At 30.5% G+C, this 72,089-nt stretch overlaps 1 protein-coding gene and 3 pseudogenes across 1 annotated transcript; 3 read left to right on the plus strand and 1 right to left on the minus strand.

The window, feature by feature from the left end:
* Positions 1-1,303: 1,303 nt before the first annotated feature.
* On the minus strand, positions 1,304-3,960 carry LOC149494950 (casbene synthase, chloroplastic-like; annotated as a pseudogene).
* Positions 3,961-12,543: 8,583 nt separating this feature from the next.
* On the plus strand, positions 12,544-13,461 carry LOC105641025 (cytochrome P450 726A27 pseudogene; annotated as a pseudogene).
* A 23,891-nt stretch (positions 13,462-37,352) lies between these two features.
* On the plus strand, positions 37,353-39,277 carry LOC149494951 (cytochrome P450 726A27-like). The gene is made up of 2 exons (XM_089723680.1): positions 37,353-38,296; positions 38,384-39,277. Exons 1-2 carry the CDS (start codon positions 37,397-37,399, stop codon positions 38,990-38,992), a joined length of 1,509 nt encoding a protein of 502 aa, XP_089579806.1. The 5' UTR covers positions 37,353-37,396; the 3' UTR covers positions 38,993-39,277.
* A 15,897-nt stretch (positions 39,278-55,174) lies between these two features.
* Positions 55,175-57,098, plus strand: LOC149494952 (cytochrome P450 726A27-like; annotated as a pseudogene).
* Positions 57,099-72,089: the final 14,991 nt, after the last annotated feature.

Here is a 72,089-nt window from a genome sequence, read left to right on the forward strand (position 1 = left end):
GTTATATACAAAAAATTGAGTAACATAAGTAAGACATTCATACGCTTCAGGCATACTGCACTAAATAAGTATAACACATTAATATTTCAAATAAATAAACAATCATTTATAATAAACCATAAATATAAAATAATAAAATTTAATTTTTTATTTCAATATAATTAGTTAAATTCTCAAAATTATTATCACTATTGAAAAATACATTAATAGCGTGTGTGCATTTTTTTATGCAGGTCCTAGGGGTGTCAAAATAGATTTGAACAATTCGCCTAATATGCGAAATAAATAGATTAAGGTTGAGGTTAAACAGGTTCGTGTCATAAACGAGTCGTACATTTATGACACAAATATAAATGTACTGTGTCGCGGGTTGGCCAGCTAGTTAGGCAAGTAACCCATTTATTTAAGAGTGAAAATGTAATTTTAATGTTAGATATAAATACTCCAACTAAAATCTATTTAAGTTTTATTGTTGTATTACTTTTTATTTTATTTTATTATGAATCTTAAAAAATTTATGTATTTTATGAATGAAAATTTGTTTTAAAATACGATTGGAGTTAAATAGGTGAAGATTTAAAAATATTATAAACATATTAAGTGGGTCGTATATAGGTCAACACGACCCACTTAACCTATTTATGATATTAAGTGGATCGCACGAGTTATATATGGGTCAACACAATCCACTTAACTTATTTATGATATTAGGTGGATTACACGTATCATGTTCATATCACCTGTCTAATTTTCGTGTCGTGTTCGTGCCGATAAATTTACACAATTATTAAATTGATCGTGATCGCATTGACTCTAATCGTGTCGTGTGTTAGGCGAATCCATGTTGAACCTAACACACCAACCCATTTTGACACCCCTAGGTCATATACGATGCATGACTTTTACTATTATATACTTTGGTAAAAGGATTCGAATGATACTTAAGAAAACATATTTTAGCATTGCAATTTTTTTTAACATATCTCAATGAGATACAATTTTATAAATCATATCATGATCATTTTATTATACTATTTATTATTTTTGAATGATATTATGAAAGATTATTTCATCTTTTACTAGGTTTTAACACTAGTTACTATATAAATATATTAACCTTTCCGATAAGATAAGAATTTGATGAAAATAGAGAATAATTAAAATTTATTAGATAATTTATTTAAATTAAAGAAAAAAGAGTTACATGATTTATGCAGACATATATAGGACAAGAATCTAGAGAATACATAAAGTTTTCTCCTTTGTAGAAAACTAGCATTATGAGATATCCATGAAATTGACTTCAAACGGGGATAGGTTCAAGGAATATTCCTTTGACATAGTCTTTCAAATGCTTTGAATCAGTATATCCATCTCCATGCTTGTAACTGACATCTGCTAGACGAACAAGATTAACAATTCTCATGAGGATACCCACTGATACTACTTATTTAGACTGCATAATAAGTTGCTCGTTTAGCTATTTTCTGGATCTCTTCCATTGCCTTCTCTTTGGAAACTCCATATTGGTTCATATAGCAATCGATGCAAGAAGCAACATGTCCTCTATTTTGCTCAGTCTGTGATTTATAAAGGCATTTTTAAGCATTTGATATGTGTTCTAAATTACTAAATTAATAAAAACAAAAAAGGTGTTAGGATTTGGTTTTTAATATAGTAAGTACCTCATGAGACATTACATCATTCACCATACGGCCAAACTCGCCTCCAGCTTGGTTGAGCTTTGGATAGGTTTTCAACCATTCGAATTCTTTAATTCCTTTGATTTCTTTTACTCCCATAAAAGATACAGTTGCAACAAGAGGCAATCCCGAAGTCACTCCTCCGTTAAAAATATAGTCATCAAATGTTGGCACTTTTCCGTCAGCCTTCCATAGAGCCTCCTGGTAATACGCTCGCACTAGTTCTTGAAACTGGATACCAACAAACAAAGATTAATTATAATTCAGAAATGAATTTGATTAACTAAAGATTCTATGCAAAATAGATTACCGCTTCCCTTCCGTACTTGATGCTGTAAGACTTTCCTTCTGCCTCCAAATCTTTTTCAAATTCATTGTACGTGGTGTTGATCAATAATTTATAGATTACTTTCATGTATCCAGGAAGATGATCAATCAAGGTCATATCCCACCTAATGAAATTAAAAAAAAAAATGAAGAAAAGGAAAATCGCACATCATTTAATGGTGTGATCCAAATCTGTATACAATAATATATATACACACATAAAATGCACTAGTGCAATTACCTTTCAATTGCATGTACAAGACGGTCAATTTCTTCTACGGTGGCATATGCATCAATTGTGTCATCTATTAATGAGATAAACAATACAACTTTGGAAACAATCATTCTAGCCTTTGCATATTGAGGTTCAAAATACATAGAAACTGTCCAAAAGAAGATTTCCGCCATTCTATTTCTTGCATAAGGAACATGCTTAGTAATATTCAAATTTTTCCACCACCTGAAATATCATTAATTGCTAACTTATAAGTCATCTGATCATAAAATTATAAGTTCAAAACTCTAATTAGAGTTTGATTAATGAGAAATAACTCTAATGGGTAGAAAAAGATGAATTACCTTGAGAATTGACTTAATTCTTCTTGGTGTAGTAATTGTACTCTGTTAAATCCAACTTTGCAAGCTCTAGTAGAGCTTCATTTTGATTTTCATCAACCTCGTATAAATCGATATATTTTCTTGCCTCTAGCCTTGGTATGCCTTTGTGTACAGGCTGCTCTAGGGCAATGGTTATATGCTTTGCAAAATCAGGGAATGACTCAACCGCAGAGAACTCCAAGAAAGCCTTAGTGAAAGCTAAGGCCTCATCTAAAATGGATTCATTAGGCATGCTCAGATGTGTAGCTTCAAAAAGGCTTAGTATCCCTTTGACATCACTTAGTAGGGACTCCTTGAACTTACCATCACTATCCTTGAACTTGTTGAACACATCTAATTCACAATTCATAAAATCGAATTAGACTATCATATGTGTACTTTAATTTTGCAAAATTGTGGTATGCAATATTGATATATCAACTTTTTTTGTTATTTATTGTATATATATTCAACAAATATTTTTATTTAAATGTAAAGAGTTGCCTACCAGAAGAGATTTTGAAACCGTGTTGTCTAAACACCCGAAATATTACCGCAACAGTGTAGAGATCATAATCATTTTCATTAAGAAAATTAGGTTGGTTATTGAAAATCTTATTTAAATTCTCTTCAATCTCGTCCTCAAAATGATATGATATGCCAAGGCGACATAGTGAGTCGATCGAGACGATTTTTTCTACCGGATCACTTGTTGGCGCCATTAACATGTCATTTTTTACCTTTTCCTTCAACAGTTGTACTCGTTTACTTAATGATTCAAATCCCTATACAAAAAATATAAAAAGTCAAGTACATATTAAAATGTATATTTGAGCATACTCAGTACGTATGAAAATGACATACCGATTGATCAAATGGAAGAGAGCCAAGGCGCTCCCCCCAAACAGTAGAAGGAAAGTTGGCTAATGGACGAACTGTTGTCTCGGATTGTTTTGATGAACAAGCTTTAAGTGTTCTTCGAACTGTTGGCTTAGCTGAGGAAAAGGAAGCCAAATGAATATAGTTCTGCTTAGTACTAGGTAAGCTTAATAATGTTAAGATTTGATTCAAAATTATGTTAGTGGAGCCTTTAGTTGCTGATTTAGTTCCTAGATTTATGTTACTGTCAGTAGTGGCAAATAACAGATTATCTGCTATGGATTAGTTGCAGATTTTTTAGGCTATTTTTGCTGTTCAGTTCTTATGTAATGCCTATAAAAGGCTCTGTTCTTTTCTTCATTAATATGTAATAGATACAGCTCCACTTTCTCTTCTGTGCTTTTGGTTTCTTAATTATCTCAATTCACCAACATATTTTTGGTATCAGAGCCATTATTTGGGCAGGTAGAGGAGAGAATAAAAACAAAGTGGGGGGAAAGAAGAGTGGTTCACGCAAACCTTTCAAATGGCAGTAAATGGCAATTTTCGTGGCGGTTATCGTGGTCGAGGTCGCGGCAGTAGCCGTGGAAGAGGAGGACGTTCTGGAGAACAACGACAATACAAAGATAATTTAATCAAATGTTATTATTGTGACAAAGTCGGCCACAAAGAAGCTGATTGCTGGACCAAGCAAAGGAATGAAGGAAAGCAAAAAAATGAAGGAAAGCATGCCAATGTTGCTGAAGAAGAAGAGAGTATGCTTTTCATGGCTCATTCGATTGATAAAAATGCTGCAAATGCTATTTGGTTTTTGGATAGTGGGTGCTCTAATCACATGTCAGGAACAAAGCAATTATTTAAAGAGCTTGATGAGAAAGAAAAAACAACAGTCAGGTTGGGTGATGATAAGGTGATTCAAGTGGAAGGGAAAGGTACAATTGCCATCAATACTCGCCACGGTAATACTAAACTTTTAAATGATGTGCAATTTGCTCCTAGCTTGGCTTATAATTTGTTAAGTATTGGGCAATTGATGACTAGTGGGTATAGAATTGTGTTTGATGATAACTCATGTTGTATTGAAGATAAGAAAACTGGTCATACCATTGTTAATGTTCCAATGACTCAAAACAAAATGTTTCCACTAGATGCTTCCGTGGAAAACACTGCTCTTGCTGTTAGTAAAATTAATGAATCTAATTTGTGGCATTTGCGTTATGGGCATTTACATGAAAGAGGGTTGAAGTTTTTGAGTCAGCAAAATATGGTTAATGGGTTACCCAAGATTGAATCTGTTGAGTTTTGTGAAGGATGCGTTTTGGGCAAACAAAGTAAGAAATCATTTCCTGTAGGAAAATCATGGAGGGCTGATAGTTGTCTTGAATTGATACATGCGGACTTGTGTGGACCCATGCAAACTGAATCATTTGGTGGTAATCGATATTTTTTATTGTTGATTGATGACTAGAGCCGTATGAATTGGGTTTATTTCTTGAAGTGTAAATCTGAAGCTCTTGTTACATTCAAGAAATTTAAGAACTTGGTAGAAAATCAGCTGGACAGCCGTATCAAATGTCTTCGGACGGACAGAGGTGGTGAATTTAATTCTATTGAATTTAATATTTTTTGTGAAGAATGTGGCATTCACAGGGAGCTCACCGCACCATACACACCAGAGCAGAATGGTATTGTCGAGAGAAAGAATCGAACTGTTGTGGAGATGGCCAGAAGCTTGCTCAAAGCCAAGGGTCTTCCAAATTCTTTCTGGGCTGAAGCCGTTGCAACTGCAGTGTATCTTTTGAATATTTCTCCAACAAGGGCTGTCATGAATAAAACACCATATGAAGCTTGGAGAGGCAGAAAACCACGTGTAAGTCACTTAAAAATTTTTGGTTGTATAGCCTATGCTTTAATTAATTCTCAATCTCGCCACAAACTTGATGAAAAGTCTGAAAAATGCATTTTTGTTGGCTATTGTTCTCAATCCAAGGCATATAGGCTATATAATCCTTTAAGTGGCAAAATTATTGTTAGCAGAAATGTGGTTTTTAATGAAGATGCAGAATGGGATTGGAGAAACGCTAAGAATTTAGACCAAGCTCCAGTTTTAGAGAATGATGTTGCTGATTCTTCACCATCAAATGATGCTACTGATTTTTTATCGTCAAATTCAGCTAGTAGCAACTCATCAAGTCCAAACAACTCACATTCTTCCAGTCCAATCAGCTCAAGCTCTTCCTCATCAATTGAAACTCCTCCAAGGAAGACCCGATCCTTGAGAGAAATATATGAAACTTGTTCTTTTGCTTTAAATGTTTCAGATCCAGTATTTTATGAGGAGGCAGCAACAATGGAAGAATGGAAAAATGCTATGAATGAAGAGATAGCTTCAATTCAAAAAAATCAGACCTGGGAATTGGTAAAATTGCCTAAAGGGAAGAATGCTATCGGGCTCAAATGGGTTTTTAGAACCAAGTACCATGCTGATGGGAGTGTGCAAAAGCATAAAGCACGGCTTGTAGCGAAGGGGTATGCCCAACAACAAGGTATCGACTTCGAGGAAACATTCTCACCAGTTGCTCGTCTTGAAACTGTAAGATTATTGCTTGCTGTAGCTGCTCAATTATCTCTTCCTGTTTTTCAATTTGATGTGAAGTCTGCATTTTTAAACGGAGATTTGGAGGAAGAAGTTTATGTTTCTCAACCTGAAGGCTTTGTTGAAAATGATCATGAGGATAAAGTTCTCAGATTGAGAAAAGCTCTTTATGGGCTTAAACAAGCACCGCGAGCTTGGTACAGTAAAATTGATAGCTACTTTTGTGAGAATGGTTTTGTTAGAAGTGAAAATGAGCCCACTTTATATTTGAAAAGAGAAGTCAAAGCTGGATTTCTTGTTGTTTGTGTTTACGTTGATGACATGATTTATTTTGGGTCCAATGAATCTCTTATTGCTGACTTTAAATCTTCTATGATGAGAAGATTTGAGATGACAGATTTGGGGTTACTGCAATACTTTCTTGGACTTGAGGTGAAACAATGTGCAGATGGAGTTTTTGTTGGACAACAAAAATATGCAAGTGATTTGCTAAAAAAAATTCAGCATGGTGAATTGCAATGTGGCTTCAACTCCGATGAATTTAAATGAAAAATTACAAGCTGAAGATGGGACAGAAAAGGCTGATGCAACTTATTTTCGGAGAATGATTGGTGGACTGAATTATTTGTCTCATACACGACCTGACATCGCATTTTCTGTTAGTGTCTTGTCCAGATTTATGCATAGTCCAACAAAGCACCATCTTGGAGCTGCAAAAAGGGTTTTGCGATATGTTGCTGGAACTGTTGAATTTGGAATATGGTACACCACAGTATCAAATTTCAGATTATTTGGCTATACTGATAGTGATTGGGCTGGCTCTTTGGATGATAGAAGAAGTACCTCAGGTTACAATTTCAGTCTTGGTTCAGGTGCCATCTCATGGAGCTCAAAGAAGCAGGATACTATCGCTCTGTCGTCTTCGGAAGCAGAGTATATTGCTGCAACTTCTGCAGCATGTCAAGCAGTGTGGCTTAGGCGAGTTTTGGTTGATTTGGGCCAAGAGCAAGTGGCAGCAACTAAAATCTATTGTGACAACAAAGGCACAATAGCAATGGCAAAGAATCCAGCTTTCCACAGCAGAACAAAGCACATTGAAACTCGGCACCATTTCATTCGAAGGTTGGTAGCAAATGGAGAAATAGAGTTGGAATTTTGTGGTACAAATGATCAAGTTGCAGACTTATTTACTAAATCTCTATCTCAGCTAAAACATGCTTATTTTGGACAACAATTGGGCATCTGTGATTTTGAATCAAGAGGGCATGTTAAGATTTGATTCAAAATTATGTTAGTGGAGCCTTTAGTTGCTGATTTAGTTCCTAGATTTATGTTACTGTCAGTAGTGGCAAATAACAGATTATCTGCTATGGATTAGTTGCAGATTTTTTAGGCTATTTTTGCTGTTCAGTTCTTATGTAATGCCTATAAAAGGCTCTGTTCTTTTCTTCATTAATATGTAATAGATACAGCTCCACTTTCTCTTCTGTGCTTTTGGTTTCTTAATTATCTCAATTCACCAACAAATAAGAATGGAGTACTAAGGATTTTTTTAGGGCAGTTTGCTTCAAAAATTGTAGGTTGCATTGTCATTTTTGAGAACTAAAGAGGAATAAACTTCAATTTGTTGGTTTGAAAACAAAAGGTCATGGCTGCCCTTTTATAGATGGATGCTATTTACCACGTGTTGATTTGGAAACAAAAATTCATGGCACTTGCTACGTGCTGGTTTGTAAACAAAAGGTCATGGCCCCTTTCTATACCGCCAGTAATAATTTAATGCATTTCATAGGAATCCAATTTATGTTGCTAGCACCCAAATCATCAGGTTGTTATTGGTTATAATTTTACTCATGTTTCTATAAAGAGAGATAATGAATTGGCTTGTATATTGCCAGATTGTCTCCACCAGAGATGATGTGAAATAAAAATTGAAAGAGCACATGAAAATGTTGAAATTCCCTATAATTTTTAAATTATTAAAAATACAGACAGAATGAATTGATTACTGATGTCTCAAATGATTAAAATGCCTCCCCAAATAATAATTGTTTTTAATTGGCATATAAATTCTTTTGTATTATCAGAAAAAATACAAACACAAAGCATTGGATTTCCAAATGAATTTTACAAAATTTTGTGGAATTCATTTGTTCAAAACGGGCTATCCCCATATTTTTTATTCCAATTTGACTTGCACACTTGTTAAAAAAATTCAGTTAATATAATTAAATTATAATTTTTATTTTTTTTGTCTTTATGCAATCTAATTTTAATGAATGATTCATATTAAATTGTTCTTGAAATTAACTAAATATATGTCTAATTAAATAGATTTTTTTTGGAATATTAAAGGTTAATATTTAATTTTATTTACATCGAGATTTAATTAATGATAATGTAGTGGTTTGACGATTATATTTGTTGATAAATAAGCATACTAAACAAAAACAAAATAATAAACTTTAAATATTATTTACTTAAAAAAAGAAATAGGACAAAAAAATACGGGAGGGAGAGTCCTACACATCTCTTTTGAGTTCGCTTTGAATTTATGAATAAGTTTCTTGTATGTTCAAATTTCAACAGCTTTGGTTCTTTTCCTTGTCAAGAATTAGTATGAAGATATTTGGTTGATGCTACTGATTTTTCTTTTTTTTTTTTTTTGGTAAAGCACTTTTACTTATGTTCTAGTAGAAAAGGACACAATTTGGCCGCATAAGTTTCAATCAGAGATTATTATGTTGAATTTATTGGAGAGATCCATCGGTCTATTTTTAGTTGTTAAAGTATGATTTTTTTGGAATATTTATTAATCAATTAAGAATTTTTCTGATAAAAAAAATTGAAAGAGATAAGAGATTATTAGGTTGGATTTATTGGAAAGATTTATCGGTCTGTTTTTCGTTGTTAAAGTATGATTTTTATGGAATATTTATTAATCAATTAAGAATTTTTCTGATAAAATTTTTCTGTTAAAGTATATATATTCACCATTGAAAGAAGTTTTGCCAAAAACTCGATCAACTTCACGATCACGCTTCTTCGATTCTTTTGCAAACGTACTAAAGAGCTTCATTTCGTCCAATAGGATATCAAGAAGAGGAAGAGAAGAATTGAATGGAGTGAGAGATCAAGCAGAGAGCTTGAGGCTTTGAGTGCTACAATAGATAGAAAATTGAAATTTCTTGATGAGAGACAGAACAGTTTTTTTTTTTTTTTTTTTTTTTTTTCTTTTTTTTGCTAATTTTACTATGTACAATCTCAATTTTATTTTACATAGGAAAAATATTTAATTTGTTGTTGTTCTTCCTTTGTTCCTTTTCATTTGTTTTATTTCCATTATTACGATTCTTAACTGTTTTAAGAATAAGGGATAAATTATATTAATTTCATTTTTAAAAAAAAAGATGCTTAAATTAACTTGCTTAAATATGGTATAGTTTATACAATTCCCAGAATTTTAATTAATTAAAATCCACATTGAAGTTTTGCATTTTTATTTCAATTCATAAAACAATAAGGGATAAATTTTATCAAATTATGAATTTACTAAGGAAGTATGAAAAGTTATATTAAATAAAATTATTATTAATCTAAGTACCTAGAATTCGACATTATACCAAGATTATAAATCGATGCACGGGTCTTCAACTAGTAAGATATATAAAATTAAAAATTTTTCTTAATGAATTATAACTAGTGGCCATGCATGGCCATAAGACTTTCAAGTCTTCAGTGCTGTCTGTTAATTTTCAGGTAAGTTTCTCTTTCACTTGTCTCATCTTTGTATTGTTTTGAATTAATTTTCTTGTTTGGTTTGTTTATTGGAAGAATATGAAAATCCTCGTCTTTGATTTTGGTTCCTACAAGAAGAACTCAAGTTTGCTTTTGGCCATGTTTAAATAAAATACATTTATATATATTTGCTTATATATAAATTAATCTAGCTATTACTTCCGTTCCATAATATTTATCACATCTGAAAAAATAGTTTATTTCAAAATACTTATCACATTTGTAGTTTTAACGAGTAATAAATATTTTTTCCATATTTACCCTATATGACCAATAATTATTATTTCAATTTAATGATTTTTTTAAAAAATTATTATTAAATTAAAGATAATATAATCAATTTACTCAATAATTTACTATAACTTAAATAATTAATTTATTCAACAATTTATTATAACTTAGACAAATTTAATGATTTTTTTAAAGGACATGAAAAATTTTAAATATGACAAATATTATGAAACAGAAATAGTATCTTTATTATTTCTCATTGGTGTAGTATTAATTGTAAAATTAGGAATAATTATTATCATAATAGGTTATATCAATTGTATATGTATACATTGCATCAATAAAGTTAGACTTAGCAGTAGATGTGATCTGATGTGATTTCTACACGTGTTATTTTTAGTTTTTTTTTTTTTTTTTTGAAAGGACTTTTACTCTTGAGTATGATATTTAGCCAACCAAATTTCATATGGCAAAATCATCAGTTAGTCAATAATTCTACTAGCGTAATCATTTTGGAATCCAACCAAATTACGTACTTTATCCTTTTCTATTGTTGATTTTAAGATTGATGTTTTTGATTTTTCTCTGTTTTTTTTTTTTTTTTTTTTTAAGTCATTACACTCAATTTCTCATAATAAAAATATATGACCAAACTTCATTTATAAAAGAAACTTGATCTAAACTCTCTAATCATAAGCAATCAATGATCTATCTTATATCAATAAAGAAAAAATAAAAAATTATAAAAAAATTCTTCAATAATGAGGAATAACTCTATGAAAGAAGAAAAATTAATAAATCAAAACACATACCCCACTAAGAGAGTACAAAAAATATTTAAGATTTATTAAATATTACAAATCTAGGACTATATATTCTAAGTTTTAACTTAACAAAAATATAAATAAAGAAAGAAAAATAATGAAAAGGAATTACCGCGGATCAAAGAATACGATTAAGAAGATTATCAACAGTGATTCGAAAAGCAAAATCTAAACCAACACCAAGGAGCAAAAAGAAAGCTACAAAGAGACGGGTAGGGTTTTAGCAAGGTTTTTTAAAAGACAGTCCATAGTAATTGATAATAAGACCAAAAACAATATTTAACTTTGCTATAGGTGCAAAAGTCTCTAGATAGTTAATACCATGAGCTTGTTTGAAGCCACGAAAAACTAACCTTGCCTTATATAATCAATTGCCCCATCTGATTTATGTTTTATAAATTTTTAATCCAAAATAAGTAAAGAAACTCATGATAATTAAAAAAACTTATCCATAATAATTATAATAATAGTATACAATATAATACCAAATTATGATTAATAATTTTTTTTTGAATCATAAACTATGATTAATAATTATTATTACTTAATTTTGATATTGTTCAACTTAAACTCAATAGTACAGAAACTACGAAGTTTTGATTAAAAGTTAGTTGTTATTTATGATTATTAGTAACTATATTATTAGAAGTTTAGAAAGACAAAAATTATAATATTATTCAAATTCTTTGTTATAATAATATTAAATATAATATTAAGTACACATAATATTATATAATTAATGATTTAATGATTTTCTGACTCTTTATATATAATTATCTTAAACAACAGTTAAAATAAAACTATCAGATGATGCAATGAGATGGTGTTATGGTTTTGCTTGTAATTTGGGTAGTTGTTCAGTTATAATGGCAGAGCTCTTGGGCCTTTTTCTGGGTTTGCAGCTGGCTTGGAATAATGGGGTGCATCACTTGCTTGTGGAATAATGTGGAATAATTCTCAAGCGGTTTGGTTGGTTAATGAAGCTGTTATTTCTCCTCCGGTTTATAATCTGGTGTTGAACATCCAGCACCTGCTTCTCAGAAGCAGGGAGGTCTTTCGCATATATACAGGAAAGCAATTATTTTCATTGGTTTAGTATATAGACAGAGTTATGGATCTGGTCTAGGCAATTATTTGCTATTCTTGATAGGTTTGAGTGTATATGCCTATAGGTTCACGGCATAATTCTTGAATATGTTAAGTCTTTTCTAAAATTTAGCAAGATCATTAAGTTTGCTGGCTAAAAAAAAAAAAAAAAAAAAATTCTTCTGAAGCAAACTATAAGTATAACTTCATTATCCTAGCTAAAATCATCATATATATTTTATAATATATGTTCTTTTTGTATGAATATTTTACAATATATTTATTATTAAGGAGTATATTATTATTGATATAAATAAATTATGATATTAGATAAATCAAATAAAATAACAAGGAAGTCAAAAACGAACAACAACAATGCTGTCTGTCTGTCTCTATCCAGACTACCCTATAAAATAAAATTGATACGCAGTTATGTTCTAACCACTCACCATTAGCTCTTTCTCTATTCCGATCTTCTCCATAACCAAATAGCTTTTTCACTATGGAAGACCAAATCCTCTCATTTCAAGTTCTTTTCAGTTTCCTTCTTTTTCTTCTCGTCTTATTCAAAATATCCAAGAAATTGTACAAACATGGTTCTAACCCTCCGCCCGGACCACGGAAATTACCTTTCTTAGGTAATATTCTCCAGCTCGCCGGAGATGTACCTCACCGCCGGTTAACAGCCTTGGCCAAAACTTACGGACCCATAATGGGTATTAAACTAGGTCAGATTCCTTTCCTTGTCGTGTCCTCGCCGGAAACAGCTAAAGAAGTAATGAAAATACAAGATCCCGTTTTCGCAGAACGAGCGCTTCTCCTTGCAGGAGAAATAGTGCTTTATAACCGAAACGACATCATTTTTGGGTTGTACGGAGATCAATGGAGGCAAATGAGAAAAATTTGCACGTTGGAATTACTTAGCGCGAAACGAGTACAGTCCTTTCGATCAGTGAGAGAAGAAGAAGTCGCAGATTTAGTCAAATTTCTTGGTTCGAAAGAGGGAAGTCCTGTCAATCTTACTCATACTTTATTCGCTCTAACAAATTCTATAACTGCAAGAAATACGGTTGGTCATAAAAGCAAAAACCAAGAAGCATTGCTAAGACTTATTGATGATATAATTGAATCAACAGGAGGTGTTAGTATATCTGACATATTTCCTTCCTTAAAATGGCTTCCTTCAGTCCAAAGGGAAAGGTCTAGAATTAGGAAATTGCATTATGAAACAGATGAGATCCTTGAAGATATTTTACAAGAGCATAGAGCTAACAGGCAGGCTGCGGCTTCCAGGAAAGGCGATCGGAGGGGAGCTGATAATCTTCTTGATGTTCTTTTGGATCTTCAAGAAAGTGGAAATCTTGATGTTCCTTTAACTGATGTCGCTATCAAAGCAGCAATCATTGTTAGTGTATATTAGTATTTTCTAGTTACATTCTTTATTTTATTTTATTTTATTTTTTTGTAAAAAGGGTTTAAATAGGTTTAAATAGTAAAGTTCACCTACTGATATATTGCATGCAGATAACTATAAGATAGGGGTGGGCTTTAAGAAGATAGGTTATAGTTTTCTTGGCTTTAGTTTTTACTTTCACATGTACCAAAAAACGCTGTTGTGCTCAACTTCAGTTGACCTGCTAGAATAACAGACTAGAGAAGACTGTCGCATGATTAATGTGTGAAGACAGATTGGAATCAGTCTTCAAATGGGAGATTGTCAAAGAATGCGGTTGTGCAGCAATTTGCATAGTAACTTTTTGGCAGTCAAAGAAGGCCGCGGAAGAAGAAAAAGGAAAGTAAAAATTGGCATGCAATTTTTTGACAAAAATGGAGAGTCGTGAATGAGTTATACATGACTCTCTCGTAACCTCTCCTATAAATAGAAGTAGCCAAGCCTCAAGCAAAATACACAACAGAAAGAAGAAAAAAAAAATGTAGAGAGAGAGTTTTCTAGTTTTAGGAAGTGTTTCCTAAAACTAGGGAAGAGAAAAATAGTGAGGAAGTTATTATGGGGTGTTTTGGGGAAACACTTTGAGTGCCACTATTTTTGTATTACTCTCTTGGTGTACCTACTATTTTTTAATAGTGGAAGAATAATTCGGAGTTTGTCTCGTGGATGTAGCTAAACAGTTGAGAGTGAACCACGTAAATTTCTGTGTGTCTCATTTCTACTTTTCCGCTGCGTTAATTTTCTCTTAATTCTTTGTGAGGGCTCAACGAGTGGTATCAGAGCTGAGGCAAGTGGTACCTGAGGCCCAACAATTGGTACCAGAGCTGATGCCCAACAATTGGTATCAGAGCTGATGCCTAACATATATCAACTTTATTTGTTATTTAGTGTATATATATTCAACAAATATTTTTATTTAAATGTAAAGAGTTGCCTACTAGAAGAGATTTTGAAACCGTGATGTCTAAACACCCGAAATATTACAGCAACGGTGTAGAGATCATAATCATTTTCATTAAGAAAATTAGGTCAGTTATTGAAAATCTTATTTAAATTCTCTTCAATCTCGTCCTCAAAATGATATGATACGCCAAGGCGATGTAGTGTGTAGATTGAGATGATTTTTTCTACTGAATCACTTGTTGATGCCATTAACATGTCATTTTTTACCTTTTCCTTCAACAGTTTTACTTGTTTGCTTAATGATTCAAATCACTATACAAAAAATATAAAAAGTTAAGTACATATCAAAATGTGTATTTGAGCATACTCAGTACGTATGAAAATGACATACCGATTGATAAAATGAAGAGAACCAAGGCGCTCCCCCCAAACAGTAAAAGGAAAGTTGGCTAATGGACGAACTTTTGTCTTGGATTGTTATGATGAGCAAGCTTTAAGTGTTCTTCGAACTGTTGGCTTAGCTGAGGAAAAGGAAGCCAAATGAATATAGTTCTGCTTAGTACTAGGTAAGCTTAATAAGAATGGAGTACTAAGGATTTTTTTAGGGGAGTTTGCTTCAACAATTGTAGGTTGCATTGTCATTTTTGAGAACTAAAGAGGAATAAACTTCAATTTGTTGGTTTGAAAACAAAAGGTCATGGCTGCCCTTTTATAGATGGATGCTATTTACCACGTGTTGATATGGAAACAAAAATTCATGGCACTTGCTACGTGCTGGTTTGTAAACAAAAGGTCATGGCCCCTTTCTATACCGCCAGTAATAATTTAATGCATTTCATAGGAATCCAATTTATGTTGCTAGCACCCAAATCATCAGGTTGTTATTGGTTATAATTTTACTCATGTTTCTATAAAGAGAGATAATGAATTGGCTTGTATATTGCCAGATTGTCTCCACCAGAGATTATTTGAAATAAAAATTGAAAGAGCATATGAAAATGTTGAAATTCCCTATAATTTTTAAATTATTAAAAATACAGACAGAATGAATTGATTACTGATGTCTCAAATGATTAAAATGCCTTCCCAAATAATAATTGTTTTTGATTGGCATATAAATTCTTTTGTATTATCAGAAAAAATAATTAATATTTCCTTTGTATTTTTTTCATTCCAAACATAAAACATTGGATTTCCAAATAAATTCTACAATTTGTTCCAAACGGGCTATCCCCATAATTTTTATTTCAGTTTAACTTGCACACTGATTAAGAAAATTTAGTTAATATAATTAAATTATAATTTTTATTTTTTTTTTGTCCTTATGCAATCTAATTTTAATATCCATTAAAATTAAATGATTCATATTAAATTATTCTTGAAATTAATTAAATATATGTCTGATTACATAGAGTTTTTTAAGAATATTAACAGTTAATATTCTATTTTAATTTATATCAAGATTTAATTAATGATAATGTAGTGGTTTGACTATTATATTTGTTGATAAATAAGCATACTAAATAAAGATAAAATAATAAATTTTAGATATTATTTACTTTAAAAAAATAGGACAAAAAATAAGGGAGGAGAGTCCTACACATCTCTTTTGAGGTAGCCTTGAATTTATGAACAGGTTTCTTGTATTTTCAAATAAGAATATAACATTTACATGCAGTAATTATAAGTTCATCAAAGTGAAAGGAAGTCACTCAAAATATATAAATTAATCAACACTATGGTTGTGTTCTGCAGCAACATTATAGTTAACTTTTAGAGTTTTTGACAAAAGGAATTAACTTTTAGGATTAAAGGTAGTGTTTTATAAAAAGTTAAAAGTGTCTAAATCCAGACCCCATTACCAGGAATCGTCTAATCCGGCTTGAGGTTTAGTCATGTGTATTTTGCTAATCGTCTAATCCAGACCCATGCAGTATTTTTTAAAATGTTTTTGTTATTTAATTTTTTTTTAATAACATGTGCTACCAAAATTAAGACTTAGTGATCTAAGTGAAAGAAATGCTAAAGTTGATTTTTTTTCAGTTAATTCCAATTTAATTGAATAAGTGTACAATATAAATTTTTTAAAGTATATATAACCCTGAGGTAAAAAAATATTTTAAAAGTGATGATATAACACTCTACTTTTTATGCATTCTATATTTCCTGTTTTTTACAAATTTATAAGCTTTTTCTATTTCTTTTTATATAAATGTTTTTTATTTTTATCTCTTATCTCCATATAATAGTAATAAAAATTACTTTTAATATTACTTTTAAAATCGCATTGTATCATATCGCTATAAAAATAATTAACTCTCTATCTAATTTGTATTTAAAATAGATTTTCCAATAATAAAATTCAAATAGATTTAATTGTTATCCGTTAGTCTATACCGGATATTTTTCTAATTCAAACTTCTAACCTTATACGGATATATTCACCATCGAAAGAAGTTTTGCCATAAACTCAATCAACTTCACGATCATGCTTCTTCGATTCTTTTGCAAACGTACCAATGAGCTTCATTTGGTCCAATAGAATATCAAGAAGAGGGAGAGGTAGAGACAAGAGAGAAGTCAAATAAAGGAAATTGAAGAGAGAAAGAGAAGAATTGAATAGAGTGAGAGATCAAGCAGAGAGCTTGAGACTTTGAGTGCTACAATAGATAGAAAATTGAAATTTCTTGATGAGAGCCTAATATCTGTTATTTAATATTATTATGTATTTTATCGGGTCCTTTTCTTAAATATGGTATAGTTTATACAATTCTCAGAATTTTAATTAATTAAAATTCACATTGAATTTTTGCATTTTTATTTCAATTCATAAAACAATAACGAATAAATTTTACCAAATTATGAATTTACCAAGGAAGTATGAAAAGTTACATTAAATAAAATTATTATTAATCTAAGTACCTCGAATTTGACATTATGCCAAGATTATAAATCGATGCGCGGATCTTCAACTAGTAAAATTTATAAAATTGAAAAAATTTTCTTAATGAATTATAACTAGTGCTGTCTGTTACTTCAGGTAAGTGTCTCTTTCACTTGTTTTTTGGTTGATTAGTATTAAAAAGAAATTGTTATTTCAAACAAAGAAAAATGAAAATTCACAAAATTTGCTTCATCTTTGTATTCTTTTGAATTAATTTTCTTGTTTGGTTTGTTTATTGGAAGAATATGAAAATCCTCTTCTTTGATTTTGGTTCATACAAGAAGAACTCAAGTTTGCCTTTGGGTTGACCAAGTTTGAAATACATTTATTGTATGCACCATATATTTCCTTATATATAAATTAATCTAGCTACTACCTCCATTCCATAATACTTGTCACATTTGAAAAAATAGTTTATTTTAAAATAATTGTCACAATCGTAGTTTCAATGAATAATAAATATTTTTTTTCATATTTACCTTTTGTATATTACCAATAATTATTGCTTCAATTTAATAATTTTTTTAAAGAATTAGTATTAACTTAAGGGTAATATAATCAATTTACTCAATAATTCACAATAATTTAGACAAATTTAATAATTTTCTTAAGGGACGTGAAAAATTTCAAATGTGATAATATTATGGAACAGAGATAGTATTTTTATTATTTCTTATTGGTGTAGCATTAATTGTAAAATTAGGAATAATTATTATCATAATAGGTTATATTAATTATATATGTTTACATTGCATTAATAAAGTTAGACTAGTAGCAGATGTGATCTGATGTGACTTCTACACGTGTTATTTTTAGTTTTTCTTTTTGTGAAAGGACTTTTACTCTTGAGTATGATATTTAACCAACCAAATTTCATATGGCAAAATCATCAGTTAGTCAATAATTCTATTGTTGATTTTAAGATTGATGTTTTTGATTTTTCTCTGTTTTTTTGAAGTCATTACACTCAATTTCTGGTAATAAAAATACATAACGATTTAAAATGTGACAAATTTCAATTTTTACATTTAATTTCTTCTTTGTATATATTTTTTAAGAAATTTAACAATTCATTAATAAAGAATATAATTTGAGTACATCGTAATATTCTCCTAGAAATAAAAATACAAATATGAAGCGTTCATATATTCTTTTTGAAGATAAATTTGACAAAATAAATTAATCTTCTGAGTAAAAATTAATTTATTTTTAAATAGGACAATAAAATAAACTTTCTGCAATATTGTTCTGAACTTTATTCTTTCTAAAACTTACTACAACTGTCACCTGCACGAAAGTTTAAACTTTAAAGTGCAAACTTTAATGGAGAATAGTTCGCACTACAAAACTTCATTTATAAAAGAAACTCTATCTAAAGTCTCTAACCACGAGCAATCAACGATCTATTTTATATCTTAAGCTACTAATAAAGAAGAAATAAAAAATCACATAAAAACTCCTTATCAATAACGAGAAACAACTCTATAAAATAAGAAAAATTAATAAATCAAAACAAACACCTCACTAAGAGAGTACAAAAATATTTAAAATTTATTAAATATTATAAATCTAAGACTATATATTCTAAGTTTTAACTTAACAAAAATATAAATAAAGAAAGAAAAATAATGGAAAGAAATGAAAAGGAATCACCGCGGATCAAAGAAGATTGTCAGCAGTGATTCGAAAAGCAAAATCTAAACCAACACCAAAGAGAAAAAAAGAAAGCTACAAAGAGACGGGTAGGTTTTTAGCAAGGTTTTTTAAAAGACAGCCCATAGTAATTGATGATAAGACCAAAAACAATATTTAACTTTGCTGTAGGTGCAAAAGTCTCCGGACAGTTCATACCATGAGCTTGCCTTATATAATCAATTGCCCCATCTGATTTATGTTTTATAAATTTTTAATCCAAAATAATTAAAGAAACTCATGATAATTAAAAAAACTTATCCATAATAATTATAATAATAGTACACAATATAATACTAAATTATGATTAATAATTATTATTACATAATTTTGATATTGATCAACTTAAACTCAGTAGTACAGAAACTACGAAGTTTTGATTAAAAGTTAGTTGTTATTTATGATTATTAGTAACTATATTAATAGAAGTTTAGAAAGACAAAAATTATAATATTATTCAAATTCTTTGTTATAATAATATTAAATATAATATTAAGTACACATAATTGATGCTATTAAAATATTATTTATACTTAGAATTGTTGTATTTATAGAATTAAATATAATAATAACATAAATTATTATTATGGATATGTTCGGAAAAATTAGTTGTTTTGGTAACTATTAGTTGTTTTACTAACGTTTAGTTGTTAAGCTGTTAACTGTTTGGCTAACTTTTCATAAAACGCTAAAAATCAAACGTAATATGAGCTAATTTTTCACAAAATGTTATTTTAACCTAGCTAGTTCAAACGATATGTTACCGAACAGTATAAAAAAAAAATAGCATTTAATATTTTGAAAAGCTACTTAAAAAATTGTTGCCGCCGAGCCCAGCCTCTATAGGGAGAGAAGTAATATTGTTTAGTAATTCATAAGTCAGAATATAAAAAAGCTTATACAAGAAAAGTACATATTTTTTTGAATTCAAGTTTCCTTTCCAAATATGAAATTCATTGTTAATCAATGAAGCAAATTCTAATTAATTACATCTTTAACATATTTCACACTTTTAATTAAAGATTAACAAAAGATAATTAATTTAATTACAACTACTATTTTTAAAATATTGAAATTATTTAATGATTTTCTTACTCTTTATATAATTATCTTAAACAACAGTTAAAATAAAACTATCAGATGATGCTATGAGATGGTTTTATGGTTTTGCTTGTAATCAGAAATGATACAATGAGATGGTGTTATGGTTTTGCTTGTAATCTGGGTAGTTGTTCAGTTATTATGGCAGAGCTTTGGGGCCTTTTTCTGGGTTTGCAGCTGGCTTGGGATAAAGGGGTGCGTGACTTGCTTGTGGAGCTGGATAATTCTCAAGCGGTTTGGCAGGTTAATCAGGCTATTGCTCCTTCTCCGGTTTATAATCTGGTGTTGAACATCCAGCAGCAGCTTCGCAGAAGCTGGGAGGTCCGTCTTTCGCATATATACAGGGAAGCAAATTCTTGCACAGATTGGCTGGCACATTATGGCTCAACTATGATCTAGTTATGGGAAATCATATTTTTGAGTCTCCTCCCCGTGGCTTGGGACGGTGTATTGAATTAAGAGTATGCTAGATATTAAAAGATTTTAAAATTCTAATGGTGTTCAATTTAAATTCTTTTAGAGTCTATTAAAATTTTGTGGTATTCAATTCAAACTCTTATAAAATCTATAAAAATCCGATGGTATTCAATTATGACTTTTTGAAGGTCTATACAAATTTGATGGTATAAAAAAATTGCTGATTTTTAAGGATTTTATAAAATTATTGATTTTCGTTGGATTTTAGAGTGTTACATATGAATAAAAAAGTCATTCACAAATTCATCCTCCAATCCAAAGATTTCAAAAATCTTTTAAAATCTAACAGACTCTTGATCCAATACACCCCTTAATAGAATGAAAGCGGAAGAGGTACCCGCAAATTTTAAACTACCTGCATCCATTTAAAATTTTATTATCCGTATCCGTTCTAAACCCGTTTAAATATCTATTTAAGTATCCATATTCAAATCCGTTTAAATATTTACTATATGTATCCGTCCAAAAACCCATTGAAAGTATCTCTTAAACGGATAGGGTACCGGCGAATCTTTAACTATCCAAATTTTGAACTTCTTTTGATACATTTTTTTACTGATAATTGATAGGGTACCCACTACCAAACCCGTTTAATATAGCGGTTAATGGGAGCGGGATGGCCGCTGCCGACACTGCCCATTGCAAGCCTTTCACTGTCGATAGGGATAAGTTCTTAACGAAGAAAATAATGATTTTGGAGAAGATTAAGTATTTTGCTTTTTAGTCCCTCATTATTTTTCAGTTTTTCAATTGGCTCTAAAACCTTTTAATTTGTTCAATTAAGTCCTGAAATTAAATTTGATGGGACATATAGTTGTGATTTCATCAAAATCAGTCAAAATGTATAAAAAAAAGTCCTGCAAATTTTATAAACTCTACGTAGAATTTTTGTGGAATCTGTGAAAATTTTAGAAAATCTTTTAATTCCATCAAACACAATAATTCTTTTAAAATCTAACACAATTATAATCCAATATACCCCTTTCGTTAGTCTCATGCAGCGTGATATTTGTGGGGTGGCATACCCTTGATACATTCTGACTTAAGTTATGTCCTTTTCTTCTTTTTCCACAAGAAAAAAAAAACAAAAAATAGCAATAATATATTTGCATGCCATTCATTTTCAAGGATAAAAGACAAAAGAACGATCAATCAGATGGAGCAATCCAATTGCAAAGTATGCTAATAGAAAGAAATGGCTTTCATCAGCTAGTCAAAAATTGTCTTTTTCTTTTGCTGATTTGAATACGTGAAAGCAAATTTTCCATAACGAATTGTAATTGAATACGATAGATTGAATGATGATATCTAAATAGGGTATTTTGAACCCTTAATATAAATGTAGAAAGATACATAATCAAAGTTGTATTTATTGGATATGAATTTGGAATACCAATTGAATCAGTATTTAAAGTAGATTTGGAGCCTTATGCTTCTTGTCAAATATGGATTTGGATCTAGACTAGCTGTGGTTCTTACTGGATAACTGCTTAACTTGAAAAATATCAGAATTGTTTTACTAAAGATGATTTTTTTTTAAGCTACTCCCAATTTGATTGGAATAGTACTACTATGAATTTTTTGAAAAATTCAAAAAGTTTCCAAATAAGTGGACAACACATATTTGCTTATATGAATCTTGGCTTTTTTTTTTTTTAGTATTTCTTATAGGTTCACTGTTACTTGTAAAATTAAGAATAATTATAACCATAATTTTACCTATTATATGAATTTAGTACTATATTTTATTAATTTTCTCATATTATATTAATATTCACATAGTTATATCACTTACCAATTAGTCTCATAATGTCGAATTGTGTCCAGTGTACATTTATTTCAGATTATCAAATGTTATTAGTACATTTTCACTTTTTTTTTTTTTTCTTAAGGAAATATAGTTCATTAATAATAATAATACCAAGTAATTACAAACACTCTTATATGTGGTTAAGGAGAAACAAATTAATCTTTTCAAATGAGAGAATTGACGATGAAGCTTCGGTGGATACTATTAAGCTTCGTAGCTTTGAACTTCTAAAAGCTAAAGTCCCTTCTTAGCATTATTGCTATAATAATTGCATGCGTTCTTCAACCATTGTTGGTGGCTCAAACTAAGGTTCATAGGAAAAAGGCTTTGGGGACGTTATCCATCTTATGGCTTCCCTCGGTTTTTGGAGCTTTCAAATTTATCGCTTCCAAGGGCAAACTAGGATCGGCAGGTATATATTTTGTTTTTTTTTTTTTTTTAAACGGCAAAGAAAAATAATATTTTATTAGTGAAAAATAAGAGAAAAGGGTGAAAAAGCTTCACAGCACCGAGAACTACACTTAAATCATCAGGCTTTCCCCTTTACACACATCAAACCTAAACTTGGAGTTTAGAGAAAAAAACCTCCACCTTATAAGAACAATTTAAAGACAGGACAGAAAGCAGAAAAGCCAAAAGCATGTTGCCTAAGAATAAAGACTCAACCTCAATCTACTTTTCACGAGAGGAAAAGAGATTGACAACATGCAGCAGAAATAAGAATAGTTAAAGCTATTACAAAGTTAAAGCCAAGCTAAAAAAAGTACTCTCTTGTTTTTTGGGTGATTTTTGTTCTAAAATATAAGTCAGTTTTGATTATTTTAAAAAGTAGTAAATGATGATTTTCTTATGTTACCCTTATTTATATTAGATATAAAAAGTACTTTTACAAGTAACTATTGATTTTGAAATAAATGATAATTTGGTCAAATAACCCTTGATTTTGTTATAATCTAAGAAAGTTAATTGCTTCCTTAATCCTTATGGAAAAACAACTTATATTTTGGGGCAGGGGGAATATTTTCCTCATCAAGGCCTTTCTTAGCCACAAAATCTGCAAATGAGCTTTTGAACCTGTTAATATGGTTAAAACTGACATAGATTAGAGAGGATATGATGGCATCAAGTTTGTTGAAATTTCCAAGGTGTTATTTCTTGCTTGTTCTATCAATATGTTGGTGTTCTTGATTCTAATTAAGCATAACTCATTATTATTTTTAGAGTGGTTGAACTATTATCACAATATGATTTCTACAGAGATTTGGTGATTATTGAGTCTGATTCTAAAATTGTTGTCTATTGAATAACTCATAGAGATAAACGTCTATGGAAATGGTGCGAATATTTTAATAAGTTTGATACCATTATGCTTCCTTTGAAAGAATTTTCTTTACTCATGTACATCGTGACCGGAATTTTTATGCAGATGGATTGACGAATTAGAAGTGGATTCTGATGCTTCTTTCTTAGCTTGGTTTTGATGGTTAGGCTCTTGGTTATGGATTGCTTCAAGCTTGAAGATTATTGAAGTCAAATTGAGCATCATAGTGTTAGGCATAATGGGTTCAATTTAAATAAATTTAGTTAGATTTCAGAGTTTTAGTTGGATTAGGTGAGATGATTAGAATAAATTATAAGTTTCGAAGATTATCAATTATCAATATTTATGTACTAAATATTAAATTAAAAAATTAAGTTAAGCTAACCAAAATATATATAAAAAAAAAAAAAACCTCAATTTTTTTCAAAAAAGGAAAATTAAATACAATGCTGAATAAATAGAGACATTAAAACTTTCTCTTTGTTTTAGCTTTTATATATATATATATATATAGTTGTGAAAATTAATGTATTATTACTTTACTTCATATGGATTAGTTTTTGCAATATTATACTAAATTATTTTCTTTATTTATTTGTTTATTTTCTTTCTTTTCTATTTTCTATTTTGACAGATATATTCATATTTGTATAAAATTTTGTTATTTTTGTTTTGCAGATTTTGATTTGCAGAACAATTTCTTCTTGAACTCGCAATCACATCAATTGGAACTAAGAAATGTTAATTGTTTTCGGTAGATGTAAGCAGTCAGTTGAAGAACAAGAATATCACAGTTAATGTAAAAGTGGACACAAACTTCAATGTAAGTTGTAAAAGCTTCAATGGATACTTGTGCTCTAATTCTTTTTCTTTGATTTCTCATATTTAATTTAATGGACTGTGTTATACGAGTTTGTGGATTGTTGTTGCCATTGTTAATTTGTTATGTATTAAAACTTGTATCCTCTTCTGTTTCATATTCCAAGGTATAGGAAATTATTTTAATCATCTAATGAAATATTAGCTTTTTGATATATTTTTTTCCTTCTTCGTTTATGACTCTCTCTTTCTATCTTTAATTGTGCAATAATTTTTTATTTAATTTTTCATTGACACGATTGCTAAACGAAAAAGATAGAAAAAAAATATGAAACTTAGGTCTCTCTATCCAAACCTAAAATACTTCGTTCGTAATGATTTGATAATTTCTAAGTATTTGAATTTGTATTCTAAAATTTTTCAATTTTAACCTCTCAAGCAATTTCGTTGCATATTGATTAAAAATATTTATATAAGAATTATAATTATTCTTGAGCTTCTTTCTATAAGTAATCACCCAAAAGACCAAGAAAGTTTAGTTATGTGGATAGTAATTTAAATCTGTCAGTACTGAATTTACGTATTTAATTAAGTTTTTATCCAAAGCAAAACCAGGAAAATTTTCCTGGAGTTGCTACACCCCAGCTTGGGTAATAAATGTTTAGCTGCTATTTCGAGTAAAATTCTGAAACTTCAAATGTGATCATTAATGTTTTTAATATTGATTCCTATAGGTTACTTTATATTGTTTGAGACATTATAGCCAAAGAGTTTCAAATTTAGGTAGCCAACAATGATTTTTTTTATACTCCAAGTACTATATGTAAGATTCAAACATCTTCATATTCAAACTATAATCAATGGACACTTTTCTTTTTAGATCAACAAGATGAGCATGCGAATAGATCGAGTATGGAATGGGTATTTTTAATATCCATATAGGAGCCAAGAAAAAAAGTATAATGTAATGATATTTAAGAAAAAAATATATATAATAGGTTTTTGATCAATTTGTTGAATTTAAATATTTAATGCTAGAAATATCTGTAGCTAGAAATAAATTGGATAGACTTATTTTATTAGTTTGATAATCAATTTTAATTGTTTAAGTAGGGGAAACAACCCTAAAATCACTAACAAGCTCTCCCGATGTATTGTTAGTTATTTTAACCCAGTCTAATTACCTATCTTCCAATAGTGCAATCAAACATGAATTAAATCATTAAGTTTTATGGTTTGTTTATGACTTCATAACCTAAGGTCATTAACTTATTAAAACCCCCCATGAGTCAAACCATATAACTTTCGCACCAAGTTATTATTCTCATGTAATTTATTACCCTATTCATATCAAAAACCCTTCTCCCGATAGTGATTAATAAAATAAATCAATTCAGGGGAGAAACTTTGCCTGGAAGTATTAAGTTCAATAATAAATTATATCATGAACAAGCAAAAACAAATCTAATATTAGAAATTGGAATCAAAATTAAGCTACATCAAATCTCTAGTATAAGAGTTTTAGTTTAACATAGTAATTAAATAAAACTCAATTAAACTTGTAAATATTCTCATAATCAACATGAATATTGAAAATAAAACAAGAAAAGAGTTTAGAAATAAAAACTAGTTAATGATTGGCTTGAGCGACTTCCTTGAATCTTGACACAAATCTTGAATACTTGAAGTCTTGGAGAGAGAGAGAGAAAACAATAGAACAAAGATGGAATATACAGTGAGTATCTCCTTTGTCTATGGCTAGTCTCTCTATTTATATAAACTTTCTGGAGTATCTTCGTGTTCGTTTAGGAAAGTGAATCTTTATTGAGTAAGAAATCTTTTGGGGATAGAAAACTGTTTAGGCTTTGTATTTGTTTCCAATTAAGACTCTCCTAGCGTCTAAATAGGATTAAAACTTGATTTTCATGTCAGGAAATCATCTCATATGGGTCCATGCAAGTGGTGCAGGATGGGCTGACGTTTTAGGCCCAAGGCAAAACTTGAACTTTGGCACGGGCGTGTTGTGCGGCACGGCTAGGGCGTGCCAGCCTCTGAAAGTTTTGATTACTTTGCTCTTTTCTGTGTCAAAATCCTACAAATTTCCTTAACTTCAAGTAAATTATGATTCAAGGAAACTTTGAACAAAAACATAAATAAAACTAAATAAAAACTAATTAAAGTAATTAAAACTACTAAAATTCCTAATAAAAACTATATTAAAAATACAACAAAAATAACATCTATCATCTATAATTACAACAATTCCAATTATAATTGATATTTTTATAGCATTATAATTTATAATAACCAGGTGAGGCGTTTCTCAGTAGTCAAATGCTCTTAGATGATCCTAGATTTTCCTCACGTTCAGACCTTTAAGAAGTGATTTGTACCTATAGAGAAAAAAGAAAAATGAATTAAATCAAGTCTAGGTTCTCAGATTTTACCTTTTGGAGCAAATCAACACTTCTCAAACTTGAAGGCTCGAGAACTTTATCCAAATCCGATATTAAGAACTTATGATTTGTTTATGAATGATTGATTTTGTTGTTGGTGATTGATTTTGTTTTTATTAAAAACCCAATAGTTTACTTAGAGAAAATCAAGTTTTCAATCTTAAAACCCTAATTTTCTATTGCTAAATAAGTTTTCAATTCATCAAAAATCCCCTCTCTCTACAGGATGGAGTAATTATAGAAAAAATGTGAGGTGGAAAACCTAATCTCTAGGAACTATATGGAAAAAAGCCATTAATGGGCCCTTAGGACCAGTAGGGCCCATTTTATGGAAATCTAGTCTAATTGGCTTGCAAATCGAGGTGACATGCCAGGACATGTAGCATGTTCTCGTTTTAAACTCGGATTATCGAATCAAGAATCAGGCTCGATCGAGTGTATAAGACCTGATTTTATTGAACACGGTTATCATCATTGAGCCATTTTTCTAGGAAAAATTAAGTGAATACAGTTTGCCCCCCACTTTGATAATATTTTGCTTTTAGCAGAATGTCGTCAAAGTATAAAATAGATGCAAAAGTAAGAAATACTTACTTCACAAATTGTATGAAAAAATTAACATGTCCATGCAGACAAGGTTTCTGTTCTTTGGATGGTCTTGATGGTGAAAGTGAGTTCTTGGGGCGACTTGATGATGAAGATGCGTTCTTTGGACGACTTGATATTGGAAATGTGCCCTTTGGACGATTTGAGGTAATTTTTACCTGTAAAAGCAATTTTTTGCTAATTAAAAGGAAAGACCTACCACCTGTGGTTTAGTGTTTCCGAGATTATGTCTGAAAAGTATTACTCTGCATAAAAATTTATAAAAAAGAGGGACTTCCCATGAAAATATCTCATGTTTCACAAAAATATATCTGTAAGTGTGCCTTTGCACAAAAAAGTAACTTTGGTAACAAATGTGACTTCACAAGCAAAATGAGAAAAGTTACTTGTGACCAACGGTGATGTTCCTACTTGTGCATTGAGTTAGAATAACTTGCCAACCAAGCATAAGAGTTGTGTTGCAGCAATTGAGTTTAAAAATCCTAAGTGGGCCTAATAAGCCCATAAAAAGCTTATAAAAATTTTTGAATGTTTAAACCTTTCACTTATTCCCTTAAGCTTTTTAAACTCTCTGAACTCTCTGGTCTTCTTCCAACCAAATACCTTCCTATCGACCATATATGGATGCTAAAACATGACTATTTTGGATTCCTAAGGGACAGGCCGTAGATCCTTAGACTAGAATTATGAGCCTAGGGATGTAATTATTGGAGCATGTCGCGCCGTAAGGAGACTTTGTGACTTTGACACTCAATTTGGCGGGGTCGTTTGTGCTCCAAACTCTCTACTGAGGTACTTTTCAACCCGATCTTTTGATTTCCTATCTTCTTATTTCATGAAAACTAGGTTAGATAAAAAAAGTTAGGGTTTTTACCTTATTCTTGCTGATTTTTGGGGCGGTCTGTTGCGTAACGACGTATGCCTCACATAATTGCATGCACTATTTCTCTCAAGCTTCTATGGGGTTTCTTTTACCCTGTTAAAAAGAGGCGTACGACACTGAGAAACACCGTATAGGGTTTCTCAGTGCGTTGCACTATTTCTCAGTAGCACTGCTTACTTCATGTTATTTTTTAGCTATTAAACATGCCATTAAGCAATTTATGCACAAAACATCAAGGATTATGGCAGTTAATCATGTGCTTACTAGGAGACGTGTCTCGAGCCAAAGTCGGTGGCAACACCTTTTAGGTTGGTCAATGGTATGACGACTATCTGAAAACGCGAAGAACAAGATTTAGGAAACAGGATTCGGTCCCTTCATCGATACATTGTCCTAGCAGCAGGGGAGGACTTCGAAGGTTAGTATTCTGGCCCTGATGGGGCGATGGATGGACTCCACTCATACTTTCCATCTTTTGTGTAGAGAGATGACCATTGCAGTGGTTTTTGCTATTATTACTTGTTTTAGACTTGGAGGTAGCGCCATGTTGTTCGATGATAGGCTACGAGACCTGCTCGAGGAGCAACTTCAGCATGTGCTTGATCGGTATATTAGGGTGAGGCCTGTTATCACTAGGGGGAAAGCTTCAATATATATAATAGTATCTATAGCCAATACAAGGATATGGGGCATGGGGCCAATAACCTATATGTTGATTAGGTGGCTAGAGCTTCCTTATTTTACATGCTGGCCACCACATTGTTCACCACACACGAGAATAATGTTGATCTTTCTTTGTTGCCACCTTTGAGGGACTTAGATGAGGTTGGACAACATAATTGGTGGTGCGGCGACCCTATCTTATCAATACTACAATATGGACCTGTGCGTGCGGGGTAACCACCTGAAGATAGGTTACTAATGCATTATTGAGGTGAGTAAATTGTCTTAATAAATATTTAATTAAATAATAAATTAATGATGAAATTAATTTCATTAATAATTATATTAATCATTATTGTTATTTTTTACAAATATTTTAAAATTATTATAGGTTGACAATAAATTTGTATTGTAAAAAACTTATAATGAAGTTGTGCAAACTAAGAAAAAAAAACTAACATATATGGATTTCCAATTTTATTTGGTTGAAAAAATGTATTTGTATTTGTGTGTTAACAAATATCTGACCAGACTCTACTAGAAGTAGCATTATCAATACCATTATGGTTTCTTATATCATTATATGCACATGATAAAGTCAATATAGTATTAATAATGATGTTGTCACGACCTGATTCCATGGGCCGGACCGGCACTAGGACCCATGTAAGCTTAAGGCCCCGAGGCCTGTAGTAAGCCTGAAACACTAAAAATTTACTATCTCAATATAATTTTAAACATTCAGCACATATTTATAGGAAAATAAACCTCAAGATTTTATTAAATCTCGGCCCAAATTTATCAGCTACAACAGTCCACAGTTCGGGCCCAATTAACAATACATTACATTTTTTATATGGGCTCACATAATTATATCGTCTATTTTAATACACGACTAATTGTACGCAAATTCTACAACTGCGGAGTCACTAACTATTTGGTTTACATAGCTTTTTATACATATAATTACATAGTAAAATAATTATGAAACTGGGAAAACTTTCTTCTAGCCCTGCGGCAAAGGAACATAACTCAACCGAATTAAAGAGAAACTTACTTCCTGAAAAATTAAACAAGATATGTGAGCCTTCTAAGAAGTAATACTTATTGCACAACACACGCATTCACACAAATGTATAAATATATCAATCTAGTCATCCGACTAGTTATATGCTCACGCAGCCAGTCACACAAATGGCATATCACCAGCACTCACAACTATTAACATCTTCACATAATCACATCACGTGAAAATTAGTCAGTGGCGTCACCGAAACCCCCGATGAGCCGTCCTCCCACATGGCTCATCCACTCACATGTGCACCAGGGAGCCGATCCCCCATTCTGGCCGACCGGTCTAATCCTCACTTGACCAGCCCTCTCATTGTTTTTCCATTCTCTCTCTCTCTTTTTTTTATATATATATTTTTATATATACCAACAGCAGGCAACCCGGTCGTCTCCATAAAATCTAGATCATCAAGCGCTCACAACAGGAGGCCACCCTGCAGGCTGCGATCAAATCTAGATTATCAGGTGTGCTCAATAAAGAAGCCAACCTGTGGTTAACGGTAATGGTAACGGTAAGTGCACATGGGGGCGTCGATCTCCTATTTACCCGGCTAACAGTAATCATATCAGGATCCATATAACAGTAACGGCATATAACGGTAACGGTAATCATAATCAGGATCCATATAATGGTAACGGTCTCACAAACCCATGGTGACCCACTTCATCCTAATTCCACGCAAACAAAGCATAGCATTATCACAACACAATTAATCAAACATTGCAATCAAATGCAGACATATTAATCAATTAAACATCGTAATGCAATGCACAATTAGACATCCATACTCAAATGCAAACAAATAAATAATTAGATAAATAAGATTAACAATAAACAACAACGATAAAATAAATAATAATAATAATGATAATGAAAATAAATAAATAATTGAATAATTAAATGAATAATAATGATAATAATGAAGTAATTAGAGCACTTTATTTATTATGTATCAATTTATAGAATTTATCTAAAGCTTATTTATTATATTATCAATTAAAGTTAATCTAGATTCGATCTAAATTTCAGCAGAACCTCCCCTAAAATTTGACTAAACCACGATTCGAAAATATAATATCAAAGCCCATCCGTCGGGCAATTCACATCAACTCATCCCGTCCGCCATAACCTTATTTTTCAATCATCCGATCAATCAATTCAGACAGCTCATCCGCTTCAAGCTACATATATCATCCATCACACTTACATATATACACTTAATAATTCCAAATCAACTAATTAACAATTCATATTAACCTCCAAGCATGATTCAATGATATTATTAGTTGCCCTCTAACTATTTACTTGTCTAAGCCTTAATTTATAACTTTTCCTAACAATTCCTAAATTAGCTTACATCAATATTATACCGACTGATTGTTAGCAAAATTATATTTGATTGATTATTCATTCAAATTCAATTTAATTAACTAATAATTATTAAATTTATAATTTATACCGAAAATGAGGAAATTGGTCTTAGAACGTACCAATTGAGAATCGGGCGACGATTCCATGATCAGCGCGAAGAGAAGAGAATTTTGTCTCTCGGGGCGTCGCCGGCCGATCACCGGACCGCTGCCGTGGCCGCCGTGCGCGGTGACCGGAAAATCATGCCTCAGTTGGATTTGAGCGGCGCTTATACCCCCAAACCCAAAAATTCACCAGGAATTCGGATCCATGCTTCGTTTGTGCATTTGGTGAGCCGATCGGTCAGAACCAAGCTCGACAGTCGCTCCATCACCGCCTTCAATGGCATTTCCGCCATACGGGCTCCATCTTCAAAGTTAATAGATGGGAAACGTTTCATTTCCAACTTTTTCTCCATTTACTCAATAATAATAAAAATATTAATAGTAATGGTATTTGATTTTAGGATAATTAATTTATATATATTCATAATAGACTAAATTGCTGGAATTTCATATTATTTCTCGAAAATTTTAACTGTTCTCAAATCGAAAATTCCGATGGTATATTTGGGCTTAGGCCCAACTCGCAAACTTGGGTTCGAATTGAGATTTTATTATTCTTGCAGCCCATACGATCAAAATTTCTGATTTTTGATTTAATAAAAATTCAAAGGTTTCGAAAATAAAAATTCGGGGTGTTTCAGATGTCTATGAGTTGAATTGTATATACGAAGTAAATAAATGTGAAGTATCATACATTAAATTTTATTATGAATTGCCATATTTCATTGTATTATGATATACTTTAAATTATATTTATACATATGTTTTTTATGATAATTAATTGGCTGGTCGTGCTGGGTTACAATTTCATTTTAATTCTGAACAAGATGGAAAAAGTTTATGGTAAAGGGAGAGGTATTTGGGCTTGGGACTTGATAATCTCAAAAATATGTTTTTATTCTTTAAGTGTATTTTAGAGTATAGATTTAGTAGAATAGAGGAGAAAGGTAAAAATAAGTCTTGAACGTCCGGTCCCTTCTTTCTTTTTTATTCCTCTTTGTATAGCTGTAGAGAGTTACTAATGTGGATTTAGATACGACAGTGGGGAGATTTTCTCCACGACATTTAACAGTTAGATATAAAGGGAAGATTTATGGGGATCTATGAGATTTTTTAAATTATTTAGGGGATTATGTAAATAATTAAAAATATTTATATTATATTATATCAATAATATTAATGAACAAATATTAATATTATCTGGACCTAATTATGTAAATTTCGAATAAATATAGGTTATTTTAGACTTTACATAAAATGACAATATTATACATTGTAGAATATTTCTTGTTTGACAAACACCGCCATAATTTCTATAAATAAATAGTGACTTCAGTGTAAATGACACGGAAACTGAATAAACAAATACAATTACCTTACGTTACAGCCATTTTATATCCCCTTTCAGTTCCAACTCCTTAATTTCTTATATTTATGTTACTTCCCTTTCATTCGTGCCGTTAATTTAAACTTGATCCCAACATTATTTTGTCCATTTTAAGGTTGCAGCCTTTTATAATCTTGCTTTAGTCACATGATCCCACGTTATGGGCATTAATCTTATAGGTTCCAACTTTCAAGTTTCCTCTACACGACCAGAAAACTAATGTATGTAAAAATGCCACTTCTTCATTATTATATTAGCATGAATTATTATTTTACATTACCGTATTACATATACTCATCAATACAGATCATAAAACCCAGAAGAAGTCAAGGTAGCAACTAGCAAGCCCACCATGTTTGAAACAGTGTGATAATTAATAATAAAACATATCACGTTATCATAAAAAAAAAATTTTAAAGCAATAAATTATCTATTACTTTGGTATAGTCTTGGTGCAAACAAACTTGAAAAATAATTATTGTATAATTTAAAAGCAATTATTTAATTACTACCTATTTAATACAGTAATATAAAAATTGACATATTGAAAATCATTAATCTTATAGGTTCCAACTTTCAAGTTTCCTCTACACGACAAGAAAACTAATGTATGTAATAGTGCCACCTCTTCATTATTATATTAGCATGAATTATTATTTTACATTACCGTATTACATATACTCATCAATATAGATCATAAAACCCAGAAGAAGTCAAGGTGGCAACTAGCAAGCCCGCTATGTTTGAAACAGTGTGATAATTAATAATAAAACATATCACGTTATCATAAAAATTGAAAACAATTATTGTATAATTTAAAAGCAATTATTTAATTACTACTTATTTAATACAGTAATATAAAAATTGACATTATTGAAAATCATAAATCAAGTTATTTCATAAATAATATTTAACTTACAATATGAAAAGCTAAAAATAATATGTCAAACTTTACTTAATTTTAATAAAGAGGAAAAAAATATTTCAACAATTATTATTAAATATCAAGCCAACCGAAAAAGAAAAAAAACAGTGACAATATTAAAATTTTGTTCAATAATATAATACATTATTGAACAACATAATACATTAATCAAAATATGATGAATAAAATTTGTGTACATAAAATACGTTTTTAGCTGTCTCTTTACATATTTTTGGTCATCTGCAAAGCAACTGTGAAGAAAAAAAATATAATAAATGTATGTCAAGAAAATCATCAAAGAAAAATTCTAAAATACCTTATCTTCCTTTTTTGCTTTGTACAATAATTTTAAAATGTCATCTGGAATAAGAATTATATTGCAAACAACTTCATCAAAAGAAATTTGCATTCTTTATTGCAAATACAACATATATAGATATCATCAACTGCAATAACATTCTGACTCCATGACATCTATCAAATATAAAACCATCCAAAGAAGTTATCTATGTCATAATCTTTGATATTTCTACATAGATAAAAAACTAACCTTTAGTAAAATAAAATACTTATATATGTCGACTTGATAATTTTATATGTTTTTTTTTATCATATTTAAAATAATAAACTTTTACAATTTTATGAAGTAAAAGTTTCAATATTCTAATCAAGGAAAAGATAATGAATTTATTGGAAAAAATATTTTTTCAAGTTTTTAAATATGTTCGATAAATCAAATAGAGATTAAGGCTGTATTCGGCAATAGCTTTTAAAGTTGCTTTTAGCGTTTTAATTAAACACTGTTTTTTATAATGTTCGATAACATATCGTTTGAACTCATTTTTAAAGATTAAGGTAGCTTTTTATAAAAGGTTAACACTGTTTTTATAGTGTTTGGTAACATAGCATTTGAACTAGCTTTTAGAAGTTAAGGTAATCTTTCATAAAAAATTTAGTGTTTTGACTAAACAATGTTTTTTATATTGTTCGGTATATGGCGTTTGAACTCGTTTTTAGAGGTTAAGGTAACGTTTATAAAAAGTTAACACTGTTTTTATAGTGTTCAGTAATATAACATTTAAATTAACTTTTAAAAGTTAAGGTAATCTTTTATAAAAAATTAAAAAGTTAAGTGAAGTCACGTAACGTAACGTTTAGCTTATAACATTTTAGTTATAAAAAATTACATACATATGTCTTAGAGTAGGCAAGTCAAACTATGTTTCTACATGGTTTCACAGAAGTGTGCTCAACTTTATGTATGTGAGTACAAATATGGCTATTTTTCTTGAGAAGTTTTTATAATACGGTAACAAATTTATATTATTGCACCATATTTTTTTAAAAATTACTTTTGAGTCTTAGAGTACATCTTACTATTAGTAAGGTTACTGAACAAATTTTCTTTTAGCAAACAAACTGAAGTGTTCATATTAGGACTATATTTGTAGGTCGTGCCTTAGAAATTTGCTCAACTTTGTGGATCTGAGTGCGAACAATATTTATATACTAGCCAACTTTTATAAAATGGTCACAGGTTTCTCTATTGTTGCACCTTACTTTTTAAACAATGGCATTTATATCAACATTATACCCATTATTATGGCACAATTTTTTGTTTTAGTGAGCAAATTGAGTGCGCTTCTTTCTAGACTGAGTGCATGAAGGAGTGCTCATGATATCTGAGGCCAAGTTCCCTTTATTAGTCCCTATGTTTTAAAACAACATAATTTTATCGAAATATTCCAATTTGAAGTTGATGAGAGTTTTGCAATTTTCAAAAATTATAGCTAATAAATGTGTCCTTGGAAGACTTTATTAATGAGTTGGCTTCCTCACCATTAATTTATATTTAATGCTGATTAGAGGTGTTGTAAGCAAAAAATTGAGAAAAATTTATGTTTAACCACCTCCTTATTCCCTGTTATTTTTCTGTTTTCTCTAAAATAACAGAACCGAGGAGTAACTAAAACTATTTATACTCTAATAGTTTTGCATTATAAATATTTTTGATTACATTGACATTGTTACATTATTACAGCTCATTGTACATAGAATTAGTAGTGCTTTTCAATTAAAATTTATTAATTATTAATTAAATACACTAATTAGCATTCTCCATTACTTCCAATAAAAGGTAATAAATTTTAGTCTCCATAGTAACATTAAAAATTCTCTGAATCAGATTGTCATCACATGCACTACTCTGAATCATATATGCTTAAATAATTAATCACTGTCTTGTAAGCAAAAGGCAGAAAACTGATTCATTATTATTAAGTACACTGATTAGCCGCCTCCATTTATATTATATGGTTGGTCAAACTCAAACCTGGGCGAGCAAGGCATTCCAAAATGATGCCGTATTTGGTAAAGAAGATAAAAACAATCTAAATTTCTGTCTCATTTTCAAAAAAATAATTTACCTTTGGAAAATATATTTTTCAATATTTCTTAAATATTTTTTAAATGACTTATTTTTCATTATTTGGTTACAATATTGAAAATTAAGCAAAAAAAATATTAAAATCTTTAATTCATAAGACAATAAAAATATTAATAATAATAAAAATTTCATTTTTAAAAATTTTATACAAATATTAGAAAAATGCAAAAAAAAAAGAGAAATTATAGAAGTCACACCGGTGACTGTGGTGGTGCCCAACGGTGGCCAGTGGCTGATGGTGGTGACTGGTGGTGGAAAGTGACTGATGATAGTGACTACCCATGATTAATAAATTAAAAAAATATATGAATTTATAAGGATATAATAAGTTTGTCAATGTTTGAAAAATGTTTTTCTCTCTTCAAAATGGAAAGTCATTTTTGTTTAAAAATGACGTAATTTTCCTTTGACTAGAAAAATATTTTCCGTTGACTTATTTTTCTGAATTCCCCAAACAATAGAAAATTGTAGAAAATATTTTTATATAAATTATTTTACAGAAACAAATGGAGAAAATTGTAGAAAATATTTTCCTATAAATTATTTAACGGAAATAAACGGAGACTTACTAATGATATTTTGAATAAAAAATCCAGGTGATATGAATTTCAACAAAAAAAAATTCAACGTCAAATAGAAAACCTAAAGCCATGTGATGCAAGTAGAGAAGAGACTCGTGCAAAGCAAAGTCAAATCATTCGTTTATCCTATAATTGCTGAAAAAAATAATTTAAATCCATGAGTGATAAAATTAAGAGAATTGATAAAAATTGAAAAAAGAAATCAAAATTCAGGTTATTTATTTACGTATTATTTTTTTGTCGTCATTAAACCTTATAAATATGCAGTCACGTTGAAGTGTAAACCACTTGCCATCAGCACTTTCCCATTCAAATCTTCTCCGTAACCAAACATTTTTGTCATTATGGAACAGCAAATCCTCTCAGTTTCAGTTCTTTCCAGTTTCGTTCTTTTTCTTTTCGTCTTATTAAAAGTATCCAAGAAATTATACAAACATGATTCTAACCCTCCGCCAGGACCATGGAAATTACCTTTCTTAGGTAATATCCTCCAGCTCGCCGGCGACGCACCTCATCACCGGTTTGCGGAGTTGGCCAGAACTTATGGACCGGTAATGGGTATTAAACTCGGTGAAATTCCCTTTCTTGTTGTTTCCTCGCCGGAAGCAGCCAAAGAAGTGATGAAAATACAAGATCCCATCTTTGCAGAACGAGCGCTTGTCTTTGCAAATGATGTGTTGAACTATAACCGTAACGGCATGGTTTTTGGGTCATACGGATATCAATGGAGGCAATTGAGAAAATTTTGTACGTTGGCATTACTGAGCGCAAAACGAGTACAGTCGTTTCAATCAGTAAGAAAAGAAGAAATGGCTGATTTTGTAAACTTTCTGCGTTCCAAAGAAGGAAGTTCTGTTAATCTTACTCATACTATATTTGCTTTTACAAATTCTATAATTGCAAGAAATGCTGTTGGTCATAAAACCAAAAATCAAGAAACGTTGTTAACATGTATTGATGGTATTATTTATACTGGAGGAGTAAATATAGCTGACGTGTTTCCTTCCTTAAAATGGCTTCCTTCAGTCAAGAGGGAAAAATCTAGAGTTATGAAATTGCATTATGAAACAGATAAGATCCTGGAAGATATCTTACAAGAGCATAAAGCAAACAAGCAGGCGTGGGTTTCCGAGGATGGCGATGGGAGGAAAGCTGGCAATTTCGTTGATGTTCTTCTGGACCTTCAACAAAGTGGAAATCTTGATTTTCCCTTAACTGATGTCACCATTAAAGCATCAACCATCGTAAGTATATACTCCTTTTTAAGAGTTTAATTAGGCTCTTATTGCGATTTCAAGTTTCAACTGAAGATTTCGTACTTTCCATTGCAGGATGCTTTTGTGGGTGGAAGTGACACATCCTCAAAAACTACAGAATGGGCAATGGCAGAGTTGATGAGGAAACCGGAAATAATGAAAAAAGCGCAAGAAGAATTGCGGAGTGTCTTTGGTGAAAAAGGGTACATTGAGGAAGCAAAACTCCAGGAATTAAAATGGTTGAAGTTAATTATTAAAGAAACAATGAGATTACATCCTGTACTTTCACTACTTCCAAGGGTTTGTAAGCAAAAGACTAAAGTTAGTGGATATGATGTTTATCCTGGTACTCAAGTTCTGGTTAATGTATGGGCACTCGGAAGAGATCCTAAACATTGGAGTGAACCTGAAAAATTCAATCCCGAGAGATTTATTGATAGTTCAATCGATTATCTGGGAAATCATTTTGAATATCTTCCATTTGGTGCAGGAAAAAGAGTATGCCCTGGAATTGCGTTAGGTATGGTTCATATGGAAAATTTCCTCGCAAATTTGCTCTTTCATTTTGACTGGAAATTTCCTAAAGGAATTACTGCAGAGAATCTTGACATGACCGATGCTTTTGGAGGAGTTATGAAGAGAAAAGTAGACCTTGAACTGATTCCCATTCCATACCATCCTTAATTTCTTTATGTTCTCTCAAGGTTAAATGTTTGTAACGTTCACGTACTAATTTGTTGCTTGCAGATTAATTAAGGTTGGAGTGATTTTTTCTCTCTTTATCGTTTACCAAAAAAAAAAAAAATTGAAAAATAAAAGATAGGGGTGAGTTTCCATCTTGGTTTTATTTTTTACTTTGAGATGTACCAAAACAAAACTGTTGTGGGTTGTAATAAATTGAATGATGTCAATGAAATAATGATACAACAGAAAGGAATTTTTCCTTCTTTTCATTTTTTTATAATTTTTTTATTGATATAATAAACTTGAATCTTTGTGTCTGTTCGGCAAAATTAACTGTTTTTATAGCTGTTAGATGAATAGCTGTTTTTATAACTTTTAGATGTTTTAGACTGTGTTCAACAACAGCATTTCAAGTAGCTTTTAGCGTTTTGACCGGTTGTTAGATGTTTTAGATATAAAATTTTCTTCAATTTTTAAAATATATAACCTATTATATAATTCAATAATTTTGTATTAAATTAATTAAAGTTATTTCATTCGTTCATTTTATAAATTTATTTGATTTTAATCACTAATTTTTTTTGAAACAATATGTTCGTAGTTTTTAATTTTGTTAAGCAACAGCTTATCATATAAACTAATTTTAAAGTCACAATTATGTATATACATGTCTATTAATTTTAAATACTCAACAGCCAATAAAAATGAAAATTTTAAAGTTATAATATCTATATATTTATTAATTATAACTCAATTTAAAATTCAAAAATTTCAAAATTATAATTATCTATATATCTATTAATTTAAAAATTATATCCAATTAAATAAAAGAAAAATTTAAAAATTTCTAGTGGTTCGTGTGGATAACAACAACTGCATATGTGAAGTACATTTCAAATAGGCATAACAGCAACTGCATTTATCAAGGAATCCTAAGCAAATTAGAGCCCGTGCATGTGCCATCAGCCAAAACTGTCATACCATGATAGACACAGAAAAGATTAAACAATACAATTTATTCACCTATCTGTGCAATTCAAAAGTTTGCAAGCCAGCTCAAACTGCAAATCACTAACACCATATCTTAACGTGGTAGAATTTATCACCAATAGCAACAGTACCTGTAAGTTTCAAGGACATGTAAAACTAAGATTAACACCTATCAGTTTAATTCCAAACAAAACATACAGTTAAAAAATCCACACAAACAAAAATAATGTCAATAAACACTAAATTAGGAGAAGATTTGGTAGAAGGAAAAGTTGTAAGGTTTCGAGATGATGACCCATCTTTCTTCTTCTCGTTTTGTACGTCCACCGTACGAATTATTTTTGGAGGAGGTAGAGATTAGATTATATATAATAATGGATTCAATTTAAATAAATTTAGTTAGATTTCAGAGTTTTAGTTGGATTAGGTGAGATGATTAGAATAAATTATAAGTTTCGAAGATTATCAATTATCAATATTTATGTACTAAATATTAAATTAAAAAATTAAGTTAAGCTAACCAAAATATATATAAAAAAAAAAACCTCAATTTTTTTCAAAAAGGAAAATTAAATACAATGCTGAATAAATAGAGACATTAAAACTTTCTCTTTGTTTTAGCTTTCATATATATATATATATATATATATATATATATATAGTTGTGAAAATTAATGTATTACTTTACTTCATATGGATTAGTTTTTGCAATATTATACTAAATTATTTTCTTTATTTATTTGTTTATTTTCTTTCTTTTCTATTTTCTATTTTGACAGATATATTCATATTTGTATAAAATTTTGTTATTTTTGTTTTGCAGATTTTGATTTGCAGAACAATTTCTTCTTGAACTCGCAATCACATCAATTGGAACTAAGAAATGTTAATTGTTTTCGGTAGATGTAAGCAGTCAGTTGAAGAACAAGAATATCACAGTTAATGTAAAAGTGGACACAAACTTCAATGTAAGTTGTAAAAGCTTCAATGGATACTTGTGCTCTAATTCTTTTTCTTTGATTTCTCATATTTAATTTAATGGACTGTGTTATACGAGTTTGTGGATTGTTGTTGCCATTGTTAATTTGTTATGTATTAAAACTTGTATCCTCTTCTGTTTCATATTCCAAGGTATAGGAAATTATTTTAATCATCTAATGAAATATTAGCTTTTTGATATATTTTTTTCCTTCTTCGTTTATGACTCTCTCTTTCTATCTTTAATTGTGCAATAATTTTTTATTTAATTTTTCATTGACACGATTGCTAAACGAAAAAGATAGAAAAAAAAATATGAAACTTAGGTCTCTCTATCCAAACCTAAAATACTTCGTTCGTAAGGATTTGATAATTTCTAAGTATTTGAATTTGTATTCTAAAATTTTTCAATTTTAACCTCTCAAGCAATTTCGTTGCATATTGATTAAAAATATTATATAATAATTATAATTATTCTTGAGCTTCTTTCTATAAGTAATCACCCAAAAGACCAAGAAAGTTTAGTTATGTGGACAGCAATTTAAATCTGTCAGTACTGAATTTACGTATTTAATTAAGTTTTTATCCAAAGCAAAACCAGAAAAATTTTCCAGGAGTTGCTAGACCCCAGCTTGGGTAATAAATGTTTAGCTGCTATTTCGAGTAAAATTCTGAAACTTCAAATGTGATCATTAATGTTTTTAATATTGATTCCTATAGGTTACTTTATATTGTTTGAGACATTATAGCCAAAGAGTTTCAAATTTAGGTAGCCAACAATGATTTTTTTTTATACTCCAAATACTATATGTAAGATTCAAACATCTTCATATTCAAACTATAATCAATGGACACTTTTCTTTTTAGATCAACAAGATGAGCATGCGAATAGATCGAGTATGGAATGGGTATTTTTAATATCCATATAGGAGCCAAGAAAAAAAGTATAATGTAATGATATTTAAGAAAAAAAATATATATAATAGGTTTTTGATCAATTTGTTGAATTTAAATATTTAATGCTAGAAATATCTGTAGCTAGAAATAAATTGGATAGACTTATTTTATTAGTTTGATAATCAATTTTAATTGTTTAAGTAGGGGAAACAACCCTAAAATCACTAACAAGCTCTCCCGATGTATTGTTAGTTATTTTAACCCAGTCTAATTACCTATCTTCCAATAGTGCAATCAAACATGAATTAAATCATTAAGTTTTATGGTTTGTTTATGACTTCATAACCTAAGGTCATTAACTTATGAAAACCCCCCATGAGTCAAACCATATAGCTTTCGCACCAAGTTATTATTCTCATGTAATTTATTACCCTATTCATATCAAAAACCCTTCTCCCGATAGTGATTAATAAAATAAATCAATTCAGGGGAGAAACTTTGCCTGGAAGTATTAAGTTCAATAATAAATTATATCATGAACAAGCAAAAACAAATCTAATATTAGATATTGGAATCAAAATTAAGCTACATCAAATCTCTAGTATGAGAGTTTTAGTTTAACTTAATAATTAAATAAAACTCAATTAAACTTGTAAATATTCTCATAATCAACATGAATATTGAAAATAAAACAAGAAAAGAGTTTAGAAATAAAAACTAGTTAATGATTGGCTTGGGCGGCTTCCTTGAATCTTGACACAAATCTTGAATACTTGAAGTCTTGGAGAGAGAGAGAGAAAAACAATAGAACAAAGATGGAATATACAATGAGTATCTCCTTTGTTTATGGCTAGTCTCTCTATTTATATAAACTTTCTGGAGTATCTTCGTGTTCGTTTAGGAAAGTGAATCTTTATTGAGTAAGAAATCTTTTGGGGATAGGAAACTGTTTAGGCTTTGTATTTGTTTCCAATTAAGACTCTCCTAGCGTCTAAATAGGATTAAAACTTGATTTTCATGTCAGGAAATCATCTCATATGGGTCCATGCAAGTGGTGCAGGATGGGCTGACGTTTTAGGCCCAAGGCAAAACTTGAACTTTGGCACGGGCGTGTTGTGCGGCACGGCTAGGGCGTGCCAGCCTCTGAAAGTTTTGATTACTTTGCTCTTTTCTGTGTCAAAATCCTACAAATTTCCTTAACTTCAAGTAAATTATGATTCAAGGAAACTTTGAACAAAAACATAAATAAAACTAAATAAAAACTAATTAAGTAATTAAAACTACTAAAATTCCTAATAAAAACTATATTAAAAATACAACAAAAATAACATCTATCATCTATAATTACAACAATTCCAATTATAATTGATATTTTTATAGCATTATAATTTATAATAACCAGGTGAGGCGTTTCTCAGTAGTCAAATGCTCTTAGATGATCCTAGATTTTCCTCACGTTCAGACCTTTAAGAAGTGATTTGTACCTATAGAGAAAAAAGAAAAATGAATTAAATCAAGTCTAGGTTCTCAGATTTTACCTTTTGGAGCAAATCAACACTTCTCAAACTTGAAGGCTCGAGAACTTTATCCAAATCCGATATTAAGAACTTATGATTTGTTTATGAATGATTGATTTTGTTGTTGGTGATTGATTTTGTTTTATTAAAAACCCAATAGTTTACTTAGAGAAAATCAAGTTTTCAATCTTAAAACCCTAATTTTCTATTGCTAAATGAGTTTTCAATTCATCAAAAATCCCCTCTCTCTACAGGATGGAGTAATTATAGAAAAAATGTGAGGTGGAAAACCTAATCTCTAGGAACTATATGGAAAAAAGCCATTAATGGGCCCTTAGGACCAGTAGGGCCCATTTTATGGAAATCTAGTCTAGTTGGCTTGCAAATCGAGGTGACATGCCAGGACATGTAGCATGTTCTCGTTTTAAACTCGGATTATCGAATCAAGAATCAGGCTCGATCGAGTGTATAAGACCTGATTTTATTGAACACGGTTATCATCATTGAGCCATTTTTCTAGGAAAAATTAAGTGAATACAGTTTGCCCCCCACTTTGATAATATTTTGCTTTAGCAGAATGTCGTCAAAGTATAAAATAGATGCAAAAGTAAGAAATACTTACTTCACAAATTGTATGAAAAAATTAGCATGTCCATGCAGACAAGGTTTCTGTTCTTTGGATGGTCTTGATGGTGAAAGTGAGTTCTTGGGGCGACTTGATGATGAAGATGCGTTCTTTGGACGACTTGATATTGGAAATGTGCCCTTTGGACGATTTGAGGTAATTTTTACCTGTAAAAGCAATTTTTTGCTAATTAAAAGGAAAGACCTACCACCTGTGGTTTAGTGTTTCCGAGATTATGTCTGAAAAGTATTACTCTGCATAAAAATTTATAAAAAAGAGGGACTTCCCATGAAAATATCTCTGTTTCACAAAAATATATCTGTAAGTGTGCCTTTGCACAAAAAAGTGACTTTGGTAACAAATGTGACTTCACAAGTAAAATGAGAAAAGTTACTTGTGACCAACGGTGATGTTCCTACTTGATAGGTGTTATTTTTATAATATTTTTAATATGGTTTTTATTAGGATTTGTAGTATTTTTAATTACTTTAATTAATTTTTATTTATGTTTTTGTTCAAAGCTCCCTTGAATCATGATGCACTTAATCTTAAGGAAAATTGTAGGATTTTGGCACAGAAAAGAGTAAAATAAAGCAACACACTCATGCATTGCCGGTGCTAGTTAGCACGCCCGTGCTGAAAAATCAAGTGAAGACTCAGACTCTAGCGCGCCCGAACCGTGGTTGAGAGAAATTTAAAGTCTAATGAAAATTTTATTCCCTTAAAACAAGGAGAATTTATTCCCTTAAAACAAGGAGAATTTATTTCCTTAAAATAAAGAGAATTATTCCCTTAAAATAAAGAGAATTATTCCCTTAAAACAAGGAGAATTTATTCCCTTAAATTAAGGAGAATTATTCTCTAAAGAAGGTGGGATTCTCTCTCATGAACTCTATATAAAGAGAGGAGGAATTCATTGTAGGATCATCTCTCATTCTATTTTTGTTGTACAAAGTTTCCTCTCTTCAAAATTTCAAGTATTCAAGAGTTGTGCAAGATTTCAAGGAAGCCATCCAAGCTACCTATCACTAGTTCTTATTTCTAAACTCTTAATCTTGTTTATTTCTTTCATTATCTTTATTGATTATGGAATATTTATCAAGTATTGTTGAGTTTTATTTAAGTACTATGTGTAACTAAATTCTTATACTAGGGGTTTGATGTAGCTTAATCTCTTTTCCAATTTATACAATTAGATTTATTTTTCCTTATTCAAGTTATGATTTATTGATGAACTTAATGCTTCTAGGCAGAATTTTCCCCTAGATTGATTTATTTCAATTATCACTATCGGAAGAAGGATCTTTGATAAGAAAAGGTTAATAAAACACATGAGAATAATAACTTGATGCAGAAGCTATATGGTTTGACTCATGGGGGGTTTTATGATTTATCAACCTTAAATTGTAAATTCATGAACAACTACATAACTTAATGATTTAATTCATATTTGATTGCGCTATTGGAAGATAGGTAATTCAATGGAATTAAAATAGCTAGCAATACATCGGAAGAGCTTGTTAGTGAATTAAGAGTTGTTTCCCCTACTTGAATAATTAAATTGATTAATGAACTAATGAAATAAATTGGAAAGAATTAAGTGAAATCAAAACCCCTAGTAGTTTTAAATCCTTGATTTCTTTAATCAATAATTGCTTGCTTGATCTCTTCTTATTCTCTTTTATTTGCTGAATTTAATTTCTATAAACAATTTCCTCTTTTATCGTTTAAATAATAATAGGATAATATAATTTTGGTACTTGGTACACAATCCCTGTGGACACGATACTCTACTCACTTTATATTACTTGTAGCGATTTTCGTATACTTGCGAAAAATCCTTGTCACTACTTGTGCATTGAGTTAGAATAACTTGCCAACCAAGCATAAGAGTTGTGTTGCAGCAATTGAGTTTAAAAATCCTAAGTGGGCCTAATAAGCCCATAAAAAGCTTATAAAAATTTTTGAATGTTTAAACCTTTCACTTATTCCCTTAAGCTTTTTAAACTCTCTGAACTCTCTGGTCTTCTTCCAACCAAATACCTTCCTATCGACCATATATGGATGCTAAAACATGACTATTTTGGATTCCTAAGGGACAGGCCGTAGATCCTTAGACTAGAATTATGAGCCTAGGGATGTAATTATTGGAGCATGTGGCGCCGTAAGGAGACTTTGTGACTTTGACACTCAATTTGGCGGGGTCGTTTGTGCTCCAAACTCTCTACTGAGGTACTTTTCAACCCGATCTTTTGATTTCCTATCTTCTTATTTCATGAAAACTAGGTTAGATAAAAAAAGTTAGGGTTTTTACCTTATTCTTGCTGATTTTTGGGGCGGTCTGTTGCGTAACGACGTATGCCTCACATAATTGCATGCACTATTTCTCTCAAGCTTCTATGGGGTTTCTTTTACCCTGTTAAAAAGAGGCGTGCGCTGAGAAACACCGTATAGGGTTTCTCAGTGCGTTGCACTATTTCTCAGTAGCACTGCTTACTTCATGTTATTTTTTAGCTATTAAACATGCCATTAAGCAATTTATGCACAAAACATCAAGGATTATGGCAGTTAATCATGTGCTTACTAGGAGACGTGTCTTGAGCCAAAGTCGGTGGCAACACCTTTTAGGTTGGTCAATGGTATGACGACTATCTGAAAACGCGAAGAACAAGATTTAGGAAACAGGATTCGGTCCCTTCATCGATACATTGTCCTAGCAGCAGGGGAGGACTTCGAAGGTTAGTATTCTGGCCCTGATGGGGCGATGGATGGACTCCACTCATACTTTCCATCTTTTGTGTAGAGAGATGACCATTGCAGTGGTTTTTGCTATTATTACTTGTTTTAGACTTGGAGGTAGCGCCATGTTGTTCGATGATAGGCTACGAGACCTGCTCGAGGAGCAACTTCAGCGTGTGCTTGATCGGTATATTAGGGTGAGGCCTGTTATCACTAGGGGGAAAGCTTCAATATATATAATAGTATCTATAGCCAATACAAGGATATGGGGCATGGGGCCAATAACCTATATGTTGATTAGGTGGCTAGAGCTTCCTTATTTTACATGCTGGCCACCACATTGTTCACCACACACGAGAATAATGTTGATCTTTCTTTGCTGCCACCTTTGAGGGACTTAGATGAGGTTGGACAACATAATTGGTGGTGCGGCGACCCTATCTTATCAATACTACAATATGGACCTGTGCGTGCGGGGTAACCACCTGAAGATAGGTTACTAATGCATTATTGAGGTGAGTAAATTGTCTTAATAAATATTTAATTAATAATAAATTAATGATGAAATTAATTTCATTAATAATTATATTAATCATTATTGTTATTTTTTACAAATATTTTAAAATTATTATAGGTTGACAATAAATTTGTATTGTTAAAAACTTATAATGAAGTTGTGCAAACTAAGAAAAAAAAAACTAACATATATGGATTTCCAATTTTATTTGGTTGAAAAAATGTATTTGTATTTGTGTGTTAACAAATATCTGACCAGACTCTACTAGAAGTAGCATTATCAATACCATTATGGTTTCTTATATCGTTATATGCACATGATAAAGTCAATATAGTATTAATAATGATGTTGTCACGACCCGATTCCATGGGCCGGACCGGTACTAGGACCCATGTAAGCTTAAGGCCCCGAGGCCCGTAGTAAGCGTGAAACACTAAAAATTTACTATCTCAATATAATTTTAAACATTCAGCCCATATTTATAGGAAAATAAACCTCAAGATTTTATTAAATCTCGGCCCAAATTTATCAGCTACAACAGTTCACAGTTCGGGCCCAATTAACAATACATTACATTTTTTATATGGGCTCACATAATTATATCGTTCTATTTTAATACACGACTAATTGTACGCAAATTCTACAACTGCGGAGTCACTAACTATTTGGTATACATAGCTTTTTATACATATAATTACATAGTAAAATAATTATGAAACTGGGAAACTTTCTTCTAGCCCTGTGGCAAAGGAACATAACTTAACCGAATTAAAGAGAAACTTACTTCCTGAAAAATTAAACAAGATATGTGAGCCTTCTAAGAAGTAATACTTATTGCACAACACACGCATTCACACAAATTGTATAAATATATCAATCTAGTCATCCGACTAGTTATATGCTCACGCAGCCAGTCACATAAATGGCATATCACCAGCACTCACAACTATTAACATCTTCACATAATCACATCACGCGGAAATTAGTCAGTGGCGTCACCGAAACCCCCGATGAGCCATCCTCCCACATGGCTCATCCAATCACATGTGCACCAGGGAGCCGATCCCCCATTCTGGCCGACCGGTCTAATCCTCACTTGACCAGCCCTCTCATTGTTTTTTCCATTCTCTCTCTCTTTTTTATATATATATTTTTTTATATATACCAACAGGAGGCAACCCGGTCGTCTCCATAAATCTAGATCATCAGGCGCTCACAACAGGAGGCCACCCTGCAGGCTGCGATCAAATCTAGATTATCAGGTGCGCTCAATAAAGAAGCCAACCTGTAGTTAACGGTAACGGTAACGGTAGGTGCACATGGGGGGCGCCGATCTCCTATTTACCCGGCTAACAGTAATCAGATCAGGATCCATATAACAGTAACAGTATATAACGGTAAACGGTAATCATAATCAGGATCCATATAACAGTAACGGTCTCACAAACCCATGGTGACCCACTTCATCCCAATTCCACACAAACAAAGCATAGCATTATCACAACACAATTAATCAAACATTGCAATCAAATGCAGACATATTAATCAATTAAACATCGTAATGCAATGCACAATTAGACATCCATACTCAAATGCAAACAAATAAATAATTAGATAAATAAGATTAACAATAACAACAACGATAAAATAAATAATAATAATAATGATAATGAAAATAAATAAATAATTGAATAATTAAATGAATAATAATGATAATAATGAAGTAATTAGAGCACTTTATTTATTATGTATCAATTTATAGAATTTATCTAAAGCTATTTATTATATTATCAATTAAAGTTAATCTAGATTCGATCTAAATTTCAGCAGAACCTCCCCTAAAATTTGACTAAACCACGATTCGAAAATATAATATCAAAGCCCATCCGTCGGGCAATTCACATCAACTCATCCCGTCCGCCATAACCTTATTTTTCAATCATCCGATCAATCAATTCAGACAGCTCATCCGCTTCAAGCTACATATATCATCCATCACACTTACATATATACACTTAATATTCCAAATCAACTAATTAACAATTCATATTAACCTCCAAGCATGATTCAATGATATTATTAGTTGCCCTCTAACTATTTTACTTGTCTAAGCCTTAATTTATAACTTTTCCTAACAATTCCTAAATTAGCTTACATCAATATTATACCGACTGATTGTTAGCAAAATTATATTTGATTGATTATTCATTCAAATTCAATTTAATTAACTAATAATTATTAAATTTATAATTTATACCGAAAATGAGGAAATTGGTCTTAGAACGTACCAATTGAGAATCGGGCGACGATTCCATGATCAGCGCGAAGAGAAGAGAATTTGTCTCTCGGGGCGTCGCCGGCCGATCACCCGGACCGCTGCCGTGTGCCGCCGTGCGCGGTGACCGGAAAATCATGCCTCAGTTGGATTTGAGCGGCGCTTATACCCCCAAACCCAAAATTCGCCAGGAATTCGGATCCATGCTTCGTTTGTGCATTTGGTGAGCCGATCGGTCAGAACCAAGCTCGACAGTCGCTCCATCACTGCCTTCAATGGCATTTCCGCCATAACGGGCTCCATCTTCAAAGTTAATAGATGGGAAACGTTTCATTTCCAACTTTTTCTCCATTTACTCAATAATAATAAAATATTAATAGTAATGGTATTTGATTTTAGGATAATTAATTTATATATATTCATAATAGACTAAATTGCTGGAATTTCATATTATTTCTCGAAAATTTTAACTGTTCTCAAATCGAAAATTCCGATGGTATATTTGGGCTTAGGCCCAACTCGCAAACTTGGGTTCGAATTGAGATTTTATTATTCTTGCAGCCCATACGATCAAAATTTCTGATTTTTGATTTAATAAAAATTCAAAGGTTTCGAAAATAAAAATTCGGGGTGTTTCAGATGTCTATGAGTTGAATTGTATATACGAAGTAAATAAATGTGAAGTATCATACATTAAATTTTATTATGAATTGCCATATTTCATTGTATTATGATATACTTTAAATTATATTTATACATATGTTTTTATGATAATTAATTGGCTGGTCGTGCTGGGTTACAATTTCATTTTAATTCTGAACAAGATGGAAAAAGTTTATGGTAAAGGGAGAGGTATTTGGGCTTGGGACTTGATAATCTCAAAAATATGTTTTATTCTTTAAGTGTATTTTAGAGTATAGATTTAGTAGAATAGAGGAGAAAGGTAAAAATAAGTCTTGAACGTCCGGTCCCTTCTTTCTTTTTTATTCCTCTTTGTATAGCTGTAGAGAGTTACTAATGTGGATTTAGATACGACAGTGGGGAGATTTTCTCCACGACATTTAACAGTTAGATATAAAGGGAAGATTTATGGGGATCTATGAGATTTTTTAAATTATTTAGGGGATTATGTAATAATTAAAAATATTTATATTATATTATATCAATAATATTAATGAACAAATATTAATATTATCTGGACCTAATTATGTAAATTTCGAATAAATATAGGTTATTTTAGACTTTACATAAAATGACAATATTATACATTGTAGAATATTTCTTGTTTGACAAACACCGCCATAATTTCTATAAATAAATAGTGACTTCAGTGTAAATGACACGGAAACTGAATAAACAAATACAATTACCTTACGTTACAGCCATTTTATATCCCCTTTCAGTTCCAACTCCTTAATTTCTTATATTTATGTTACTTCCCTTTCATTCGTGCCGTTAATTTAAACTTGATCCCAACATTATTTTGTCCATTTTTAAGGTTGCAGCCTTTTATAATCTTGCTTTAGTCACATGATCCCACGTTATGGGCATTAATCTTATAGGTTCCAACTTTCAAGTTTCCTCTACACGACCAGAAAACTAATGTATGTAAAAATGCCACTTCTTCATTATTATATTAGCATGAATTATTATTTTACATTACCGTATTACATATACTCATCAATACAGATCATAAAACCCAGAAGAAGTCAAGGTAGCAACTAGCAAGCCCACCATGTTTGAAAACAGTGTGATAATTAATAATAAAACATATCACGTTATCATAAAAAAAAAATTTTAAAGCAATAAATTATCTATTACTTTGGTATAGTCTTGGTGCAAACAAACTTGAAAAATAATTATTGTATAATTTAAAAGCAATTATTTAATTACTACCTATTTAATACAGTAATATAAAAATTGACATATTGAAAATCATTAATCTTATAGGTTCCAACTTTCAAGTTTCCCTCTACACGACAAGAAAACTAATGTATGTAATAGTGCCACCTCTTCATTATTATAATTAGCATGAATTATTATTTTACATTACCGTATTACATATACTCATCAATATAGATCATAAAACCCAGAAGAAGTCAAGGTGGCAACTAGCAAGCCCGCTATGTTTGAAACAGTGTGATAATTAATAATAAAACATATCACGTTATCATAAAAATTGAAAACAATTATTGTATAATTTAAAAGCAATTATTTAATTACTACTTATTTATACAGTAATATAAAAATTGACATTATTGAAAATCATAAATCAAGTTATTTCATAAATAATATTTAACTTACAATATGAAAAGCTAAAAATATATGTCAAACTTTACTTAATTTTAATAAAGAGGAAAAAAATATTTCAAACAATTATTATTAAATATCAAGCCAACCGAAAAAGAAAAAAAACAGTGACAATATTAAAATTTTGTTCAATAATATAATACATTATTGAACAACATAATACATTAATCAAAATATGATGAATAAAATTTGTGTACATAAAATACGTTTTTAGCTGTCTCTTTACATATTTTGGTCATCTGCAAAGCAACTGTGAAGAAAAAAAATATAATAAATGTATGTCAAGAAAATCATCAAAGAAAAATTCTAAAATACCTTATCTTTCCTTTTTTGCTTTGTACAATAATTTTAAAATGTCATCTGGAAATAAGAATTATATTGCAAACAACTTCATCAAAAGAAATTTGCATTCTTTATTGCAAATACAACATATATAGATATCATCAACTGCAATAACATTCTGACTCCATGACATCTATCAAATATAAAAACCATCCAAAGAAGTTATCTATGTCATAATCTTTGATATTTCTACATAGATAAAAAACTAACCTTTAGTAAAATAAAATACTTATATATGTCGACTTGATAATTTTATATGTTTTTTTTTATCATATTTAAAATAATAAACTTTTACAATTTTATGAAGTAAAAGTTTCAATATTCTAATCAAGGAAAAGATAATGAATTTATTGGAAAAAATATTTTTTCAAGTTTTTAAATATGTTCGATAAATCAAATAGAGATTAAGGCTGTATTCGGCAATAGCTTTTAAAGTTGCTTTTAGCGTTTTAATTAAACACTGTTTTTTATAATGTTCGATAACATATCGTTTGAACTCATTTTTAAAGATTAAGGTAGCTTTTTATAAAAGGTTAACACTGTTTTTATAGTGTTTGGTAACATAGCATTTGAACTAGCTTTAGAAGTTAAGGTAATCTTTCATAAAAAATTTAGTGTTTTGACTAAACAATGTTTTTTATATTGTTCGGTATATGGCGTTTGAACTCGTTTTTAGAGGTTAAGGTAACGTTTATAAAAAAGTTAACACTGTTTTTATAGTGTTCAGTAATATAACATTTAAATTAACTTTTAAAAGTTAAGGTAATCTTTTATAAAAAATTAAAAAGTTAGTGAAGTCACGTAACGTAACCGTTTAGCTTATAACATTTTAGTTATAAAAAATTACATACATATGGTCTTAGAGTAGGCAAGTCAAACTATGTTTCTACATGGTTTTCACAGAAGTGTGCTCAACTTTATGTATGTGAGTACAAATATGGGCTATTTTTCTTGAGAAGTTTTTATAATACGGTAACAAATTTATATTATTGCACCATATTTTTTTAAAAATTACTTTTTGAGTCTTAGAGTACATCTTACTATTAGTAAGGTTACTGAACAAATTTTCTTTTAGCAAACAAACTGAAGTGTTCATATTAGACTATATTTGTAGGTCGTGCCTTAGAAATTTGCTCAACTTTGTGGATCTGAGTGCGAACAATATTTATATACTAGCCAACTTTTATAAAATGGTCCACAGGTTTTCTCTATTGTTGCACCTTACTTTTTAAACAATGGCATTTATATCAACATTATACCCATTATTATGGCACAATTTTTGTTTTAGTGAGCAAATTGAGTGCGCTTCTTTCTAGACTGAGTGCATGAAGGAGTGCTCATGATATCTGAGGCCAAGTTCCCTTTATTAGTCCCTATGTTTTAAAACAACATAATTTTATCGAAATATTCCAATTTGAAGTTGATGAGAGTTTTGCAATTTTCAAAAATTATAGCTAATAAATGTGTCCTTGGAAGACTTTATTATGAGTTGGCTTCCTCACCATTAATTTATATTTAATGCTGATTAGAGGTGTTGTAAGCAAAAAATTGAGAAAAATTTATGTTTAACCACCTCCTTATTCCCTGTTATTTTTCTGTTTTCTCTAAAATAACAGAACCGAGGAGTAACTAAAACTATTTATACTCTAATAGTTTTGCATTATAAATATTTTTGATTACATTGACATTGTTACATTATTACAGCTCATTGTACATAGAATTAGTAGTGCTTTTCAATTAAAATTTATTAATTATTAATTAAATACACTAATTAGCATTCTCCATTACTTCCAATAAAAGGTAATAAATTTTAGTCTCCATAGTAACATTAAAAATTCTCTGAATCAGATTGTCATCACATGCACTACTCTGAATCATATATGCTTAAATAATTAATCACTGTCTTGTAAGCAAAAGGCAGAAAACTGATTCATTATTATTAAGTACACTGATTAGCCGCCTCCATTTATATTATATGGTTGGTCAAACTCAAACCTGGGCGAGCAAGGCATTCCAAAATGATGCCGTATTTGGTAAAGAAGATAAAAACAATCTAAATTTCTGTCTCATTTTCAAAAAAATAATTTACCTTTGGAAAATATATTTTTCAATATTTCTTAAATATTTTTTAAATGACTTATTTTTCATTATTTGGTTTACAATATTGAAAATTAAGCAAAAAAAATATTAAAATCTTTAATTCATAAGACAATAAAAATATTAATAATAATAAAAATTTCATTTTTAAAAATTTTATACAAATATTAGAAAAATGCAAAAAAAAAAGAGAAATTATAGAAGTCACACCGGTGACTGTGGTGGTGCCCAACGGTGGCCAGTGGCTGATGGTGGTGACTGGTGGTGGAAAGTGACTGATGATAGTGACTACCCATGATTAATAAATTAAAAAAATATATGAATTTATAAGGATATAATAAGTTTGTCAATGTTTGAAAAATGTTTTTCTCTCTTCAAAATGGAAAGTCATTTTTGTTTAAAAATGACGTAATTTTCCTTTGACTAGAAAAATATTTTCCGTTGACTTATTTTTCTGAATTCCCCAAACAATAGAAAATTGTAGAAAATATTTTTATATAAATTATTTTACAGAAACAAATGGAGAAAATTGTAGAAAATATTTTCCTATAAATTATTTAACGGAAATAAACGGAGACTTACTAATGATATTTTGAATAAAAAATCCAGGTGATATGAATTTCAACAAAAAAAAATTCAACGTCAAATAGAAAACCTAAAGCCATGTGATGCAAGTAGAGAAGAGACTCGTGCAAAGCAAAGTCAAATCATTCGTTTATCCTATAATTGCTGAAAAAAATAATTTAAAATCCATGAGTGATAAAATTAAGAGAATTGATAAAAATTGAAAAAAGAAATCAAAATTCAGGTTATTTATTTACGTATTATTTTTTTGTCGTCATTAAACCTTATAAATATGCAGTCACGTTGAAGTGTAAACCACTTGCCATCAGCACTTTCCCATTCAAATCTTCTCCGTAACCAAACATTTTTGTCATTATGGAACAGCAAATCCTCTCAGTTTCAGTTCTTTCCAGTTTCGTTCTTTTTCTTTTCGTCTTATTAAAAGTATCCAAGAAATTATACAAACATGATTCTAACCCTCCGCCAGGACCATGGAAATTACCTTCTTAGGTAATATCCTCCAGCTCGCCGGCGACGCACCTCATCACCGGTTTGCGGAGTTGGCCAGAACTTATGGACCGGTAATGGGTATTAAACTCGGTGAAATTCCCTTTCTTGTTGTTTCCTCGCCGGAAGCAGCCAAAGAAGTGATGAAAATACAAGATCCCATCTTTGCAGAACGAGCGCTTGTCTTTGCAAATGATGTGTTGAACTATAACCGTAACGGCATGGTTTTTGGGTCATACGGATATCAATGGAGGCAATTGAGAAAATTTTGTACGTTGGCATTACTGAGCGCAAAACGAGTACAGTCGTTTCAATCAGTAAGAAAAGAAGAAATGGCTGATTTTGTAAACTTTCTGCGTTCCAAAGAAGGAAGTTCTGTTAATCTTACTCATACTATATTTGCTTTTACAAATTCTATAATTGCAAGAAATGCTGTTGGTCATAAAACCAAAAATCAAGAAACGTTGTTAACATGTATTGATGGTATTATTTATACTGGAGGAGTAAATATAGCTGACGTGTTTCCTTCCTTAAAATGGCTTCCTTCAGTCAAGAGGGAAAAATCTAGAGTTATGAAATTGCATTATGAAACAGATAAGATCCTGGAAGATATCTTACAAGAGCATAAAGCAAACAAGCAGGCGTGGGTTTCCGAGGATGGCGATGGGAGGAAAGCTGGCAATTTCGTTGATGTTCTTCTGGACCTTCAACAAAGTGGAAATCTTGATTTTCCCTTAACTGATGTCACCATTAAAGCATCAACCATCGTAAGTATATACTCCTTTTTAAGAGTTTAATTAGGCTCTTATTGCGATTTCAAGTTTCAACTGAAGATTTCGTACTTTCCATTGCAGGATGCTTTTGTGGGTGGAAGTGACACATCCTCAAAAACTACAGAATGGGCAATGGCAGAGTTGATGAGGAAACCGGAAATAATGAAAAAAGCGCAAGAAGAATTGCGGAGTGTCTTTGGTGAAAAAGGGTACATTGAGGAAGCAAAACTCCAGGAATTAAAATGGTTGAAGTTAATTATTAAAGAAACAATGAGATTACATCCTGTACTTTCACTACTTCCAAGGGTTTGTAAGCAAAAGACTAAAGTTAGTGGATATGATGTTTATCCTGGTACTCAAGTTCTGGTTAATGTATGGGCACTCGGAAGAGATCCTAAACATTGGAGTGAACCTGAAAAATTCAATCCCGAGAGATTTATTGATAGTTCAATCGATTATCTGGGAAATCATTTTGAATATCTTCCATTTGGTGCAGGAAAAAGAGTATGCCCTGGAATTGCGTTAGGTATGGTTCATATGGAAAATTTCCTCGCAAATTTGCTCTTTCATTTTGACTGGAAATTTCCTAAAGGAATTACTGCAGAGAATCTTGACATGACCGATGCTTTTGGAGGAGTTATGAAGAGAAAAGTAGACCTTGAACTGATTCCCATTCCATACCATCCTTAATTTCTTTATGTTCTCTCAAGGTTAAATGTTTGTAACGTTCACGTACTAATTTGTTGCTTGCAGATTAATTAAGGTTGGAGTGATTTTTTCTCTCTTTATCGTTTACCAAAAAAAAAAAAAATTGAAAAATAAAAGATAGGGGTGAGTTTCCATCTTGGTTTTATTTTTTACTTTGAGATGTACCAAAACAAAACTGTTGTGGGTTGTAATAAATTGAATGATGTCAATGAAATAATGATACAACAGAAAGGAATTTTTCCTTCTTTTCATTTTTTTATAATTTTTTTATTGATATAATAAACTTGAATCTTTGTGTCTGTTCGGCAAAATTAACTGTTTTTATAGCTGTTAGATGAATTAGCTGTTTTTATAACTTTTAGATGTTTTAGACTGTGTTCAACAACAGCATTTCAAGTAGCTTTTAGCGTTTTGACCGGTTGTTAGATGTTTTAGATATAAAATTTTCTTCAATTTTTAAAATATATAACCTATTATATAATTCAATAATTTTGTATTAAATTAATTAAAGTTATTTCATTCGTTCATTTTATAAATTTATTTGATTTTAATCACTAATTTTTTTTGAAACAATATGTTCGTAGTTTTTAATTTTGTTAAGCAACAGCTTATCATATAAACTAATTTTAAAGTCACAATTATGTATATACATGTCTATTAATTTTAAATACTCAACAGCCAATAAAAATGAAAATTTTAAAGTTATAATATCTATATATTTATTAATTATAACTCAATTTAAAATTCAAAAATTTCAAAATTATAATTATCTATATATCTATTAATTTAAAAATTATATCCAATTAAATAAAAGAAAAATTTAAAAATTTCTAGTGGTTCGTGTGGATAACAACAACTGCATATGTGAAGTACATTTCAAATAGGCATAACAGCAACTGCATTTATCAAGGAATCCTAAGCAAATTAGAGCCCGTGCATGTGCCATCAGCCAAAACTGTCATACCATGATAGACACAGAAAAGATTAAACAATACAATTTATTCACCTATCTGTGCAATTCAAAAGTTTGCAAGCCAGCTCAAACTGCAAATCACTAACACCATATCTTAACGTGGTAGAATTTATCACCAATAGCAACAGTACCTGTAAGTTTCAAGGACATGTAAAACTAAGATTAACACCTATCAGTTTAATTCCAAACAAAACATACAGTTAAAAAATCCACACAAACAAAAAATAATGTCAATAAACACTAAATTAGGAGAAGATTTGGTAGAAGGAAAAGTTGTAAGGTTTCGAGATGATGACCCATCTTTCTTCTTCTCGTTTTGTACGTCCACCGTACGAATTATTTTTGGAGGAGGTAGAGATTAGATTATATATAATAATGGATTCAATTTAAATAAATTTAGTTAGATTTCAGAGTTTTAGTTGGATTAGGTGAGATGATTAGAATAAATTATAAGTTTCGAAGATTATCAATTATCAATATTTATGTACTAAATATTAAATTAAAAAATTAAGTTAAGCTAACCAAAATATATATAAAAAAAAAAACCTCAATTTTTTTCAAAAAAGGAAAATTAAATACAATGCTGAATAAATAGAGACATTAAAACTTTCTCTTTGTTTTAGCTTTCATATATATATATATATATATATATATATATATATATAGTTGTGAAAATTAATGTATTACTTTACTTCATATGGATTAGTTTTTGCAATATTATACTAAATTATTTTCTTTATTTATTTGTTTATTTTCTTTCTTTTCTATTTTCTATTTTGACAGATATATTCATATTTGTATAAAATTTTGTTATTTTTGTTTTGCAGATTTTGATTTGCAGAACAATTTCTTCTTGAACTCGCAATCACATCAATTGGAACTAAGAAATGTTAATTGTTTTCGGTAGATGTAAGCAGTCAGTTGAAGAACAAGAATATCACAGTTAATGTAAAAGTGGACACAAACTTCAATGTAAGTTGTAAAAGCTTCAATGGATACTTGTGCTCTAATTCTTTTTCTTTGATTTCTCATATTTAATTTAATGGACTGTGTTATACGAGTTTGTGGATTGTTGTTGCCATTGTTAATTTGTTATGTATTAAAACTTGTATCCTCTTCTGTTTCATATTCCAAGGTATAGGAAATTATTTTAATCATCTAATGAAATATTAGCTTTTTGATATATTTTTTTCCTTCTTCGTTTATGACTCTCTCTTTCTATCTTTAATTGTGCAATAATTTTTTATTTAATTTTTCATTGACACGATTGCTAAACGAAAAAGATAGAAAAAAAAATATGAAACTTAGGTCTCTCTATCCAAACCTAAAATACTTCGTTCGTAAGGATTTGATAATTTCTAAGTATTTGAATTTGTATTCTAAAATTTTTCAATTTTAACCTCTCAAGCAATTTCGTTGCATATTGATTAAAAATATTTATATAATAATTATAATTATTCTTGAGCTTCTTTCTATAAGTAATCACCCAAAAGACCAAGAAAGTTTAGTTATGTGGACAGCAATTTAAATCTGTCAGTACTGAATTTACGTATTTAATTAAGTTTTTATCCAAAGCAAAACCAGAAAAATTTTCCAGGAGTTGCTAGACCCCAGCTTGGGTAATAAATGTTTAGCTGCTATTTCGAGTAAAATTCTGAAACTTCAAATGTGATCATTAATGTTTTTAATATTGATTCCTATAGGTTACTTTATATTGTTTGAGACATTATAGCCAAAGAGTTTCAAATTTAGGTAGCCAACAATGATTTTTTTTATACTCCAAATACTATATGTAAGATTCAAACATCTTCATATTCAAACTATAATCAATGGACACTTTTCTTTTTAGATCAACAAGATGAGCATGCGAATAGATCGAGTATGGAATGGGTATTTTTAATATCCATATAGGAGCCAAGAAAAAAAGTATAATGTAATGATATTTAAGAAAAAAAATATATATAATAGGTTTTTGATCAATTTGTTGAATTTAAATATTTAATGCTAGAAATATCTGTAGCTAGAAATAAATTGGATAGACTTATTTTATTAGTTTGATAATCAATTTTAATTGTTTAAGTAGGGGAAACAACCCTAAAATCACTAACAAGCTCTCCCGATGTATTGTTAGTTATTTTAACCCAGTCTAATTACCTATCTTCCAATAGTGCAATCAAACATGAATTAAATCATTAAGTTTTATGGTTTGTTTATGACTTCATAACCTAAGGTCATTAACTTATGAAAACCCCCCATGAGTCAAACCATATAGCTTTCGCACCAAGTTATTATTCTCATGTAATTTATTACCCTATTCATATCAAAAACCCTTCTCCCGATAGTGATTAATAAAATAAATCAATTCAGGGGAGAAACTTTGCCTGGAAGTATTAAGTTCAATAATAAATTATATCATGAACAAGCAAAAACAAATCTAATATTAGATATTGGAATCAAAATTAAGCTACATCAAATCTCTAGTATGAGAGTTTTAGTTTAACTTAATAATTAAATAAAACTCAATTAAACTTGTAAATATTCTCATAATCAACATGAATATTGAAAATAAAACAAGAAAAGAGTTTAGAAATAAAAACTAGTTAATGATTGGCTTGGGCGGCTTCCTTGAATCTTGACACAAATCTTGAATACTTGAAGTCTTGGAGAGAGAGAGAGAAAAACAATAGAACAAAGATGGAATATACAATGAGTATCTCCTTTGTTTATGGCTAGTCTCTCTATTTATATAAACTTTCTGGAGTATCTTCGTGTTCGTTTAGGAAAGTGAATCTTTATTGAGTAAGAAATCTTTTGGGGATAGGAAACTGTTTAGGCTTTGTATTTGTTTCCAATTAAGACTCTCCTAGCGTCTAAATAGGATTAAAACTTGATTTTCATGTCAGGAAATCATCTCATATGGGTCCATGCAAGTGGTGCAGGATGGGCTGACGTTTTAGGCCCAAGGCAAAACTTGAACTTTGGCACGGGCGTGTTGTGCGGCACGGCTAGGGCGTGCCAGCCTCTGAAAGTTTTGATTACTTTGCTCTTTTCTGTGTCAAAATCCTACAAATTTCCTTAACTTCAAGTAAATTATGATTCAAGGAAACTTTGAACAAAAACATAAATAAAACTAAATAAAAACTAATTAAAGTAATTAAAACTACTAAAATTCCTAATAAAAACTATATTAAAAATACAACAAAAATAACATCTATCATCTATAATTACAACAATTCCAATTATAATTGATATTTTTATAGCATTATAATTTATAATAACCAGGTGAGGCGTTTCTCAGTAGTCAAATGCTCTTAGATGATCCTAGATTTTCCTCACGTTCAGACCTTTAAGAAGTGATTTGTACCTATAGAGAAAAAAGAAAAATGAATTAAATCAAGTCTAGGTTCTCAGATTTTACCTTTTGGAGCAAATCAACACTTCTCAAACTTGAAGGCTCGAGAACTTTATCCAAATCCGATATTAAGAACTTATGATTTGTTTATGAATGATTGATTTTGTTGTTGGTGATTGATTTTGTTTTTATTAAAAACCCAATAGTTTACTTAGAGAAAATCAAGTTTTCAATCTTAAAACCCTAATTTTCTATTGCTAAATGAGTTTTCAATTCATCAAAAATCCCCTCTCTCTACAGGATGGAGTAATTATAGAAAAAATGTGAGGTGGAAAACCTAATCTCTAGGAACTATATGGAAAAAAGCCATTAATGGGCCCTTAGGACCAGTAGGGCCCATTTTATGGAAATCTAGTCTAGTTGGCTTGCAAATCGAGGTGACATGCCAGGACATGTAGCATGTTCTCGTTTTAAACTCGGATTATCGAATCAAGAATCAGGCTCGATCGAGTGTATAAGACCTGATTTTATTGAACACGGTTATCATCATTGAGCCATTTTTCTAGGAAAAATTAAGTGAATACAGTTTGCCCCCCACTTTGATAATATTTTGCTTTTAGCAGAATGTCGTCAAAGTATAAAATAGATGCAAAAGTAAGAAATACTTACTTCACAAATTGTATGAAAAAATTAGCATGTCCATGCAGACAAGGTTTCTGTTCTTTGGATGGTCTTGATGGTGAAAGTGAGTTCTTGGGGCGACTTGATGATGAAGATGCGTTCTTTGGACGACTTGATATTGGAAATGTGCCCTTTGGACGATTTGAGGTAATTTTTACCTGTAAAAGCAATTTTTTGCTAATTAAAAGGAAAGACCTACCACCTGTGGTTTAGTGTTTCCGAGATTATGTCTGAAAAGTATTACTCTGCATAAAAATTTATAAAAAAGAGGGACTTCCCATGAAAATATCTCATGTTTCACAAAAATATATCTGTAAGTGTGCCTTTGCACAAAAAAGTGACTTTGGTAACAAATGTGACTTCACAAGTAAAATGAGAAAAGTTACTTGTGACCAACGGTGATGTTCCTACTTGATAGGTGTTATTTTTATAATATTTTTAATATGGTTTTTATTAGGATTTGTAGTATTTTTAATTACTTTAATTAATTTTTATTTATGTTTTTGTTCAAAGCTCCCTTGAATCATGATGCACTTAATCTTAAGGAAAATTGTAGGATTTTGGCACAGAAAAGAGTAAAATAAAGCAACACACTCATGCATTGCCGGTGCTAGTTAGCACGCCCGTGCTGAAAAATCAAGTGAAGACTCAGACTCTAGCGCGCCCGAACCGTGGTTGAGAGAAATTTAAAGTCTAATGAAAATTTTATTCCCTTAAAACAAGGAGAATTTATTCCCTTAAAACAAGGAGAATTTATTTCCTTAAAATAAAGAGAATTATTCCCTTAAAATAAAGAGAATTATTCCCTTAAAACAAGGAGAATTTATTCCCTTAAATTAAGGAGAATTATTCTCTAAAGAAGGTGGGATTTCTCTCTCATGAACTCTATATAAAGAGAGGAGGAATTCATTGTAGGATCATCTCTCATTCTATTTTTGTTGTACAAAGTTTCCTCTCTTCAAAATTTCAAGTATTCAAGAGTTGTGCAAGATTTCAAGGAAGCCATCCAAGCTACCTATCACTAGTTCTTATTTCTAAACTCTTAATCTTGTTTATTTCTTTCATTATCTTTATTGATTATGGAATATTTATCAAGTATTGTTGAGTTTTATTTAAGTACTATGTGTAACTAAATTCTTATACTAGGGGTTTGATGTAGCTTAATCTCTTTTCCAATTTATACAATTAGATTTATTTTTCCTTATTCAAGTTATGATTTATTGATGAACTTAATGCTTCTAGGCAGAATTTTCCCCTAGATTGATTTATTTCAATTATCACTATCGGAAGAAGGATCTTTGATAAGAAAAGGTTAATAAAACACATGAGAATAATAACTTGATGCAGAAGCTATATGGTTTGACTCATGGGGGGTTTTTATGATTTATCAACCTTAAATTGTAAATTCATGAACAACTACATAACTTAATGATTTAATTCATATTTGATTGCGCTATTGGAAGATAGGTAATTCAATGGAATTAAAATAGCTAGCAATACATCGGAAGAGCTTGTTAGTGAATTAAGAGTTGTTTCCCCTACTTGAATAATTAAATTGATTAATGAACTAATGAAATAAATTGGAAAGAATTAAGTGAAATCAAAACCCCTAGTAGTTTTAAATCCTTGATTTCTTTAATCAATAATTGCTTGCTTGATCTCTTCTTATTCTCTTTTATTTGCTGAATTTAATTTCTATAAACAATTTCCTCTTTTATCGTTTAAATAATAATAGGATAATATAATTTTGGTACTTGGTACACAATCCCTGTGGACACGATACTCTACTCACTTTATATTACTTGTAGCGATTTTCGTATACTTGCGAAAAATCCTTGTCACTACTTGTGCATTGAGTTAGAATAACTTGCCAACCAAGCATAAGAGTTGTGTTGCAGCAATTGAGTTTAAAAATCCTAAGTGGGCCTAATAAGCCCATAAAAAGCTTATAAAAATTTTTGAATGTTTAAACCTTTCACTTATTCCCTTAAGCTTTTTAAACTCTCTGAACTCTCTGGTCTTCTTCCAACCAAATACCTTCCTATCGACCATATATGGATGCTAAAACATGACTATTTTGGATTCCTAAGGGACAGGCCGTAGATCCTTAGACTAGAATTATGAGCCTAGGGATGTAATTATTGGAGCATGTGGCGCCGTAAGGAGACTTTGTGACTTTGACACTCAATTTGGCGGGGTCGTTTGTGCTCCAAACTCTCTACTGAGGTACTTTTCAACCCGATCTTTTGATTTCCTATCTTCTTATTTCATGAAAACTAGGTTAGATAAAAAAAGTTAGGGTTTTTACCTTATTCTTGCTGATTTTTGGGGCGGTCTGTTGCGTAACGACGTATGCCTCACATAATTGCATGCACTATTTCTCTCAAGCTTCTATGGGGTTTCTTTTACCCTGTTAAAAAGAGGCGTGCGCTGAGAAACACCGTATAGGGTTTCTCAGTGCGTTGCACTATTTCTCAGTAGCACTGCTTACTTCATGTTATTTTTTAGCTATTAAACATGCCATTAAGCAATTTATGCACAAAACATCAAGGATTATGGCAGTTAATCATGTGCTTACTAGGAGACGTGTCTTGAGCCAAAGTCGGTGGCAACACCTTTTAGGTTGGTCAATGGTATGACGACTATCTGAAAACGCGAAGAACAAGATTTAGGAAACAGGATTCGGTCCCTTCATCGATACATTGTCCTAGCAGCAGGGGAGGACTTCGAAGGTTAGTATTCTGGCCCTGATGGGGCGATGGATGGACTCCACTCATACTTTCCATCTTTTGTGTAGAGAGATGACCATTGCAGTGGTTTTTGCTATTATTACTTGTTTTAGACTTGGAGGTAGCGCCATGTTGTTCGATGATAGGCTACGAGACCTGCTCGAGGAGCAACTTCAGCGTGTGCTTGATCGGTATATTAGGGTGAGGCCTGTTATCACTAGGGGGAAAGCTTCAATATATATAATAGTATCTATAGCCAATACAAGGATATGGGGCATGGGGCCAATAACCTATATGTTGATTAGGTGGCTAGAGCTTCCTTATTTTACATGCTGGCCACCACATTGTTCACCACACACGAGAATAATGTTGATCTTTCTTTGCTGCCACCTTTGAGGGACTTAGATGAGGTTGGACAACATAATTGGTGGTGCGGCGACCCTATCTTATCAATACTACAATATGGACCTGTGCGTGCGGGGTAACCACCTGAAGATAGGTTACTAATGCATTATTGAGGTGAGTAAATTGTCTTAATAAATATTTAATTAAATAATAAATTAATGATGAAATTAATTTCATTAATAATTATATTAATCATTATTGTTATTTTTTACAAATATTTTAAAATTATTATAGGTTGACAATAAATTTGTATTGTTAAAAAACTTATAATGAAGTTGTGCAAACTAAGAAAAAAAAAACTAACATATATGGATTTCCAATTTTATTTGGTTGAAAAAATGTATTTGTATTTGTGTGTTAACAAATATCTGACCAGACTCTACTAGAAGTAGCATTATCAATACCATTATGGTTTCTTATATCGTTATATGCACATGATAAAGTCAATATAGTATTAATAATGATGTTGTCACGACCCGATTCCATGGGCCGGACCGGTACTAGGACCCATGTAAGCTTAAGGCCCCGAGGCCCGTAGTAAGCGTGAAACACTAAAAATTTACTATCTCAATATAATTTTAAACATTCAGCCCATATTTATAGGAAAATAAACCTCAAGATTTTATTAAATCTCGGCCCAAATTTATCAGCTACAACAGTTCACAGTTCGGGCCCAATTAACAATACATTACATTTTTTATATGGGCTCACATAATTATATCGTCTATTTTAATACACGACTAATTGTACGCAAATTCTACAACTGCGGAGTCACTAACTATTTGGTATACATAGCTTTTTATACATATAATTACATAGTAAAATAATTATGAAACTGGGAAAACTTTCTTCTAGCCCTGTGGCAAAGGAACATAACTTAACCGAATTAAAGAGAAACTTACTTCCTGAAAAATTAAACAAGATATGTGAGCCTTCTAAGAAGTAATACTTATTGCACAACACACGCATTCACACAAATGTATAAATATATCAATCTAGTCATCCGACTAGTTATATGCTCACGCAGCCAGTCACATAAATGGCATATCACCAGCACTCACAACTATTAACATCTTCACATAATCACATCACGCGGAAATTAGTCAGTGGCGTCACCGAAACCCCCGATGAGCCATCCTCCCACATGGCTCATCCAATCACATGTGCACCAGGGAGCCGATCCCCCATTCTGGCCGACCGGTCTAATCCTCACTTGACCAGCCCTCTCATTGTTTTTCCATTCTCTCTCTCTTTTTTTATATATATATTTTTTTATATATACCAACAGGAGGCAACCCGGTCGTCTCCATAAAATCTAGATCATCAGGCGCTCACAACAGGAGGCCACCCTGCAGGCTGCGATCAAATCTAGATTATCAGGTGCGCTCAATAAAGAAGCCAACCTGTAGTTAACGGTAACGGTAACGGTAGGTGCACATGGGGGCGCCGATCTCCTATTTACCCGGCTAACAGTAATCAGATCAGGATCCATATAACAGTAACAGTATATAACGGTAACGGTAATCATAATCAGGATCCATATAACAGTAACGGTCTCACAAACCCATGGTGACCCACTTCATCCCAATTCCACACAAACAAAGCATAGCATTATCACAACACAATTAATCAAACATTGCAATCAAATGCAGACATATTAATCAATTAAACATCGTAATGCAATGCACAATTAGACATCCATACTCAAATGCAAACAAATAAATAATTAGATAAATAAGATTAACAATAAACAACAACGATAAAATAAATAATAATAATAATGATAATGAAAATAAATAAATAATTGAATAATTAAATGAATAATAATGATAATAATGAAGTAATTAGAGCACTTTATTTATTATGTATCAATTTATAGAATTTATCTAAAGCTTATTTATTATATTATCAATTAAAGTTAATCTAGATTCGATCTAAATTTCAGCAGAACCTCCCCTAAAATTTGACTAAACCACGATTCGAAAATATAATATCAAAGCCCATCCGTCGGGCAATTCACATCAACTCATCCCGTCCGCCATAACCTTATTTTTCAATCATCCGATCAATCAATTCAGACAGCTCATCCGCTTCAAGCTACATATATCATCCATCACACTTACATATATACACTTAATAATTCCAAATCAACTAATTAACAATTCATATTAACCTCCAAGCATGATTCAATGATATTATTAGTTGCCCTCTAACTATTTACTTGTCTAAGCCTTAATTTATAACTTTTCCTAACAATTCCTAAATTAGCTTACATCAATATTATACCGACTGATTGTTAGCAAAATTATATTTGATTGATTATTCATTCAAATTCAATTTAATTAACTAATAATTATTAAATTTATAATTTATACCGAAAATGAGGAAATTGGTCTTAGAACGTACCAATTGAGAATCGGGCGACGATTCCATGATCAGCGCGAAGAGAAGAGAATTTTGTCTCTCGGGGCGTCGCCGGCCGATCACCGGACCGCTGCCGTGGCCGCCGTGCGCGGTGACCGGAAAATCATGCCTCAGTTGGATTTGAGCGGCGCTTATACCCCCAAACCCAAAAATTCGCCAGGAATTCGGATCCATGCTTCGTTTGTGCATTTGGTGAGCCGATCGGTCAGAACCAAGCTCGACAGTCGCTCCATCACTGCCTTCAATGGCATTTCCGCCATACGGGCTCCATCTTCAAAGTTAATAGATGGGAAACGTTTCATTTCCAACTTTTTCTCCATTTACTCAATAATAATAAAAATATTAATAGTAATGGTATTTGATTTTAGGATAATTAATTTATATATATTCATAATAGACTAAATTGCTGGAATTTCATATTATTTCTCGAAAATTTTAACTGTTCTCAAATCGAAAATTCCGATGGTATATTTGGGCTTAGGCCCAACTCGCAAACTTGGGTTCGAATTGAGATTTTATTATTCTTGCAGCCCATACGATCAAAATTTCTGATTTTTGATTTAATAAAAATTCAAAGGTTTCGAAAATAAAAATTCGGGGTGTTTCAGATGTCTATGAGTTGAATTGTATATACGAAGTAAATAAATGTGAAGTATCATACATTAAATTTTATTATGAATTGCCATATTTCATTGTATTATGATATACTTTAAATTATATTTATACATATGTTTTTTATGATAATTAATTGGCTGGTCGTGCTGGGTTACAATTTCATTTTAATTCTGAACAAGATGGAAAAAGTTTATGGTAAAGGGAGGGGTATTTGGGCTTGGGACTTGATAATCTCAAAAATATGTTTTTATTCTTTAAGTGTATTTTAGAGTATAGATTTAGTAGAATAGAGGAGAAAGGTAAAAATAAGTCTTGAACGTCCGGTCCCTTCTTTCTTTTTTATTCCTCTTTGTATAGCTGTAGAGAGTTACTAATGTGGATTTAGATACGACAGTGGGGAGATTTTCTCCACGACATTTAACAGTTAGATATAAAGGGAAGATTTATGGGGATCTATGAGATTTTTTAAATTATTTAGGGGATTATGTAAATAATTAAAAATATTTATATTATATTATATCAATAATATTAATGAACAAATATTAATATTATCTGGACCTAATTATGTAAATTTCGAATAAATATAGGTTATTTTAGACTTTACATAAAATGACAATATTATACATTGTAGAATATTTCTTGTTTGACAAACACCGCCATAATTTCTATAAATAAATAGTGACTTCAGTGTAAATGACACGGAAACTGAATAAACAAATACAATTACCTTACGTTACAGCCATTTTATATCCCCTTTCAGTTCCAACTCCTTAATTTCTTATATTTATGTTACTTCCCTTTCATTCGTGCCGTTAATTTAAACTTGATCCCAACATTATTTTGTCCATTTTAAGGTTGCAGCCTTTTATAATCTTGCTTTAGTCACATGATCCCACGTTATGGGCATTAATCTTATAGGTTCCAACTTTCAAGTTTCCTCTACACGACCAGAAAACTAATGTATGTAAAAATGCCACTTCTTCATTATTATATTAGCATGAATTATTATTTTACATTACCGTATTACATATACTCATCAATACAGATCATAAAACCCAGAAGAAGTCAAGGTAGCAACTAGCAAGCCCACCATGTTTGAAACAGTGTGATAATTAATAATAAAACATATCACGTTATCATAAAAAAAAAATTTTAAAGCAATAAATTATCTATTACTTTGGTATAGTCTTGGTGCAAACAAACTTGAAAAATAATTATTGTATAATTTAAAAGCAATTATTTAATTACTACCTATTTAATACAGTAATATAAAAATTGACATATTGAAAATCATTAATCTTATAGGTTCCAACTTTCAAGTTTCCTCTACACGACAAGAAAACTAATGTATGTAATAGTGCCACCTCTTCATTATTATATTAGCATGAATTATTATTTTACATTACCGTATTACATATACTCATCAATATAGATCATAAAACCCAGAAGAAGTCAAGGTGGCAACTAGCAAGCCCGCTATGTTTGAAACAGTGTGATAATTAATAATAAAACATATCACGTTATCATAAAAATTGAAAACAATTATTGTATAATTTAAAAGCAATTATTTAATTACTACTTATTTAATACAGTAATATAAAAATTGACATTATTGAAAATCATAAATCAAGTTATTTCATAAATAATATTTAACTTACAATATGAAAAGCTAAAAATAATATGTCAAACTTTACTTAATTTTAATAAAGAGGAAAAAAATATTTCAACAATTATTATTAAATATCAAGCCAACCGAAAAAGAAAAAAAACAGTGACAATATTAAAATTTTGTTCAATAATATAATACATTATTGAACAACATAATACATTAATCAAAATATGATGAATAAAATTTGTGTACATAAAATACGTTTTTAGCTGTCTCTTTACATATTTTTGGTCATCTGCAAAGCAACTGTGAAGAAAAAAAATATAATAAATGTATGTCAAGAAAATCATCAAAGAAAAATTCTAAAATACCTTATCTTCCTTTTTTGCTTTGTACAATAATTTTAAAATGTCATCTGGAATAAGAATTATATTGCAAACAACTTCATCAAAAGAAATTTGCATTCTTTATTGCAAATACAACATATATAGATATCATCAACTGCAATAACATTCTGACTCCATGACATCTATCAAATATAAAACCATCCAAAGAAGTTATCTATGTCATAATCTTTGATATTTCTACATAGATAAAAAACTAACCTTTAGTAAAATAAAATACTTATATATGTCGACTTGATAATTTTATATGTTTTTTTTATCATATTTAAAATAATAAACTTTTACAATTTTATGAAGTAAAAGTTTCAATATTCTAATCAAGGAAAAGATAATGAATTTATTGGAAAAAATATTTTTTCAAGTTTTTAAATATGTTCGATAAATCAAATAGAGATTAAGGCTGTATTCGGCAATAGCTTTTAAAGTTGCTTTTAGCGTTTTAATTAAACACTGTTTTTTATAATGTTCGATAACATATCGTTTGAACTCATTTTTAAAGATTAAGGTAGCTTTTTATAAAAGGTTAACACTGTTTTTATAGTGTTTGGTAACATAGCATTTGAACTAGCTTTTAGAAGTTAAGGTAATCTTTCATAAAAAATTTAGTGTTTTGACTAAACAATGTTTTTTATATTGTTCGGTATATGGCGTTTGAACTCGTTTTTAGAGGTTAAGGTAACGTTTATAAAAAGTTAACACTGTTTTTATAGTGTTCAGTAATATAACATTTAAATTAACTTTTAAAAGTTAAGGTAATCTTTTATAAAAATTAAAAAGTTAAGTGAAGTCACGTAACGTAACGTTTAGCTTATAACATTTTAGTTATAAAAAATTACATACATATGTCTTAGAGTAGGCAAGTCAAACTATGTTTCTACATGGTTTCACAGAAGTGTGCTCAACTTTATGTATGTGAGTACAAATATGGCTATTTTTCTTGAGAAGTTTTTATAATACGGTAACAAATTTATATTATTGCACCATATTTTTTTAAAAATTACTTTTGAGTCTTAGAGTACATCTTACTATTAGTAAGGTTACTGAACAAATTTTCTTTTAGCAAACAAACTGAAGTGTTCATATTAGGACTATATTTGTAGGTCGTGCCTTAGAAATTTGCTCAACTTTGTGGATCTGAGTGCGAACAATATTTATATACTAGCCAACTTTTATAAAATGGTCACAGGTTTCTCTATTGTTGCACCTTACTTTTTAAACAATGGCATTTATATCAACATTATACCCATTATTATGGCACAATTTTTTGTTTTAGTGAGCAAATTGAGTGCGCTTCTTTCTAGACTGAGTGCATGAAGGAGTGCTCATGATATCTGAGGCCAAGTTCCCTTTATTAGTCCCTATGTTTTAAAACAACATAATTTTATCGAAATATTCCAATTTGAAGTTGATGAGAGTTTTGCAATTTTCAAAAATTATAGCTAATAAATGTGTCCTTGGAAGACTTTATTAATGAGTTGGCTTCCTCACCATTAATTTATATTTAATGCTGATTAGAGGTGTTGTAAGCAAAAAATTGAGAAAAATTTATGTTTAACCACCTCCTTATTCCCTGTTATTTTTCTGTTTTCTCTAAAATAACAGAACCGAGGAGTAACTAAAACTATTTATACTCTAATAGTTTTGCATTATAAATATTTTTGATTACATTGACATTGTTACATTATTACAGCTCATTGTACATAGAATTAGTAGTGCTTTTCAATTAAAATTTATTAATTATTAATTAAATACACTAATTAGCATTCTCCATTACTTCCAATAAAAGGTAATAAATTTTAGTCTCCATAGTAACATTAAAAATTCTCTGAATCAGATTGTCATCACATGCACTACTCTGAATCATATATGCTTAAATAATTAATCACTGTCTTGTAAGCAAAAGGCAGAAAACTGATTCATTATTATTAAGTACACTGATTAGCCGCCTCCATTTATATTATATGGTTGGTCAAACTCAAACCTGGGCGAGCAAGGCATTCCAAAATGATGCCGTATTTGGTAAAGAAGATAAAAACAATCTAAATTTCTGTCTCATTTTCAAAAAA

Source organism: Jatropha curcas, chromosome 7, assembly GCF_041381405.1.
Source record: "Jatropha curcas cultivar XTBG-Jc1 chromosome 7, XTBG_Jcur_1.0, whole genome shotgun sequence".
NCBI classification, from domain to species: Eukaryota; Viridiplantae; Streptophyta; class Magnoliopsida; order Malpighiales; family Euphorbiaceae; genus Jatropha; species Jatropha curcas.

What these genes read in the sequence shown, in the direction of transcription:
- LOC149494951 (XM_089723680.1), top strand. Translation starts at nt 37,397, where the DNA reads ATGGAACAGCAAATCCTCTCAGTTTCAGTTCTTTCCAGTTTCGTTCTT. An exon ending in CCATTAAAGCATCAACCATC is followed by an intron (nt 38,297 to 38,383) that starts GTAAGTATATAC and finishes TTTCCATTGCAG; the next exon opens with GATGCTTTTGTGGGTGGAAG.